The sequence below is a fragment of the Anabrus simplex genome, chromosome 1, assembly GCF_040414725.1.
Source record: "Anabrus simplex isolate iqAnaSimp1 chromosome 1, ASM4041472v1, whole genome shotgun sequence".
NCBI lineage: Eukaryota > Metazoa > Arthropoda > Insecta > Orthoptera > Tettigoniidae > Anabrus > Anabrus simplex.
The window spans coordinates 1,049,815,241-1,049,876,188 of NC_090265.1; the positions used below are offsets into that span (position 1 = coordinate 1,049,815,241).

General features: G+C 39.5%; 1 protein-coding gene across 1 annotated transcript; it reads left to right on the forward strand.

Annotated features, from left to right (window-relative positions):
- Positions 1-28,112: 28,112 nt before the first annotated feature.
- On the forward strand, positions 28,113-49,364 carry mRpS24 (mitochondrial ribosomal protein S24). Its single transcript, XM_067137068.2, has 3 exons — positions 28,113-28,574; positions 29,610-29,793; positions 45,553-49,364. The coding sequence occupies exons 1-3, from the start codon at positions 28,527-28,529 to the stop codon at positions 45,840-45,842; spliced, it is 522 nt and encodes a 173-aa protein (XP_066993169.2). The 5' UTR covers positions 28,113-28,526; the 3' UTR covers positions 45,843-49,364.
- Positions 49,365-60,948: the final 11,584 nt, after the last annotated feature.

Below are 60,948 nucleotides of genomic sequence, written 5' to 3' on the forward strand. Positions count from 1 at the left end.
GGTTAACGCGACGTGAATAAAGCATACGTATTGAGCCTTATAGCCGTCATCTTGTTCAAAGTTCAGCTCCATGCTTCCTTAAGTCGCTTTCCAGTGTTACGCCCCTATGAATAAAGCATATGTACCTAAGTCTTATAGCCACCATCTTGTTCCAAGTTCAGCCCCAAGCTCCCTTAAGTCGCTTTTCAATGTTACGGTCCTATGAATAAAGAATACGTATTAAGCCTTATAGTTGCCATCTTGTTCCAAGTTCAGCTCCAATCTACCTTAAGTCGCTTTCCAATGTTACGCCCCTATGAATAAAGAATACGTATTAAGCCTTATAGCCGCCATCTTGTTTCAAGTTCAGCTCCAAGTCCTGGGAGGTTAAGTTAGATTAACGCGTGGTCAGCGTAACGTTAAGACTGGATTTTTAGCCTAGGTGTAGGGAAGGGCAATCGGTTAGGTTAACGCCTGGTCAGCGTAAGGCTATGCCTGCACTTTTAGCTATTAATATCACGTAAGGTTAATCCTACACTGTTATGCTGTTAGCCTAGGCATCGAACAAGGTATGTAAGGTTAACGCCCTTAGGTCTGGGGTCGAACCCGGGTCTGCGAGGTTAAGTCTAGACACGTCATGCCTGATAGGTTAAGCTTGCCCTGTTAGTCATAATCACGTTGGCTGTTAGGTTAAACTAATACTCTTAGGTCTGCAGTCGAACCCGAGGTCTGTAAGGTTAAGCCTGGACACGTAGTCAGAATAAGGTCATGCGAGGTTACGAGCGCGCTCTTAGCTAGGGGCCCGCACCGCGCTGTGACGTCATTCATCGGATCAGGCCTCGTCCAGGGGGCCACCGGTACCGGGTGCCGCCCAACTGTACACTTATACTACTGATACTTCATTGATATTAAAGTGGTGAGCGACCTAGAAGTGCAAGTGTGTTTTAAAAATATTGACTGAGTGTCAGAAAAATTTAAGTTGATGTTATGGTGGAAGAATAAGGCGACCTGAAGTGTGTCAGATGGAGCAAAAACTCTGGTAAGTCTTCTTAGTAGTCATGAAAAGAGCAGTATTGAACCGAGTGACTTTCTGAAAAAAACCTTTGTTTAGCCTTATGTTAGCTTTTGAAAGTCGCGATAATAAAATTCAAGTAATGTGTGCCAATGTGCTGTTCCTTTGACAAAAATTATAAAGAAGTGTGTAAAAATTTTGGCCAATATTTTTATCAACAAATATACGAAGGTCTCAGATAAAAAGAAGATCTCAAAAAAAATTGCCTAGAAACTTCAGGAAACCAAAAGGAATTGTTTGTTGGACGTTTTCCGCCAACGTCAATATTTTAGTGAAGGATGCATGCTGGACTAATGGACTTTCTGTCATAATGTTAAGAACAGAAATACTATTTTTTTTATTTGTTTGGTGTTGTGTCGGATTTTTGTTTAGTCCGTATTCATGTTTAAAATAAAGTGAACTTTGTTAGGTGTTGGTAACTTGATGTCTGGTGTAATGCCTTAAACATCCTTTCGATGCATGTTACTCTCCTAGATAAAGTGCACAGGAAATTACCATTATTCTTTTACGTATCAAATATTACGGTTTTTGAAAAACCTTTGATAAATACGTATTTTCGTAGTACACAATTCTCACGACTATTAGGTTACTGCTCACTACATCAGCTTTGGCCCGATACGTCATTCATGTTTTTTCTGTATTGTGGTCTGAGCGTTGTAGTTGGTCTTGGACTGTACTAGAAACATTGTAAGACATGAGCTATATCCTCGAGCTGCCCAGCAGACATCGATCAGGATATAAAGTGATAATGATGGAGAAGCCATGGACTCTCTTGTTCAACGCTCAGCTACTGACTGCAGTGAGGAGTGAGAAGGAAGTGATCATCTGACCACACTCAAAGTTACGTCCAAGAGGTACAACAAAAACAATCGAATTCACCAATCATAATAATGATTAACGTTCATTTTACTCTTTATCATCAAAATAGAAGGTCTAAATGACTCCTCCTAGGATAGAGGTTGTAAAAATGCACTACATTCCCCTTCACAACCATCCTAAGGAAATGAACGGTGCTTCTTTTCCTCCATAGAGGCAAAAGAAACTCGTCTGTGAAGGGGGGTGAAATAAATCCACGACGTTCCTGTCTTGTAATAAGAGGGGTCTACAGTAAAAAGAATTCAGAGCAGTCTGCTGCATCGGCCTCCCTCCTTCCATTTATCACACAGGCTGGGCTTCTTCTGCTTGTTCATTCCAACATGTCTCTTTTCTTTCTTTTCCTTTTTGTTTCCGAGATCAAAGGTGTTTATTCTTTATTGTGCAAATCAGGGTTCTGATCTTGTTGAAATATCTTATTTGTTTGAGTCGTCAAGGACATAATAAGAACGTGTCTGCGTCAATGAAGTAGCGAAATTACTTCGTCGTAGCTTGTTGTAAGGCAGCTTTGGATTAAAGTCTGGTCAAAGCGAATGAGATTGTCCGAACGGTAAGTTACGACCCAGTGCTTCGGATCCCACGTAAAACTGTACCATGGCTTGTGATATAGTTGTACCCTCCTTTTTCTCATTCGGTGTTGTTACCAATCATTCTAAAAGTACTCGATCACTATTGTTATGAAATGGCGCGTAACATTCAGAGGTGCAGATAAAAACATTTGCTATTTTTTCTAGGAAGATTGAAAGTGCCATGTTATTAGAGTTACCAAATAGCAAAGCTGAATACAACTAAACTATTCTGACACGGCCTTAAAACTTCAACTGGATAGGTATATTACAAAATTTCTGCTTAATATTTCGAATTGTACTTGGCGGCATTAACAAAATATGAATTGGATTTCAAAACGTTAAAATCGTTTTACAAGAATAACTGAAATTTACGATTACTTGTGACAGTTTAAATGAGTTCTTTTGTGAATCGAGGGTTACAGCAACATACTTCTTGTTTCAACTTTTAAATTTAGAGGGAACAGATAGCGATAAACAATCTCCACTCTTTCTATAGATAACAGAGGTTTAGAAAGTTTAATATTCAATCCTAGAAGACCAATAAACTAGCTATAGGCTCTTAATACCTCAAGCATGCCTAACATCTTCAAATGAGATAGAACGTTTATATTTGCTTAATTAATCCTGCGTCGGGAAGGGCATCTGTCCGTGAAACTAGGCCCTGTGTAGTTAGGCCCCACCATGATGTTAGGTGTGCTCTCTTATGCGAATCCCATTGCCCGACTGCTCAATATGACGTCGGCAAAATCCGGGAATCATCATTGCTCTACTGCACAAAATGGCGTCGGGAAGGGCATCTATCCGTAAAAGTGAGGTTAGGTCCCTCCATGAGGTTAGGCTCGCTCTCTTAAGCGAATCCACAATGACCAACTACTCAAGATGGCGTCACGAGAATCCCCATTGCCCTAGTACTCAGATAGCGTCGGGAAGGGCATCTGACAGTAAAACTACGTCCTGTGCAGTTAGGCCCCATCCATGAGGTTAGACATGTTCTCTTATGCGAAGCCCCCATTGCCCTACTACTCAAGATGGCGTCGCAAGAATCCCATTGCACTACTACACAAAATGGCGTTGGGAAGGGCATCTAGCCTTAAAAGTGAGGTTAGGCCTTTTCATGACGTTATTCTGGCTCTCTTACGCGAATCCTCATTGCCTACTACTCAAGATGGCGTCGTGAGGAGCCACATTGCCCTACTACTCAGGATGGCGTCGAGAAGGGCATCTAGCCGTTAAAGTGAGGTTAGGCCTCGCCAGGAAGGCGACTGTTGCCGTCGGGAAGGGCACCTGCCCGTAAAAGTCAGGTTATGCCCCTGCAAGATGGCGACTGTGAGGTTAGGATTGCTCTCATATGCAAAATCCGCGCCGAGAAGGGCAAATGGCCGTAAAATGAGGTTAGGTCCCTCCAAGATGGGGTCTGTGATGTTAAGCTAGCTCTCTTATGCAAAATACGCTAATAGCGTTGCCTACGCTATAATACAAGGCCTTGAAATGCACTCGTGGAAACGGGTTGCTTCCTAGTTCACCATTCAGACGCTAGGATCGCGTTCTTGCCCCCTTGTATTCGCACGGCCGTATATGTCAATAAGTAAATTATATCCTAAATAAAAAGAACTGAATGTTTTTGCGAGTATTGACAGTACTTTATTTATATAGCGGTGCTGCATTGGCTTGGATATTTAAGTTTCAAAACTTTCCTTTTGAGGGGCTTCTTATCAAGTTTCAAAACTTTCTCTCTTCTACTTGAGTGGCTCAAAGCAATATTGTCAAACAGAGGTCTCAGAAATTTTCATAGTAGAAAAAGAGGTGGTTTGTCGCCTTTACACTTTCCACACTTAATTTCACTGTTGAACATGTCTTTCGAAAAAATATACGTAGACCTTTAAGTAACTCTCTTCGGGGCAAGTACTGCGTAGCGGAGGTGACAAATTCCGTCGTTCAGTGCAGAAATGCCACAGACGATGATTTTCGGTATCTGAGGGCACCTCGATCTTGAAAACGAATAAGACACAATGTTGAAATTTGAGTAGCTGGAGAAGAGATATGTTCTAAACAGCCTTTACAGTCTGTTTTTTCTTTTGCCACACGAATCATAATGTCGTTTTATTCCGCTTGGCGTCTTAGCTGAAGAAGAGCTCGATGTCATAGCTCGTTAGGTTTCTCGTCAATGCATAATGCACATGTATACTTATGAGGTATTTTACGCAGGCGACAGTGGATTGGGTAATCAAGATCTATGCCTGATACATTTCTCTCGTGAACCTTTTTTACATTCTTTGAATGCATTTGAAGTTTCTTAATATATGACAGGAAATCATTAATTAACCAACTGAGGCGTTCATCTTCAGTACTAAAAGATGCTTTTTTTTTGCTGGTGGCTTTACGTCGTACCGACACAGATAGGTATTGTGGCGACGATGGGATAGGAAAGGCCTAGGAGTTGGAAGGAAGCGGCCGTGGCCTTAATTAAGGTACAGCCCCCAGCATTTGCCTGGTGTCAAAATGGGAAACCACGGAAAACCATCTTCAGGGCTGCCGACAGTGGGATTCGAACCCACTATCTCCCCGATCCAAGCTTACAGCCACGCGCCCCTAACCGTACGACCAACTCACCCGGTTAAAAGATGCTCGTTTGTTCTCGTTCCTGGAATATGCCCCATGTGAGGTGATGCGCATCGAACAATTTCATAAAATGTTCCATAAAACAAATGGCTTATTTTAAACTGTATTTAATGCTCTCGGGACAAACCACCTCCATACTTTTCTAACCAGAGATTTTTTCAGGGGAAAATACAATATTTTTAACTCTTGCTACATTCATTTTCGCCAAATTTGTTGGGCAAATTATTCTCCACGTTGGTTTCCTAATTTAAGATTTCTGAGTTAGAAGATGCCTCTCAAATGATCGCCGGTCACGGTAGCATTGGTTACAAAAGAGTCCAGTGACAAATTTTGGGATCGCCCGATTCTTATGACGTAACTCGGATCAAAACTTAGGAACAGAGGCCTACTTCGAACAGCTTGAATTCGTATCTCATGCGTACTTCCTCTGCATAATGATTCGAACATTGAACATTCACTGGAAACTTGTGAAACGAAATTCCACTACCTTTAATTTCTCGTGAATAAACCATGACTGGAACTGCGAATGCTTAACATCAGACGAATACATAATACATTCACAACCAACTCAGTTAATGAACACGTTTAAAGGCGCGAACCTGGTAGACAGGGGGCAAGAAAGCAATCCTAGCGGTCCGGCATTGAACTTCAGTGTAACCACTTCCATAGCGTTTTACGGGCTCTATTTCCAGGCCTTGTATTATAACGTAGGCAACGGCTAATAGGCATTGCTCTGCTACTATACTAGGGGTCAATGACCTCGGGGATCGGAACCCGCACAGGTATACTACTAGAGGTCAATGACATCGTGTGCTGACTCAGCACAAAAATGCTAACAAGGTGTTTTAGAACCCGCTCTGCCTCTCTGCTAACATCAATGTTTCTGTGATCAGCAAATTGCTGAAGTGATTGCAGAATTGGAGTTAATTAATCTAGAAAAGTGTGACTTAAAACAGCAAAATAAGTACTTTCAGGACCATCTAAGTGTAGCTAATACCGTGATAATAAAATTAAAAAATAATGTTCAAGTTTTTGAAGGTAATTTTTCTAAAAGTCAACAGCAAGCTTTAGTAAAAGGTCATCTGATTGTGAGGACATTGCTTAGGCGATCACCTAACGGTGTTTTGTTAGAGACGTGATTAATTACCCTCTTCTTAGCGAAGTTACAATGAAATGACGGCTAAGTCAGTTTTCTATTTCTCCTGGATTCATTGAGTTGAGCATTAATATCTTAAAAACACAACTCTTTTTACAAATTTTGAAAGAGATGTACTCAGGAAGGATATCAACTCGAAAGTGGCCAATGTGTTACAAAAGAAGCATTTAAAAAATTAATTGAAGTACGAAGTGACGGCGAAGATCTACAATATGCGCATAAGCTTTCAATGAAGCATATTCTTATGACTGGAACGGAGCTGCAAAATGTACGGAAAGCCGCTGAACTGTTATCACGTCATAACGTCTTCCTAGAGCTCAGCTATGTAGGAGAGACTGTAATGACAATTAATAATGTATTTGACGCCCTTGTCCCCATGTGTGGAACAAACAGCTTAAAAAGTGCCTATGGGAATTGTATAGAGCAACAAAATCATGCTCTTGACAAATTAATCGAATTAATTTTCGCCATGAGAATAATTTGTAGAAACACACTCCTTTTTTTTTTTCAAAAAGGTTTTCTAATGTCTATAAATAGCCTTCGTGGTCTATTTAAAGATTTAAAATCAGAAGGCTATACTTAGGTAATGGCGGCCAAGTGTAACCAGGACATAATTGAGAGCTACTTTTCCCAGACCCAAGGACTTGGTAGCTTTTATGATCATCCTCTCTCTACCATTGTATCGCAGCGAATTAAATCTTTAATATTAAGCCGGAATGCAGGTGGAGTAGTAAACAGCAAAAACTGTCCAGATGAAAAATGTCCAATTTCTGAGCGCAGACATTTTGCCTGCGCAAGATGAGGTACCGGTACCTCAAAACTTCATACTTGATAATGACGAACATTGCCAAGCAGTGTCCAACTGAAATGGAGAAGCTTGTGACAAAAATTGTAATGTGGATGATGATGATGATGATTTCACTTCAGCAGTCAATGGACTTCTGGAACATTTTCAGGATGAAAATAATGCAAACGTGTCTGTCGAAGTAGTTAGAGAGAAGAGCGAGCTACTAGAAATGATTGCTGGTTATGTAGCTTATAGGGCGCAGAAAAATTACCCCCAGAAAGCCATACAAACCGTGAATATTTATCCTTCACCTAGAAATTGGCTAGAAACCATTTTAAAAGGGTACCACGGATGAATGCATTAATTCTATTATTGAAATGGAAACTACATTAAGAAATATCCACGAGTTTTTAGGTTGTTAAAAGGAAAACATAAAAAAATCCTGATTTTAAAGATTTTGATGTTTTATGTTTTGTTAAACCAGAACGTTCATAAGGATGAAAAACATAAACTTAACATGAATTCTTACAAGAGGTGAAAACGAACTCCTAATGAACAAAGGAAAAGTGTGAAAAAAGATAAGAAAGTTGTTGGATTTTAAAGTAATGTAAAACAACGAAGTAAATATCTAGATGTAAATATTTTGTACTGTATATAATGAAAATATGTATACAGTTTTACTACCATCAACAGTTATAAACGAAGGGCCTAAAAGGCCAGCTCCTACAATTCCTACAATTCCTATCCAACAAATAACTAACGTCACACAAAATCATGACCTTCAGAGCTCTAAACAAGATACTACTACATCTGCTCATCAAGATTTAAACAGAAAAACGGGAGAAAGAAGAGACTATACAGAAGCATTGAGAAGAAATGAGATCCCGCGATACCCAAGGCAACAATAGGCACAATGCAATCAACCGAAGGGGAACTTCAGGCTGGAGCTAAACATGCTTGGCTATATGTCGGCAAGGTACATCATGATACAACTAAAGAGAAAATAGAACGACATGTACACAAACAAGGAATTACCACTGTAGTTGAATGTGAAGAATTGCAAACTAAAAGTTATCATAAGACATTCCGCATAGGAATATTATTTACAGATCTTGCAAATGGTGAAAAGGCGGAATTCTGGCCCAGAGGCGTCCTTGTAAGGCGGTATAGATTTCGACGCTCAACAGGGGTACGCTTTGATTTTTAATCTACTTTTGTGGAATGTCAAAGGTCTAAAAAATCTCCTCAAATTGATACCTGACGACTCATTAACAAGACAAGATGTACTAATTTTTACGGAGACCTTCTTAACAGACGACATGGGTGTTCAAGGATTCTATGCATCTCATGCACTTGCAAAACAAAGAGAAATAGGCAGACCGTCAGGTGGTGTCTCCTGCTATTACAAACCACGTTTCGGAAAAATTCGAGAAGTTTTCAATGATGAAAATATTATAATAATACGTTCGGATCTGATTACAATAGCAGGCCTGTACCTGCCACCCGATACTCCCATAGAAGACGTTATAGAAACTATAATGGAAATAACAACAAAAATTGATACATCAAGAAATACACTGACTGACAGAGCAAATGCAACACCAAGAAGGAGTGGTCAGAACTTTATGCCAATTGCAGGGTAGACTGACGTCACTGAGGTATGCTCATGATGTGAAATGCGCCGCTGTGCTGCGCACGTAGCGAACGATAAATGGGACACGGCGTTGGCGAATGGCCTACTTCGTACCGTGATTTCTCAGCCGACAGTCACTGTAGAACGTGTTGTCGTGTGCCACAGGACACGTGTATAGCTAAGAATGCCAGGCCGCCGTCAACGGAGGCATTTCCAGCAGACAGACGACTTTACGAGGGGTATGGCGATCGGGCTGAGAAGGGCAGGTTGGTCGCTTCGTCAAATCGCAGCCGATACCCATAGGGATGTGTCCACGGTGCAGCGCCTGTGGCGAAGATGGTTGGCGCAGGGACATGTGGCACGTGCGAGGGGTCCAGGCGCAGCCCGAGTGACGTCAGCACGCGAGGATCGGCGCATCCGCCGCCAAGCGGTGGCAGCCCCGCACGCCACGTCAACCGCCATTCTTCAGCATGTGCAAGACACCCTGGCTGTTCCAATATCGACCAAAACAATTTCCCGTCGATTGGTTGAAGGAGGCCTGCACTCCCGGCGTGGCGTCCGCTCAGAAGACTACCATTGACTCCACAGCATAGACGTGCACGCCTGGCATGGTGCCGGGCTAGAGCGACTTGGATGAGGGAATGGCGGAACGTCGTGTTCTCCGATGAGTCACGCTTCTGTTCTGTCAGTGATAGTCACCGCAGACGAGTGTGGCGTCGGCGTGGAGAAAGGTCAAATCCGGCAGTAACTGTGGAGCGCCCTACCGCTAGACAACGCGGCATCATGGTTTGGGGCGCTATTGCGTATGATTCCACGTCACCTCTAGTGCGTATTCAAGGCACGTTTAATGCCCACCGCTACGTGCAGCATGTGCTGCGGCCGGTGGCACTCCCGTACCTTCAGGGGCTGCCCAATGCTCTGTTTCAGCAGGATAATGCCCGCCCACACACTGCTCGCATCTCCCAACAGGCTCTACGAGGTGTACAGATGCTTCCGTGGCCAGCGTACTCTCCGGATCTCTCACCAATCGAACACGTGTGGGATCTCATTGGACGCCGTCTGCAAACTCTGCCCCAGCCTCGTGCGGACGACCAACTGTGGCAAATGGTTGACATAAAATGGAGAACCATCCCTCAGGACACTATCCGCACTCTTATTGACTCTGTACCTCGACGTGTTTCTGCGTGCAACGCCGCTCGCGGTGCTCCTACATCCTACTGAGTCGATGCCGTGCGCATTGTGTAACCTGCATATCGGTTTTAAATAAACATCAATTATTCGTCCGTGCCGTCTCTGTTTTTTCCCCAACTTTCATCCCTTTCGAACCACTCCTTCTTGGTGTTGCATTTGCTCTGTCAGTCAGTGTATAATAATAGCTGGTGATTTCAACTGCAGAATAGATATTCAGAACTAGAGATTCTTTTGCAGACAATGGATGAAGAAGGTTTCAAGCTAATCAATAAGCCAGAAGATAAAACCTATTTTGCATCAAACGGATGCAGTACAATAGACCTTATATTTTACAGAGGTCAACGGATGAAAATCTTAGATTACAACTTAACCACTCTCAAATTAATTATCCCGTTCAGAAAACATTGTCCAGTATCAGTAAAAGTGGAAATCTTATCTTCTGCGAAAGAAACTACCCAGCCACATCATTCTGGTACAAGAAAACTAGATGAAACGAAGCTCGCTGCAACCTTTGATCAAGTAAGTACTATCGAACATCACTTGAGAAATAATGAACTAGACGCAGTGGCTAAGACACTGGAAAATATCATTCTAAACGCAGTTATTCCATATAAAGGGAGGAAATCCAAAATATGGTTTGATTCTATATGCTATCAAGAAAGACAACGAACTTTACATTTCTTAAGGATCGCAAGAGAAACTAATCAACAAGAAGATCTCTTAAAATACTCTCTGGCTAGGAGGAAATACAAAGACCTCATACAAAAGAAAAAGTTAAACCATTTAGAAGCTAAAGCTAGAGAACTTGCAGAGGAAGCAAAAAGAGATCCATTTATAGCACTGAGAAAAAGAAAATCACAACATGTTAGTAACATAGACATGCAGACTTGGGAATCCCACTTCTCCAAAATTCTAAACATTTCTGGTGTCCATCTGGTCTTCAATTTAGATTCTAATAATAGTGAAAACATTAATTCACAAGTTTTTACCAGTGCTGAAGTGGAACAAGTTATTAAATCTGTCAAAAGCAAAAAATCTGCAGTTCCTGACCACATATTTAACGAACATATAAAACAAACAGTAGATCTATTCTCGGACATCTGGACAAAATTATTAAATAAATGCGTTGAACTTGGAAACATCCCCAATAGTTGGAGGAAATCGACAATCAAAGTATTATATAAAGGCAAAGGTAATTCAGAAGATCCGAATTCGTACAGGGGTGTCGCATTGGAAAATAATATTTTTAATATATTAAAAATATTTACCAAGTTATTGACGAATAAATTAACTGTAGAAACAGACAACAATTTGCCTGAGGAGAAATTTGGTTTCCGTAGAGGCAGAAGCACACTACACGCAATAAAAAACCTGATTGATGATATAGAAAAATCTTTGAGACATCCGAAAGGGAAGCTCTACTGTGTATTTATTGATTATACAAAAGCTTTTGATCTACTAGACAGACAACTACTAATTCAGAAACTCGAAAAAATTCTTGGGAAGTACACCCACTAGTTAAATTATTAAGAAATATACTGGCATTCAACTATATAACTATTAATGACTCCACATCAATTTCGTCTGAGATTATTCAAACAAATGGAGTCTTACAGGGAGATCCCATCAGCCCACTGATGTTTAACATTGCAACCTCTGACATTGTCAATTCAATTAAGGACATATCAAATTTATCTCTGTATATGTATGCAGATGACATGGTCCTGGCCTCAAACAACAAGGAAGATCTTTAAAAAGGATTGGACAGCATAGTTCCCTGGGCAAATTATAATAAATTCAAAATCAATGATAAGAAAACAGTACAAATGATCTTCAGAAAAGGGGGAAATTTAGCAGCAAATGATAAAATATTTCATAAGAACAACCCATTAGAAATAATCAACACATTTAAATACTTAGGCATTACTCTTCAAACAACAATCAAATCCTTCAGAATCCATATAAAAGATAGATCAACAACAGCAATAAAAGGTATTCATGACATACAAAACTTACAACAGCTCTCACTAGAAACTGCCATGAAGCTTTTTTATGCCAAAATTGTATCCAGCCTAACATATGGCATCGAAATCATATGGCCCAAATTATCCTTCCATGATCTTGCTACAGTGGAAAAAGTGAAAGCTCGGTTTTTGAAAGCTGTTTTAGGCCTATCAAAATATACCCTTTCAAGACTCTCATACGAACTTACCAGAGAAACTTTCTTCATAGAAGATTTAAGGATAATTCACGGTTTGCTTTCTACCGTGAACTATGAAAAATTAATTAAAGACAGACAACGAAAAAGATCTGAAATATGGAGTGAGTTTCATTCCACTGATGCTATGACAACCAATGATTGGAAGCAAGCTAACTTTAACCTCAGACATATTATAACAAGGTTTGCTACTCATGGGTTCCACTACAAGATATGCGCGAACAAACGATTTCACGAACCCGGACAAACATGTATGTGTGAAAGATGTAACCTACATTGCGATAGGTATCATGCTATGTACTGTGTATTTAGAACAGAATCTTTGACAAAATTCTGTTCTTCCATGTAAATTTTTGCACATTGTGCGCATTTTCTATTAATAAATAATAATTCTATTAATAATAAGAATATTGATCTATTGATCCCATTTTCTAACTGAGGGTTTTCTCCGTACCACTGGTCTGTATGAACTAAGCCTGTGGAAGCCTCCTTCCCCCCCAGAAAAGAGTGACCCCTGATATGGTGGAAGAGGTTGACGTGTCTTCAGGGGCATTTTACCAACATTCCACCGGCCAATACATTTTTATAAATAATTACCTATACATAAATATAATATTAGATGTTTACAATACTACTTAACGCCAACAATCCGCCAAAACAACGATAAAACGCATCCCATGCGATTGCTCATTTTTCTTTAATTTTAGTAACTAGTTTCAGAAATGAAACCACGTATAAAATCGTTCTAAAATCACTCGATGGATAGAAAATACGAAAACTGAACCGCAAGTACTTTATTTGCGAGGCGAAAGATTATTTAGTACTGAGAAAGCTACTGGAATAGTTCCTGCTAAGCACAGTTATTATGTTACTTGTAATGTTCTGAAAAATACTGAAATAAATTACAACATATTTAGGCCTATCTACACATAACAACTGGCAATTATAATTGACAAAATGAAAAATATTAAGCAAGTGGTTAAATAAAAACTAAATCATTAACAGAAACGCACAATTACAGTGGGTCGTGTTCACTGTATGCCTAGCAGTGTGGGGCCCGATGACGTCACCAGCCAAAGCGAGTCTGCGCGTGACCCCTACCGTCTAGTCTAGTAACCGTGTGGACACCCTAGTTCTGACTCTATAAACGCCTAGTGAGGAAAGCAACGAAAGTGCATCAACAAATAGCACAAAGTGAACTGATACGTGAAGCAGAACAGAACCCATATAAGCCGCTAAATGCACGGCAACCAACATTTCCTAGAAGCATTTCAACAGATGTGTGGGAGGAACATCTACGCGAAGTAGTTCAAGCAAGAGAAACCCGCCCTGATCTGGAAATGGCAAGTGATGTCACGAACGTCGAACCTTTTACGGAGGAAGAAGTGGCGGATGTTATAACAGGTCTCAGAAACAACAAATCAAGTGGACCCGACTCTATATACGGTGAGCATATTAAAGAAATATGGCCTGAAACGAAAGATGAAATAATCGATCTTCTTAACGGATGCCTACAGCAAAACAATATTCCGGACAGTTGGAGGAAATCTACGGTCAAAATGTTATATAAAGGGAAAGGAGACGCAGGGGATCCTAATTCATACAAAGGGCACTAGGAAAAACAAAAACGGTTGGCTGGACAACCGTGTTATGGTGAGGGATGAAAAGAGGGGTGAAAACCGGTCTAGAAGACAGCAAGGCGCGACCTTCACACCAGTTGTTACCCGGCAGTGGGATTGAAAGCAAGTTAAGATGTCAGTGTGGTCTAAAGGTGAATATCGCGCAATTATCCGCTACAATTTTGCTCGTGGATTAACTGTTGACCAGTGCCTGGAGGAAATGACTCATGTGCTGAGAAAGACTGTCCACATCGGACAACAATTTTCCGCTGGTACAAAGAGTTCCAGAGAGGAAATTTTGGGGTTGAAGACGATCCTCGTTCTGGGCGACCGTCTGAATCAGTGACTGGGGAAAACATTGAAGCTGTGAGGAAAATGTTGCAGCAAGAGAGGCGGTTGACATATCGGCAGGTAGAAGACACCCTCCACATCCCTGCACCAGCTATTCATTCATTTCTACATGACATCTCCATGTTAGAAAGGTTTGTTCCCTTTGGGTGCCCCATTCACTTTCAGAGGAACAAGGGGCACATCGAGTCAAATGGTATCGAAAAATGCTAAAACAGTTTGAAAATTGGACCTCGCGTAACGTCAATAGCATCGTTACAGGTGACGAAACTTGGCGTTATTATTACCATGTCCCAACAAAATCCCAGAACAAGGTGTAACTGTTTGACGATGAGGGTACTCCTGTGACTGTGCGAAAGTCAAGGTCAGGTAAGGAAAGGATGATTGCAGTATTCTTCACTAAACGGGACATCCTGACTCGGGTTGTGCTAGAAACACAAAGGACAGTTACTGCGAAGTGGTACAGTGACACTTGTCTGCCTCAGGTCATCCAGGCTCTCAAGCAGCTCCGTCCAAGGTCACGGCTCAACACTTGGCTCTTGCATCACGACAATGCTCCAGCACATCGTGCTAATGTAATAATGAATGTTCTTGCTAGATCAGGGTTAACTGTGCTTGATCACCCTCTATGCAGTCCTGATCTTGCCCCATGTGACTTCGCACTCTTCCCAGAAATGAAGATGAAGCTGAAAGGCCGGCGTTTTGCATCCGACGAGGAGCTTCTGGCAGCATGGGATCAAGAGTGTGAAAATGTAGCCGAAGAAAAGTGGCAGAGTTAGTTCAGTGACTGGTTTCGACGTATGGAGAAGTGTATTGAGTGTGGTGGAAATTATTTTGAAAAAAGTCTAAAGTGTTCACTCACATTGCAAAACTTTCCTAGTGCCGTTTGTACAGAGAAATCGCCCTAGAATGCACGATGTTCAAGTTACTGACTAAATTACTACGCAAGAGGCTTACAGATAGACTTGAAATTACCTGAGGAACAATGCAGTTTCAGGAAAGATAGAAGCACAATCCAAGCCATTACCTGTCTACTCAACGACATACAGACATACATACAGGTCGAAAACTACATGCAATATTTATAGATTACACGAAGGCTTTCGATTCAATCAGTAGGAAATTAATAATGGAGAAACTAAAGCAATTAGTTAGTGGAGAGAACTATCTATTGCGAATTATTCAAAACATACTGCACGACAACAGCATAATCATCAGTGACGGTATCAATATCTCACGTCCAATTCAACAAACAAACGGGATAAGGAGATCCACTGAGCCCTCTGCTCTTCATTGCAGCAACAGCTGACGTAGTTCAAGCAATAACATCAGATATGGTACGTCTGTATATCTATGCAGATGATATGGTAATAACATCAACAGACCCGGTAGAATTGCAGATTGCCTTTGATCAACTAGTGCAATGGACAAAGGAAAATGAGCTACAAATTAACGAAAAAAAGACAGTGCCCATGAGCTTCAAAAAAGGGGGACCACAGGCCACCTTCTTTTACCAAGGAAAGAGACTAACAGCAGTGTCACACTTCAAATATCTTGGCATGACCTTACAAACACGTGGAATCGTATTCAGAAAACAGATAGAAGAAAAAACAAACACGGCTATCAAGGCGATGAATGGCATAATAGACTATCAATTGGAACAGCAATGAAGTTATTCAAAATTAAAATCACTCCTATCATAACATATGGACTAGAATTAATATGGATACATTGCACACAGAGAAATCTGGAACAAATTGAGAAAGTGAAAGCTACTTCTCTGAAGAGATTATTATGCCTTTCCAAATTCACACCATCTCGACTCGCATACGAGCTCACCAAGGAGTTTTTCTTCATTGAGGAACTACGACTGCAGCTACTTTTGCCAGCAACTCCTGCATATAAGGCCTTATGGAAATGCTTTGGAAAAAGAAAAATATAACATGGTCAGAGTTCTACGCCACAGACGCTATGATCTATAGTGATTGGCAACAAGGGAACTATGAGCTGAGACATTAAGTGACACGCTATGCCGTTCATGGCTTCCACTTCAAGGTCTTCAAGGCGTGCATGACCAGAAAATATCACGATTCGGACGTCACATGTGTTTGTTTGTGCTTTGTGCAACAGAAGTTGTGATCGATATCACGCAATGATATGCAGTGAAAGGAAGTGTTCATTAAAAATGCTTTGCAGTCAGGGACAGTGACTATCCTTATAACTATTGTTAACTATTGTGTTCCTGCACATTTTGCGCTTTTCCTATTTATTGTTGAATCGGTAGACCTCGGCAAACACTGAGCTTTGAATTGGCAATCTTTGAACACAAACCAATTATGCATCGCCGTGAGACATCTGGCTTACACTTTACGTGCTAGTACTGTTGTTGTTTACACAGCGAAGCCAAACTATAGAATGCATGCTAGGAACAAGATTCGCATGGAGAAATGTTAAATAATTTTTGTGTGGTGTGTGTGTGTGTGTGTGTGTGTGTGTGTGTGATACAGTTGTTGGCTTAAGTTAATAAAGATTTAGAAAATTCATATCGATTGATCATATTATCGATTCAATTCATATTTCATTTCCATTCTGTAGGCAGTATTACCGGAACCAGGAGAACTCCCTCGTTACTCCTCAATCGCCCATCACCAGCTATCACTAAAAGTTACGCGAATAGTACATAGAATTAGAGATGAGCACTATCGACTGAAAACCACTATCGACTAATCGGGCGATAGTCCCTTCGAACTATCGACTGAATAGTCGAATGTTTTCAGTCGAACGAAAGTATTCATTACTTCCTGTCGAGAAGACTGAATAGTCGAGTGAAAGTATTCGTATAACGCAAGTAGTCAGTCGTTCCACGAAAAACATTCGAATGTTTCCAGTCGAAACTCCCCGTAACAAAAATGGAGAGTCGTACTTTTACGAATTCGACTTATTTTAACGCAGTTTATCAATAATTAGAAATCACTTGTGTAGACACCCATTAGAGCAACATTAATATTATATTGAGTGACTTAAAAATGTATTCAAAGGGACCAACTTTCGCAGCCGAGAAGTCTACTCCGCTGCACACTAGGAATAAGAAGCTGCACACCCAGAGATCCAAGGTTCGTATTCCATTCACTGACAGCGGATACCGTATCCTTAATGTAGTTTTCCATGGGGTTTTCTACATTCATTCCTGGCAAATGCCAGAATAGTACGGTACTGTACGTTAGGCGCGTACCCCAATCCCGGACTTATATAATCACACTATCGAGGAACTCACAGTTGCGCAGGTTAAAATCCGATTTACGCACTCGTCCGTTCACGGAGCTAATAAATAGATTCCCTTAATATAAACCAGCATCGTACGAATGGCCTTTCTTGGTGCTAACTGGACAGTGAAACTTAGAAAGGCGACAATGAGGCTCTATTCCCGAACAATGCTAACAATAATATGTAAAACTTGTTGCTGTAGTACACAATCAGAATATAATCATATGATAATAGCCAAGCCCACTACTATGCTACTACTGTATTTTCTAGATTATTATAATGACTTATTTATGAATAACGTAATTAATATAAAAAATATACAACGAAACAATGAGCGCATAAACGACAAGAGAAAATCGCCATATCAAGCAGGTACCGTATGTATTACCAAATACAGTAGAGATAATACGCGACTCTGAGCGAGATATCGAGGGACAGCTACTGGAGCTCACTCTAGCGGATAGACCTGAACAGTACTGATTCTCACATAAGAGCACGTGTATTTTTGTGTGAAGTTTTTGGTGTTATTTATGCGTTTTCAGTGAGTTGACATAAATAAATAGTAGTGTGTGTCATTCCTTGATATCTCCTCTCAACATGAGGGGAAAGGTAGAAAGGTATGTGCTGTGTTTGGCTGCAGTAATTACGAAGTAGAGGAAAATGCGCGGTCGTTCTTCAGGTTCCCTCGTGACAAGAACATGTAAGTAATATTGTGTTTGCATATATATTCTTCCAGTGACAGAGATTTTTATAGTACTTCATAATCTTCTGACCTGCTCGACCCATATTTTAACTGGCTTAAAATGTAATACGCATATTTTATTGTATAGTGCAGCAGTTAACCTTCAATACCGATGTGTTGTTGTAGGTGTGATCTGTGGGTTTTGAAATGTCACAGAAGTGATTTGGAGAAGGTTTACAAGAAAGAAGGGGCGCTACGCTTATATAAGAATTATAAGATCTGTTCAGATCATTTCCAGGCCAGCGACTTTAAAAATCCTCGACTATACAGCCAAGGGTATGTTACATTTTTACTCTAATTGTACGTAAATATTCCTCAAAGCATCACTATCGACAACATTTTCACACTTTTCTATCTTTTATCCCTCTTCTCAGATTTAGCTGGGATTTTATAGATTATCTTTCTGTTAGTAGGCTTCATGTTAAAAGTAAAATTGTCCAGCTATTAAACGTTAATTCGCCGGGCTGAGTGGCTCAGACGGTTAAGGCGCTGACCTTCTGACCCCAATTTGGCAGGTTCGATGGTGGCTCAGTCCGGTGGTATTTGAAGGTGCTCAAATACATAAATAAATATATGTCGGTATATTTATTGGCACGTGAAAGAATTCCTGCGGGACTAAATTCCGGTACCTCGGCGTCTCCGCAAACGGTAAAAGAGTAGTTAGTGGGACGTAAAACAAATAACATTATTATTATTAAATGTTAATTCATTGCATCATATGTGTAAGGAATATCTTTCTGTTAGTAGGCTTCATCTTAAGAGGAAAATAGGGAACATGCATGATCCGGGGTTTTAATTAAAAATATGCTAATCTGATTCAAAATTTCATGCTGAATTCAAAAATGTGATCAGAATGTACAAATAATAACTCCAAACATGATAAAAATCTAAATCAATGTACGAAACTGTCACGTGACCCAAGTACGCGATCTCATTGGTCTGACGTCATCGTACAGGTTGACTGAATTAGCAGACGAAATAACACAGTGTGCCGTGAGAAGCAGGATACACTTCGCGTATTTCTACTTTATGTTAGTGTCTGGTATGGTTAAATTCGAGGTATATACATTGGATAATAATCTGAGTTGTATATTTTAGACTTAAAATGAATCATGCGCAGACAGTGAGGCAGAAAACTTATAAGTAGTGTAGAGTTCCGACGTGCAATAGCACATCGCATACCATCCCAAACAAATTGTTTATAAATGTTCCAAAGACGCTAAAACTAGGGAGAAATGGATTTTGGCGAGCCGGAGAAATGCTGGTGATATATCGGAAAAGTCTACAGTTTATTTTTTGAAGATTTTAACGTAAGATGAATTTGTTTGAATTTTCAATCACTTTTCCATGTCAGCTGTTCTAGTGATAAAACTTACAATTTTAATGTACGATGCTTTATTTAAATGCTTCAATTACATCTTGGAATATGAAAGTAATAAACAGTGCATTACTTAATGTTGATTATTAAAGTATTCTCCAAACCTAACCTATGTTTTGGGTGATACATGTCAAGATAATAAATCAAAGGGGTTATGAATCATTTTGACACCTCTAATTCTACCTATTTATCTTGGCATGCGTCAGTTATTTATGTCTTTATTGAGGAGCTTAATTCGTAAAGAAATTTAGGCTATATCTAAATACTCTGTAATATAACAAAGAATAGGCGTGTACATAATGAAAGGAAACAACGTGAATTTAACAAATGTATAACTCTACACAAAACCAATGCTTGTCTATTGGGGTCTTATAAGTTAACAATGCTCAATTATAATAATTATCATAATATTAATGAAATGAATAACATAATTGCACACAGGTGAAAATAGTGATATTGGTGTTTAAAATATTATCCAACTTAGCCTAAGTTTTAGGTTATACAAGCCAAGTCAATAAACCGAAGGGTAAAAACACCGGGCGAGTTGGCCGTGCGGTTAGGAGCGCGCAGCTGTGAGCTCGCATCCGGGAGATAGTGGGTTTCGAACCCCACTGCCAGCAGCCCTGAAGACGGTTTTCCGTGGTTTCCCATTTTCATATCAGGCATATGCTGAGGCTGTACCTAAGGCCACGGCCGCTTCGTTCCCATTCCTAAGCCTTTCCTGTCCCATCGTCGCCATAAGACCTATACGTGACGATGTGACGTAAAACAAACAGCAAAAAGAAAAAAAGTAAAAGTCACAGCATCCAAAGACATTCCTGTACTGAACGACTAAAATGTCACCAGGACACTTTTCTTGCCTGATATGCTCAGCTTGTTAAAAGCCAAATGTAATTAATGTTATTGGCTTTACGCCCCGCTAACTATGATCTTTCTTTCTTTCTTTCTTTCTTTCTTTCTTTCTTTCTTTCTTAATCAGTTTATCCATCAGGGTTGGTTTTCTCTCGGACTCAGCGAGGGATTTCACCTCTACCGCTTCAAGGGCAGTGTCCTGGAACGTGAGACTTTGGGTATGGTGATGAAACTGGTGAGGAGGGCCATTACCTAGCCCAGGCGGCCTCACCTGCTATGCTCAACAGGGGCCTTGTTGGAGGATGGGAGGATCGGAAGGGATAGACAAGGAAGAGGTAAGGAAACGGCCATGGCCTTAGGTGCCTGGAGGAGAATTGGGAAAATACGAAAAACCACTTCGAGGATGGCTGAGGTGGGATTCGAAACCCCTCTACTCAGTTGACCTCCCGAGGCTGAGTAGACCCTGTTCCAGCCCTCGTACTATTTGTTTTCAACTTTCATGGCAGAGCCGGGAATCGAAATCGGGCCTCCGGGAGTGGCACACATTAACCATTACACCACAGAGGCGGACTAGTACTATAATGCTACCTATATGTTTATGTTAGTGCTGAAATCCGATTTATTACTTTACTAATGCTGAAAGCCCGAAAATGTAATGTTATTCTTTAATATGGGAATCAGTCTAGAAGGAAATGTTGAAAGTGATGTGATATCTATCCAGGTTCGTTGTTATCCTAATACTATGGGTTACAGTACATTGTACGTATATAAAAGACGCCACTTACAAACTTGCTTTTTATCCGCCAATTTCTGCGGCCACAAAAGTCACTATTTTTCAAGAATGATGACATCTACACATGGTAGATTGTCTGACTGTGCTGTTTTGAACCTTTCTTCTGTCATTTCGAAGTTATTCGCGATCATGAATAATAAACAATCGGCTTTTAGCAACGGCTGATGCACAACGGCTGGTAGAGCTGCATGCGGTACTGGATCGTGACGTCACAGCGCGCCGCTTACGTCAGAGGCCGTTTCACTCGCCTTGCGGAAAAGCACTATTAAATATTTTTTAATGGTAGAAAACAAGGTTACTTACCACAACGTAAGACGTTTACGTACTATTTCATTTGTGTACTTTTCAAAACAAATATTTTTGAAAATTATGCATGTTCCCTATTGTCCAGCTATTAAATGTTAATTCATTGCATCATATGTGTAAGGAATGTGCCGATATTTTTATTGACAAGTGTCTTAATGTGATGATACAACGTTTTTAAATGAGAAAAAAGACAAATCCAACCGTAAGAGTTCAGGCAGGAATGCTAAAGCTAAAAAAGTAATGCATAAATGGAAGATCAAGCCATTTCACAGCAGTCCATTTCACTTCTTGTTTATATGTCTAATTTCAGTCTTTGAATAATAACCTTTTAAATAATTCTTCATTCATTTATCCAGAATTGCTTTAGCAACTTCGAAGTTAATATCTCAATAACACTTTCTTTCTAGACGTAATTTATTAATCCATTTCCGTATATACATTTCCATTGATATTTGAATTTAGCGCGATTTGTTCAGGTCAAGTCACTAGGAGCGCCACCGTCGAATTGTCTCCCATTTTAGCAATGCGAAATCCGTACGTGTCGCGTATTATCTCTACTGTATTTGGTATTGAAACAGGAACGCCCGTACTTCAGTTTATCGGAGAGCATGAGAAACGACAAGGCGTGTACTGCCCATGCTAAGAGAGTGAGAGAGAGAAGGGTAGTGAAAAAAAATTTTCATGATTAAGTGGATCCTTCAGTTTATTCAATAGATATGCAAAGAATTATGTCACCTTTTACAGCTGAATCGTGGAGTTGTCCCTGAAGGCGTGGAGGGGACGTCGTCCTGCGGCGGTTGCGTCGTCTTGCGGTCGGCGTCGGCGTTGTCTTCCTTCGTTGGTGTTTTCTCTGTATTAGTGTTGATGACTCGAACCTGAGGCAGGAACGGGGAAATGTGGAGCTTCCACATCGGACGTCATGGGACTCTGGTGTGACACCTCTCTAAGGCGAAGCACGCCGAAATAGTTCCCACAGTCAATGATGTTGAACGCACTTTAGCAGCAAGGATAAAGTCAGAGTCACAGTTCCACGAGGATAAGATGGAAGGAATTATCGTATTTGGAATAATAAACAAACGAAAACAATCTAGGACCTTCCGAGGTGCAGTGATTAAGCACTTCACAAAGAAAATTAAATTCACCGGGTACAGCCTCTGCACTGTACTCCATGAGCACAATATTCACACACTTGTTGAAATAAACGACAGTCCAAGTTCTGTTACGTCGTAATTTTCAGAAGATTATCACTGGCACTTAAGATCATACGTGATTCTGAACAGGTTATGATGGGAATTGGCATGGTTCCTCGGAAAGAAATCACGATACTGTATTCCACAAGTTAATACTGTCTTTAAGAGGGAATGTTGGCACAGTTTATTACGAACACAGTTCAACGGATAGACACAGTCTTTAAATGAAATGAAGGTCGGCACAGTTTTATTACGAACACAGTTCCGAAAAATGGATAAACACAGTCTTTAAATGAAATGCAGGCTGGCACAGTCTATGCTAGAAACACTATCGCCGTTTTCACACAGTCTTTAAATGAAATCAAGGTTGGCTAGAAACACTATCGCTGTTTTCACACAGTCTTTCAATGAAATCGAGGTTGGCACAGTTTATGCGAGAAACACAGTCTTTAAATGAAATCAAGGCTGGCACAGTTTATGCGAGAAACACAGTCTTTAAATGAAATCAAGGCTGGCACAGTTTATGCTAGAAACACAGTCTTTAAATGAAGTGAAGCCCACGGAGAAAGCTTCTAACACTAACGTTTCTGAACTCAAGTATACAGCCGGACTGAGTGACGAATTATATCGCGACGTGCTTACTTGCACACACACACTGAACTCACGGCTTACTGCCGACTCCCCTCACTCTCTGCCTACGGCACACTGCACACTCTCTGATTTACCCCAGGCTGGCGACTCCCTTATATTGCCGAAGGTTGGTGGGCGTGGCTACACATGTGGGCCCCAAGAAAATTTTATATCTTGGCCATCTTTACACCGATTGACACGAAATTTCGGCTAGCAGCGTTCATTATTCCTGCCTGCAAGGTGACGTTATTGATATTACATTTCGTTCATGCAGCAATGCTATGGAACACGAAAGAACCTTGTGCGTGACGTCGCTTGTCCTTGGCCGGTGTTCTAGAACATCGCGAGCTTGCTTGCAGTTCCCTCTATGCCTGTGCGCTCGGCGCAAGTTTTAAATGCTTACGGCCGGGTGTTAGCGAGCTCCTCTTAATAAAAGAATGAAACGTGAATGCTCGTAGGGCGTTCCCGTTTCAGTATTGCACATCCGAAGTGACCATAAACCGATAGTTCCATTCGCTTCCGCTTCTGTGTGACGCGAGTCGACTTGTTTTGTGCTGACTGGGGAGCAAAACGTTTTGTTTTTGTTGATTATGAGACTATTCATGTAGGCATACTTATCGAGTTTATCCATTACAGCTTGTAGGTCATCTCTGTTGTTCGATCCTATTGCTATGTCATCTGCATACTGGTACATCACAACCGATGTTTTGTGGATGATATTTGAGATATCTGCTAAGGCTATGTTAAATAGTATCGGACTAAGGGGGTCCCCTTGCAGTACCCCGTTGCTTTGTATAAAATGGCTGCTAAGGACGCTTTGCCATCTTGTATCGTGACCCTGTTGTAAGCAAGTATGTTATTTATGGCTATGGTTAGTGGGTTGTCTGCTCCAATCATATTCGCTAGTTTTTCTAAGGAGTATTTCTCTGTTTAAGAGGTCAAAAGCCTTCTTAAAGTCCACAAAGATTACATAAAATTTCCCCTTTGACCACCTCATTGATTCACGTATATTGTCCAAGAGATTCTTGACTGCATGTAATGTCCCTCTTCCTTTCATGAAACCAAATTGGAGTTCGGGGATCATTGTTCCTGTTTCTGCAATTAGTCTGTTCTCTAGGATCTTGACATAGGTCTTATAAATGTTGTTTTCGAGGGCAATGCCTCTATACGAATCAGGGTCATCCCTGTCTCCTTTGCCTTTGAAGAGCATTTTGATATGCGACTGTCTCCAACCTTCGGGTATTTTCCCTGTCGTCAAACACGCGTTGAACAGAGTGGTCCATGTATGAAGCAGAATGTCACCGGTATCTTTCAGATTTTCATTGAAAACTCCATCTGGGCCAACTGCCTTCTTATTTTTCATGGACTGGATAGCAGTTTTGACTTCCTCCTGATCTATAGGTCTTGTTGTACAATGTAGATTTTCTCGAAGTGGGAGAGCTATGTCAAGATTTTGCTGATTAAGGATCTCCGAGAAATGTTTCTCCCATGTAGCTATTGGAAATTCTGGAGAAGGGCACGTAGCTTGTTGTTTGAGAGCAATGTAAGGGTCTTTCATAGCATCTTGAGCTTGCAATTTAGCCTTTTCTTCTAGGTAGTGCGCCTTCTTTTGTTTGAGTAGTTCCTTATATGTTTTCCCTTTCACTGCATACTCAGCATATGTGGATTTCCCACCTGTTTTCCGTGCCTTGTGTAAAAGGTCTAGAGTATCTTGTCTGGCCGTGTAGCACTCCTTGTCGAACCATGGTTTGGCGATCCTCGGAGTCTTCCTGATTTGTGCTTTCTTTATGAGGTCCAGAACACTATCCAGAGCAGCGTCAATCATTCCTTCATTTATCATCTGTGGTACTCTTTCCAAGTCTTCTTTTCCACCCTCTATAACAGGCATACACACTTTCCTTGTAATGCATAGATTAGGACTCTTCTTGGTTACTGGATTTTGATTTCCTAGCTCAACTTTAATGGCGACAGGTATATGCTTCCTAAGAACTGCTGTCGGATGTGAGGCCATGACCTCTCGATCAAGAATTGTTAGGCAACGTCCTTTGAAAAAAAAAAGATCAACAGTACTTTTACCATTTGGAGCCATATAGGTTACTTCTTCTGCTTTATTTATCAGTTTATAGCCTTCATCTTGTAAGTAATCAAGAATAATGTTAGTTTTATGATCAGGTTTGTCTAAACGACAGTTAATGTCGCCCCCCAGAATCACATTTCTGTTATCTTTTACCGCTGTTATTGCCTTAACTATATGTTCCATTGCATCGTCTGCTGTTCTAGCTGGGCTAATGTAGATACCGATTATGGTTATTTTGTCCGTCTCAATTATTAGCATATTTTCGTCTTTATGAACTTCTCTTGGTGAGCCGATGCCTTCTCCATACAGTATACTAACTCCTCCTTCGGGCCTTCCTCGCTCCTTTGGTGTGGCAAGAGCGTGTCTGCTGTAAAGCTGTGGAAAACTTATGTCTTCCAGTAGAAAAGTCTCAGTAAGTATGGCTATATCAAACTGTTGCCAGAAATTATCAGGAAGGGAAGAACAAAGAGATTTTAAACCTTCCACATTCCAAAGAACAATGTCCAAATTTAGTGCCTTAGTCTTGTCGTGTGATCTTATTTTAGACGTGCAACTGTACACCGGTTCTTCCTCTTGAGAAACGAAAAGGCCGCACTAAGATTCCCTGAGGCCAGAAGTTTTTGTCCTGTAATGAATCAAGGTATCTCAAATCCACTCCTATTTTGAGTGCCTTGTTTGATCCTTTTGTTTGTAATGACTCGCATTCGATATCTCCAAGGTTACCATTTGTTCGGAGGAAGTTTATAATAGATTCCGACTTTGTTTCTTTGTGGGGCCTCCCCATATACATCCACGCTTTCTTGGTAGCTGCCTGTAGCGGCTCTATATCTGGTTTAGTTCCGATTATTGTGTCCCCTTTTGCATGCCCATTTCTATTCCGCAATGTTGTTGGTCTTCTTCTTTGATGGGTAATCCAAGGTCCAGTATAGCCCTGATTGGCATCATCGTTTGTTTTTCTGCCACATTAGTATTTTCTGTCATATTTTCGGTGCAGTTGTCAAGGGAATTCTTGTTACATTCTTCCTGAGTATCTCGTGTATGATTATGTGAGTGGTCTTCGATTATCGTGTTAACACCTGGTACCTGTAATCGTGGCTTCCCGTGCATTATAGTGCTTGGTACTTGGGAAATGGGAGATTTGGCTTGTTGGTCCGTGCTGCTTTGTGAGAGTTGTGCTTTATCTTGACAACAGTATTGTAGTTGATCCCGATTGTGTGCAGAATTTTCGTCTGTTTTTGAAGTTGCAGGATTTCTGATTTCTTTCTGTTTTCTCTTGTTTGGCAGTGAGGGCCAACTCGCACTTTCAGTGTTTTTGAGATGGTCTGCTAGAGTTTCAGATTGTTTTACTTGTACCTCAAATATTTGTGCTAGTTTCGTTAGTAATGTCTTACTTAGGTCATCAATAGACGTTTTAACATCTGCTATTTCATCTTTAATTTCCGATTTGCTCGGAATCAAGTCCAGTCTCTGAGCCAGGCTCTCAATTTTGTCCCCTGCCACTTGCCTTTTGTTGATTATCTCATGCTTGCACTTTTCACACATCCATAATAATTTGCAATTTTTACGTTTCAACATTTCAGATTCACCTGAGGTCATTAATGTGCACTCCTTGTGATGCCATATTTCGCAAATCCCGTCACACTGTATAGATATACCTTCCTCTCTTACTCTTTTGTTGCAAGTTCCGCAAGTTACCACTTCAGCACTGCACCCTGACGTGGCCATCACTTTCGTACTATCTAAGCTATAACTTTCGTAGATTTTGTACTCCTTGCAAGTATGGCGCTTTCCTTTACATCACGTATTCAGATGTATTACTTTTATTATTATTATCTACACTGCAGAGAATTCTTCTGTTTCACAGTCACTTCGCCAAGAGTCCTAATCTTTGTTAACTAAAATTTGGTATGTAATACATCACTAATTAAGATCTAATAAAAATGTAATACGTACATCAATTCTTCAAACTTTAGTAATCCAGAGGCACACGGTTTCACTTCGTTATTCAAACTAAGTACAACCAAAATCACACGATATTGAGGAGCACTACCGTCACACACCCGCTACTCAGTTTTTCAGTCCAAATGGTTTTCCGGAAAGGAGGGAGAATAGCAGCAAATGACAAGATAACAAGCAGTGAAACAGCCCTGGAAGTTGTGAATTCATTCAAATACTTGGGAATTACGCTCCAGCCCTCTTCTACTTCTTTTAGAATTCATATAAGAGAAAGTTCATTGGCAGCCATAAGAAATACGTATGATTTGAAGGAACCCACTAAACTGTCTCTAAATACAGCCATGACGCTGTTCTATGCAAAGGTTCTACCTGCCCTGACATACGGTTTGGAGCTAATCTGGGAACATCTAACTCTATCTGACCTTAGAGTTATTGAGAATGTCAAGGCTAGATTCTTGAAAAGAATTTTAGGTATTTCCAAAATGTCACAGTCAAGTCTTGCTTATGTGCTAGCCAGAGAATGAGACTACAATTACCCTCCACACGACAAGAACAGGAACTACTTCATATTAGACTAAGAAAACGAGCGGAAATTGACTTGGAATTCTACGGGACGGACGCAATGATTAATCGAACCTGGACTGGGCCGAACAACGAACTGAGGAGTGCTCCGAATAGACTGGCCATACATGGTTTCCATCACAAACTGTGCGTACGACCTGGTTTTCATGACCCATGTGTGCCGTGCGTGTGCGTGTTATGTAACAAACGATGTGAACGATACCATTTTAGTGTATGCAGCAAAAGAACAGTTCCTTATTGGATTACTCTAAAATGTAATGCACATTTGTGCGCAATTTCTTCTTATTAAAACGTTTTGTTTTTTAAAGTAGTCGACTGTTACGATATTTTTAACTATCGACTAGTTCGATTGTTATCATTCGATAGTGCCCATCATACCCATCTCTATAGTACATAGAATTTTTTGTGTTTACATACCCAACTGGGTATTGCTATAATCTCGCATTCAGGAAATGTTTTCGAATTAGCAAACATATTTAAGGAATACTCGTAGTAAACAGTATTGTTCTGCCATCTATCCGAAATATTATCAGTGACAGTCTCTTAGTTGCAGAGATACTTGGGAAGAAGAAAATAGCAGTCTCTTGCAAGCAGATTTTGAATGTATCTTATGTGAATGTTATTTTTTATTGCGAACATTGGCATTACCTGCCGTTTGAAGATATTGTACTATACTTAATCTTTAGAACACAATGAAGTGTTCTTTAATTGGAAATTGGGCGTTATGGAAGAATAATTTGGTAAGTATGTGGCATTACTATTTTCTCTTAATAGTGAAGATAATGTCTGTTGTGTGACCATGAGGAGTAGGATGTTATTTCAAGACAACCTTTTAATCACTGTAATTTGTAAAATATAGTTGCAAGTTTATGCGTTGTAACTTGTGGCATTTTATGGTTAAAGTAAAATGTCTATTTTTAGGTTAGGGTTGGTTCCCTACCAGATTTTCCTTGTTCACCTTTGGAGTTTTTTTCTGACTCAAGTGCTGTTGGGTTTCAAAGGATTAATCTTTTGTCCTTCATGGTTTTCTCTTTACATAACACTGAGATCTTCATCTTTTTTCTTTGTTCAAAGCTTTATGGCCTCTTTTTAGAATGTTAGATAGCTAGGTATCTGCAAACCCATTATGGTTAACATTTTTAATGAGATACACTGACGTGTCCCTGGAGTATTCCATACTCGTGCATCAGTGCTAATGGAGGGCATTTTTAACATTTCTTGTAAGAAGGAGTTTAATTTGGTATGCTGATACATTCTGTTCCTGTTTGTTTGCCATGAATAATATATCATGTACAGTTGTAGAAAATGTGTTTTAATATGGATATAGAACGTTTCTGGACCTATGTCCATATCACATATTTTCTTCCTTTACATGTGTGGAATGTGTCCTGAAAATTTGGCCGTACCTTAATTTTGTACCTTTTATTGATTATTGTATAGTGCAGTTGAAAAGGTGCTTATGTCAAATCCAAGCATAGTCAGCCAGTTTTAGAAGTGTTTAGGCCTATACTTCAAGAGATCTGTTTCAGTAGATTTCCTGCAATGTTAAGGAACCTGTTTGTTGTACTTGAGTACAACAGTTTTGCCATTTTCTGTTAATGAAACATGTAGCTTAAATATTATTATAATTTAAATTATCTTTTAATGTTGATATATGGTGATATATTTCATTGTAACTGTGATTAAATATTTTCATGCTGTTAATAATGTGTGTCTACAGTAGTAATGTATGTTGTTAATATTAGTAAATATTGTTATATATATTTATTTTGTAGCCATTCACCAAATGCTGTGGCATTCTATCCCAGTGTCGCCCGATCCACGTCACACCTGCCTGCGAGAAAGTCCAGTCAGGACGATACAGAGTGACTCCAAAGAGAGATAGACCTCTCACATATGAAATGGCCAACCCTCCTCACTACATCGCTCACAGGAAGTCTTGGAATTCTTGGAACACTTGTACGTAGATCTAGAATATACTTCATAGTGTGATTAGGTTAGCAGTACAGTGATAAATGAGAAGGAAAGTGAAGAATGGTTATTGTTTTTAAACTTTTGAATATTTTGTAAATATAGGTTTAGACTGAAACTTATTCAGAACATATTCACAAAAAACATGCACACCCTGTCTATCTCTTACACCCATTAACTCTTGTGTGGAATGGAGAACAGGGTAAACCTTAAAAAAATGCTCAACAGTATAAATGATATAATTTTGGAAAGTGAATCATATAAATCTATTTCGTTAGTCTTGTAGGGTACTGATGTGTTTATTGCTGAATATCAGGGATCTGCCGTTCCGGCCTTAGAAATATATTTACTTTTATCCCCTAAATTGTACAACATTTTTCTTACTACTCGCATCAACAGCCACTGCCATTGGCTGAAATTTATACAGTACTAGCTGTCGTACCCATCGTTGATGGGTTATTGTTTGTAGCCTATAATTGAGTTACATGGCAGAACACCTCAGCTTTCAATAAGTCACTGTAATGTTATACGTCCATGAAAAGTGTAGAGTCGATCACATTGTCCAGGTTTGATGCAGGTAATTGGCTGACAATACTCCCATAGCTGTGCCAGTGTGCGGATGACAAACATCTGAAGAAAGCAGTGGAAAATGACTAATGCGGCAGAGATGAATTAACATTGTTACATTAACCACCGGCTGCCCCCCCCAAAAGAAGGATAAAAAAATCATCTTATGCAGTAGAATATCCAAATGGACGCTGAAAAGGAGATGTCACTGGCAGTAGGCTCGGTCCAAAAAAGGGAGGGTTCAGTATCCAGAGTATCTTGCGTAGAGCAGTGATGAAGATGTAGGGCTGCATGATTTGATGTCAGGTCCGGAGAAGTGGTCAGGTGTATTTAGAACAGAAATCGAATATACAATAATAAAGTTTTATTATGAATCCACCTGTTCAATACATTATAATGTTGTTACATTTCAAATCTGAATCTCAAATTGATTTTGAGATTCAGATATCTATTCTTTTTGTTTGTATTAGCCTGGTTGGCTATTTCATTGCAAGTGACTAATCTCATGTTTTAATCCGTATTGAAAACTGTTGATATACAATAATAAAGTTTTATTATGAATCCACCTGTTCAATACATTATAATGTTGTTACATTTCAAATCTGAATCTCAAATTGTCACAAATGTAACAACATTATAATGTATTGAACAGGTGGATTCATAATAAAACTTTATTATTGTATATCAACAGTTTTCAATGCGGATTAAAACATGAGATTAGTCACTTGCAGAAATCGAATGGCGCAGAAAGATGTTCCAACAAAATTCATCTACAATAGTACAAAGTTGAATAAGAAAGGTGGGCGAATTCAAGAAATAAATATACACATGACGATACAAAGAGTGAAAGGTAAAGGGCGAGAGAGAAAAGGAAATAACAAAGGGTCAGAGGGATACATATGCATAACAAACACCTAGAAAAGAGGCTTGGGAAAATATTTTACTCCAATTGCAGTAGTGGCTTGAGGCTTGCGAGGGAGGACGCGTTGGACTGCTGGAGAGTGGGAAAAAAATTTTAATGGAGATACTCTGAGGAAAGTAAAAAAAAAAAAAATCTGAATAGCTACAATAAGAGCAGGAGGAATATTTAATTCCGAGAAAAGAAAGAATAAATGTAGGAAAAGTCCAATCAAAGGCGATACAATTAGCAAGAAAATTAGCATGATCATGAGGGTAATTTTTGTTGTCAGTACATTCGAAAATGTAGAACTTCACTAGGTGACAGATTAGTAGAGAAGTAGACAGAGCAATAAGACATTAGGAAGACAGGAGGCAAAAAATAAAAAGTTCCAAGAAAAAATTAGATCATCAGAAGAAGAGTGCATAAAATAATGAAAATGTAGAAATATTAATAGTCAAGCGAGTAGAGTAGCATATCCGAGGCCGGAAAAAGAAAAAAGAAATGAGCGAGTAGGTCAAGATTGAGTTAAAGTTTTAAGATTAATAATAAACTCTAAATCTTAACACGAAATCCATAACTTACTACACAGTATATAATCAAAACATCAGCAAATCACTAGCACAAAAAGTCTCCGATTTTTGCACATAATTATAGCACAAAGTAACCTAAACTGTGGCAGCCAGTTGCCTGACATTAAAACTTTGAGTCAAGGTTTATTACTGCATCATGAACAACAACATAAGTGAAATTATTTAGAAGATGCAGTAGCGGCTTGTGGCTCAAATGGCAAGTGGGACTAATGTGGGTATTATTATTGTTTATTTAGTCTATGTTGCTTCTGCTTTGGTATATACACGCATATTAAGCCTTGTCATTACATTTTTATTGGCAGTATCAGTACAATTAAGCATGCTTGATTCTAATTTATTCTAATAGTAAAATACAGTAGAACCTCGATAATTCAAAATCGGTTAAGTCCCACCTAATTCGAAGCAGCTCTCATTCCCAGAAACATGAGGTACGGTTTTTCATGTTATTTAAACTTTTAAAATTTGAAATATGAATAATTCATAATTGGAAGAATAATGTCGGTCCCAATTCAGACTTTTACTTCAAACTGCCATTATATTTAAAAATTAGGGTTTTTTTTTTTTTTTTTTTTTTTTTTTTTTTTTCAGAGTAGTTTAAATTCAAAATTTATCTGCGTCATGATAGAATGAGTCTTTTGGAACGTGCTGGGATAGATTTCAGTATTTTCACTCACTTCGGTGTGTCTGCAGTGTGTTTCACATTTGCTAAGTTTGAGTAAAATCGTATTTCTTTTGTATTGAGCATTTTAAGAAACACCATAATATCACTTAGCAGGCAGTGTGCGGAGAAGCAGAATATGTGAACACTGGCGATGCCGACAGTTGGCGATAAAGCCTGGCTCATATGATCAATTCGTACGCACTGAATATTGTCAGTGCCAATGAAACTGCATTGTTTTTTTTAATGACGAGCCCAAACAAACTTACGGTTTTATAGGAGGGAAGTGCCAGCTGGAAAATCGTACATGGGGGGTCATTGCACTGTGTTGCAGTGCACGCGGAAGCGAGAGACTTCTTCCCCTCGTCATTGCTTAGATTTCTCCTTGTCTGTGAATCATGCTTTTGTTTTCTTTTGTTGTATGAGGTTATGTTTGTCGGTGAGTTATCCAAGTGAATACTGTATTGTGAATTTGAATACTGTAAATGCACCTTGTTGGATACATTTTGGAATCTTCTTTTTCCTGGCATTTCAAAGGTTTAAACTTTGAATCAATGCAGTACAGGTCTTAGACTATTTTTTTGATGCAGCAAGGGTTGGCATTTCTGAATTAAGAGTTGGCGGTTAACTCGAAATCCGTTTTTTGCGTCCCAACGACTTTGAATTAACAAGGTTTTACTGTACCTTAAAAGTTACCTCATTTATAAAGGAACTGTGCTCATCAATTCTTCTGCGATGCAAACAAATCAATCACTTTTCGGTTGAATTCCAGAATCTCTGCAATGACATTGTTATGAATACTAAGCACAGCTAATGTATTTAAACGTTCTTGTCCCATTGATTTCCTTAAAGAAGTTTTAACTCGTTTTAGAGTACTGAAACAACATTCTGAATCCGCGGTTGAAATCAGGGTTCTAAGTACTATTTCTGCTAGTTTGTGTACTTCTGATAAGGCTGTTTCCAGATTGTTTTCCTTCATTAGGGTCCAAAGAGATAGTACACTCGTTACACTCGCAAATGTATCATTCCTATAAAGCACAGTTAGTTCAATTTCTGTCTTATCCTTCGTAAGCAGGGGATAACATTTTAGTGCACTGGTTACAAGTAACCTACGAAAAGCAACTTTATGTTCTACGAAAAATTGTGGATCTATTAAAGAAAAGCATTGTGTGCGCTGCGCTTCTTCGAAACTGCATTTAATTTGATTCACAGTTATGTCGCAGGCTTCTATAGCATCGGCACTTGCATTCACTTCTTTCCGCGCAAGTTTTGTTGGGTGTTCAGAATTTTGTTTCAACTCAGGTAAATTCCTTCTAATGTCATTTATTTCAGTTTCGAAGTGCTGGATGGCAGTACGAGCATTTACAGCATTGGTTGATGATTTCTGCAGTGTGTTGTGCAGAATGTCAACGTGTATCAACTCGTTGGCTGAACGGTCAGCGTACTGGCCTTCGGTTCAGAGGGTCCCGGGTTCAATTCCCGGCCGGGTCGGGGATTTTAACCTTAATTGGTTAATTCCAATGGCACGGGGGCTGGGTGTATGTGTTGTCTTCATCATCATTTCATCCTCATCACCACGCGCAGGTCGCCTACGGGAGTCACCTGCACCTGGCGAGCCGAACATGTCTTCGGACACTCCCGGCACTAAAAGCCATACGCCATTTCATTACAACAGAATTAAAAAATGAGAGAAAATATTGGAATTCCTCATCATTCAGAAGATTAACTGGTCCTATTGCCTCTCTAACTGTAATGTCATCCCAACCATCGTCATTTTGAATGGTGTCAAAACATTCAAGAAGAGCATCCTTATTGTTGGAGACAGTATTAACAACTCTGCTATGAAAATTCCAGCACGTTTCTATAGTTTTCAGAACTGCACTGCCACAGACAGATCTTAGTAAATCAGTGTGCTTGGAAGAAACAGGAAAAACAATTATGTAAAGCCTGATATATTGATGAAAACAACTTCACTGATTTCACAGCCGAGCCCGCTTTCTTTATTACCAAGTTTAGCTGATGGGTGTAACAGTGGATGAAATGTGCTTAAGGAAATGTATTTCTTATCTTTACTTGCATCCCATTTCCTCCTTCCCCCCCCCCCCCCCCCTCCCCCCATAAATACGGCAGCACCATCATAGGACTGAGCAATGAACTTCTGTTCTAGCTTGGCAGTTCCAATTGATCTTTCAGAACGGACCTTAAACCGTTTGCAACCGGGCAAGTTGGCCATGCGTTTAGTGGTGCGCAGCTGTGAGCTTGCATCCGGGAGATAGTGGGTTCGAACCCCACTTTTGGCTGCCCTGAAGATGGTTTTCCGTGGTTTCCCTTTTTCACACCAGGCAAATGCTGGGGTTGTACCTTAATTAATTCTGCGCCCGCTTCCTTCCCACTCCTAGCCCTTTCCTATCCCATTGTCGCCATAAGACCTATCTGTGTTGGTGCAGCGTAAAAACTAATGGAAAAATCTGCAGTTCGATTTTGAATTCCGAAAAGGAAATGAATCTTTCAACTGGGCCACTACGAGCAACATATTGCAACAATATAACTAATTATAGCATCCATGATCCTATCTGAAGTTTCATCTGCCTGAATGGCTACATATTTAGCTGTTTGTATTTCCTGTATTATCATCTCTCTATAGACCGCAAACATGCAATCCAGTATTTCATTCTGAATTGTTTTCGAGGTATTTTTTGACACTGTAGAATCGAGAAGGTGATCGCTTAGAATGCTGTCTAATGCCACTAGTTACGACAACAGATCCAAGAATACCCCACGATTGTGTGAATTGTCACCTTCGTTGTGGCCTCGAGGAGGTAGTTCATATCTTCCGCAAAACTTAATACAGTTAATTAACCTGTTTAAAATGTGTCTGTTCCTATCTACAAGTTCGTTGTGACACTGGTTATAAACACAATAGCCTTCATTTACCGTATTTACGCGAATAATCCCTGCACCCTAATTTTAGGAAGGATCATTTTGAAGAAATGAACTGAACTAAAATTCCTTTCATCGAAGGCGTAAAGTAGGCATAAACAAACATTTTATATCACTCTGCGATGTCCACGTGGTCTTTATGCAAATAAAACTTGTTAATTTATGGATATAGCTGCTTTGTCTGAACATATTTTAGACGATAAAAATACATTATCACTGGTATAAAATATATTTGCCATGAAAATTATCTACCCTAGGAATTTCATTAATCTGAACTTGCAGTAGGCTGATTCCCTGTAGATTGGAAGATTCTTTGTCTCTTGCATCACTAGAATCCTCTCCTAAATTACTTATAGATTCGTCACACTCCATGTATAAAACCCTTTTCACACGCGGTCTTTGTTTACTCGGATATTAACACGACCGGTGGTGGATAATTCTTTTCGTGAAATGTAAACACTTGAAACAGACACACCGGCAAACACTGATGTTGGTTTTTCGATACAGTAAAATCTCGTTAATTCGAAAACTTTTGGACGCAAAAATCTGACTTCGAATGATGTGATTTCAAATTAACTGGCAACTCGTGCTTCAGAAATGCCAATCCTTGCCATGTCACAAAATATTCAAGACCCGTTACTACATGCAACCAACATTGATTCACAGTTCAAACTTTTCACATCATTATAAAAAAATAAATTTAAAAAATAAAAAATACTTTTCAAATGCCATGGAAAAAAATATTTCCAAAATGTATCCAAAAGGTGCATTTACAGTATTCAAATAATGCACTTGGCTAACTCAGTGGCAAACAACCTCACGCAACGAAAGAAAAAAAAAGAAACCCACTTCAAAGACCCTGTGCAAGTGATTTATTTTTTGGATTAATGTACTGTTTCCATTTTTAGATGCCTTGCACTTGCACAGAAAGTACCCGACACTCTTAAAACATCGTGGCTTATTGTGTTTTCCTATGACGAGGGGAGTAAGTCTTTCGCTTCCGTCCGCATTGCAACACAGTACAGTGACCCCATCTGTTAAAAACGTCCATTTTGGCTGGGCATAAAAAACAATGCAGTTTCATTGGCACTGACAGCAGGATACAGGAGAGTGTATCTACACGACACCACAGAAGATGACTACCGCAGCAGTAGTCGAAACGTCTGGAAGAAGCGAGAGGAGTGGACCACGGCATAATAGCCCGGAAGATTTTTATTATACTGACAGTATTGTTTGGTGCATACGAATAGATTATAATTATGAGCCACGCTTTTTCGCCAACTGTTGGTATCGCCAGTGTCCACAGATTCTGCTTCTCCACACTGCCTGTTACGTGATATTGTAGCGTTCCTTAAAACCCTGAATACAAAAGAATTATGATTTCACTCAAAATTAGCAACTATAAAACACACTGTCGACACACCGAAGTGAAAGAGAGGCGGAAAGATACCCTTGCACGTTCCTGAAGACGCTTTCTATCGTGACACTGAGAATATACTCTTTTGAAAAATGTAAATGCAGTTTTAAATTAAAAGTCTGAATTGTTTTCCGTTTAAATATGACACACTTGGGCAGTTTTCTTCCATCTGCGATTTCACAAAGCGTAACTGTACATCCCACATCGAAAACTTGCCAACCTTGACGCAAATAAAACCCGCACCCCAATTTCGCGCCTCATTTTTAAAAAGAATATGCGGGGATGATTCGCGTGAATATGGTAATTGAGTCAAAATGTTTACAGAAACAAAAATATTTTTAGTTTTTTTTTCAGTACAGTGAAACTTCATTAGTACATTTCTGCAGGTGACGACGAAAAAAATTGTGTTAGACGGGAAAATGTACTATCAAATATCCCATTAAAAACTGTCCAACAGGGAGATGATATCACTTTACACATTAGTACCTACATTTTACATTGTGTGTGTAGTGTTTCAGAAGATAAAGGAGAACACTAAAAAGTGTGAAAAAGTCGAGAGAACAAATATTTCTCTACTGTAGCCTGTTAAAGTAACAAGCGACTATTAAAAGATGTGAAAAACACGGAAGAACAGGTGACATTCTTTTGCTACAGTATGTAGCTACAGTACCTATATATCATAGCAGATCACTTTTTTCCTAAAACAGTTGTATAATGAATTGTTAGTTGAAGCCTTAGATTTCTGACCAGTGGGTAATTAAACACTGTTTTCTGGTCACTTTGTTCGAGCATGAATTTCTCGTGAGGTTATACACGTCACACGCGATTACGCGCCTTCGGCCACCGTCTTGAACACGGAACTTCGGCAGTACTTGGCATTGGTTTGGACAGACTCGCCGGTGTATAATAAAAACATGCTAACTGTCAAATTAGTAGTTTGTATTTTTGTATGAATGGTACCCTGCTTTACCATTGCCTGTATCTTTACATAACTTTTTAATGGGATAGGCCTACAGTATATGGAAGCCTTATTACTTAACGGCACCCACAAATGACCTGTCGAAGATTGCTACGCAGTGGACTTATTTTAACTTCAGTCATACCACACGGATTTAAATAATCTTATCACAAGAACAGTTATTGGCATTACCTTCAATTCATTGTGTTGAGTGGTAAAAAGAAGTGAAATGATTATTTGTCGCGTGACAGCCTACTTACTGACTAATAGGATAATCGTGAGAAGTTTGGTAGCACGGTATGTACGGTGTCCGTCTTGTGATAGCTTAGCTATGGATAAGAAAAGGGTCGTGAAACCACTCGCTAATGAAGAAAAAATTAAAATTCTTCAAGAAATAAGGAATCCACACCTTAAGCACGTTGAGTAGGCACGAACGTTAAAACTAGCACCTTCTACTTTGAACACTATTGTGGGCAACAGAGACAAAATTGAAAGTGCGTATAAGCAAAATAGAAATGGAAAAGGAAAAAGAGTGCATGAAGGAAAGTTTCTGAAGTTGGAAAGAATGATTTTGAATAAATAAATTTCTAACTTGTGATTGGAATGCGAAATAGGCTACAAGTACAATCAAGCGCACTGGGTTATTCAACAATCTCACTAACAACAAAGACCTTTCCGTAGAACAAAGAACATAGAAAAAAAAATTAAGCACATTTACCTTTGGAATATCAAATGACCATAGATATGTCTCTTGGTCATAACCATACACCAACGGCTGCACGGTTGCTAGGGTTACACTTCCGTTACACATTTTGTGGCAGTAACTTCCCTGACTCATAATTTTGGATGACTCCCAGCCATAAGCCGTGTATGTCAACACGACAGCTTTGGAAAAAGAATGCGTGAAAACTGAATTCAGCGCTCCTAGCCACAGTGAAATCTATTACTGTGCTTAAACTTAGCACTGTCCTGTCTTGTTCTTTGTTGCCAACCAGTGACGCAAAACTCAACTTTACCTAAGCTAACAGCTTGCTCCTCAAAGGCACAATATACTCGGTGTTCAAGAATTCAAGGTCATTTCCTCTTATCACGCAACTTTCTCCGACTGACCCGTTGCAAGGGTTCTTATCTCTATTGAAAATCACATTTGGTACACAAGGGATGACAAAGAACATTTTCAGGTCTGGGGAATATGTGATCATACTAGGCAGTAAAGGTGAAAAATCATGACGTGTTGAGTGAGGCATTTTTTATACAGATTTAATACAATGGGCGTTGGGGTTTCAATTTTACAATGTGCTAAGCGGGAAAAAATGTTAATGAGGAACGTACTAACGAAGTTTCATTGTATGTGTTTCTGAATTTTCGTGTTTTTTAACTCTTTCTGACAGATGTTTAAGATGAGTTATGTCTGTCACAGTCCAACTAGTTTTTCCACCAAATAATAAGTACACGAAACAGAAAAGTGACTTGTTTTCTTCACTCACAGTCAGCCACTTCTTGTCAAACCAAGATAACGCAGATATTCTTTTCTGATTCTTGCACCTCCCATGAAGCTTAAAATATCTTGGTTGGTGCGTGCCAAGTCTTTTTACTTCTAATTTTCCTTCTAAATTTAATGATGAGAATGGAGATTTCACAAGAGTATCACCCTATTCATAATAAAAGACAAGTTACTAATAATTTTACTGCATACTATTTACTATTTTAAACACTACATACTAATCACTGTTAAACAAAAACTATCCAGAACTTATACTCTCCACTCCGCAACTGCTAAAAGCAAACTGTAAACTAAAATTCAAAACGTGCCGAAAGCTTCACTCTGAATGGTCACAAGAACATGTTACACGAGGTTAAAAGAGTACAAGTGAGTTTGCAATAACATCGCCATAACACCCGCCGCTACAGCTTCGTCGACATTGTTCTTTTTTATTGCGGGCATGTCAAAGCTAGCCCCTAGCTTGAGATTTTAAAATGCATTTAAACTTTTACTCTTTCAAAGGTTCACTAACCTTCAAAGCAGTTACCAGTACTCACTGTGAGGACTGAGAGCGAATTAGCCCCTGTGTCGGGATAAATGTACGAAACATGTAATACAATCATACTTTCATTTTCTCATACCATTAATTACTTCAGAACAGTGGTACTCAAATATAAATTTGATCTCATTAAATTATCTAAAGTATAAGTAAAATAACATTTCTGAACTTTTATGTCCAAAAATCTGGTTGGGCTAAGCTCCTTTAGCCCTTAATGATGCACTGCCCCTGAGAAGATGCACTGTAAAAAATTTAGTTAGGAAATTTCACCAAAAATCATTCGAAAATATGATAGATATGCTTCACAAATCAATATCGAAAAATGGGTCATAGGTACGATAACACGACTGAGTGAGAAAAATTTGAGGTTATAGCAAGAAGAAATTAGGTAGCATTGCATGAATCGATAGATAATGGAAAAAGCACAACCATTACATGTACCTAAGGCAATATCAATTTAGAGTGTTTAAGAAAAGAGAGGGTAACAAGTCTGTGACCATACATAAAGGTTTTAGCTCTGCTACCAAATGTGGCAGGTAGGTAGTTTATTATTATTATTATTATTATTTACGAAAGATGAAGGTGACTGTGGAAGAGACATGTTCACAAAGTGCTGGGCAATGAGAGGATAACCATGGATGGTATTGTGGGGGTTAGATATAAAATAGCAAAAAGTATGAGTAGTTAGGAAAATACAAGGGCACTAGGGGATGGACAAGAATTGCCAACTTCGGATGAACAAAATAGATGTATTCAACACAAGACACAAGAAGTTACGAATTGCACAGCAAGAAAATATTGGAAGATTAGAACACATTTTGCAATAGATTTTACAGATATCATTACATAAATATGACTTGGATTTTAACCAAATAGAATAAACAAACACGTACATGAAATAACACGTTTCCCAACCAACTGTACAACGAGTAATAAGAAACATTAGGGAAATAGTAAAAACAATTGAATAGTCGAGTGAATCAAAGAACAACATTTTAAATTACCAAGATTTGAATAGAGCATTAGGGCAAATGGCAAGTTCTAGAAAACACTATACAGCAGAGATGCATTTAGGCCCAATAGAATGAAGTTACCAGTCCAGAAGTTGAGTATAAGAGATCTTCAAAATAGAAAAATATTTAAAGCACAGAAGTACGGAAGATTTTTGAGCATATTGACAAAATAATGTTAATCTTTACATAAATCCCAACAGCGTATAAGTTAAAGGAATGAACGATCCACTTCTCTCTTATTGATAATGATCGAGTGCAACTATTCGAAAACATGGTCATACGAAGTTTACAGGCGAGAAGTTTACAATACCTCATGGTTGATAGGGGTGAAAATTTACACCAGCAAAGCACAAAGATGTTCCCCTCTCTCCAACAGCCGAAGAATGCCTCCAAGTAATAGGCAAAGAGTGCTGCAAAAATATAAGACAGTTGGAAAAGGAAGGTACAGGGGAAATCATGACACATGGCACTGGAAACGCTGAGAACATCCATGAAGAGTTTAGAGTCGAAGACGTCTTCCAGGTTTGACGCAGGTAATTGGGTGACATTATTCCCATAGCTGTTACAGTGTGTGGATGTCAAACATCACAAAGAAAGCAGCGGAAAATGACGAATGTGGCGGGGGTGAGTTAACAAAATTACACAGTGTACGGAATGCTAGAGGCCTAACAGCTGCTTTGCAGCCCTAACCTGCTTACACCACCAGACCCCCTTTACTCGGTCACAGTCCAAACCAATCCGCTAGTTCGTAAGTTCAGAATTAGCGCCGCTGCACCTAACACTGTATGACTAGTTCTTAAGGTCAAGAGTTGGCAGCTCTGTGCACTGCACGGCCATAACCATAGCGAGACGTCAGCGAGAAAGAAACAAATAACAGTGAAAAATCGCGCCTATATGTTTGCGCTGGAAAACTGCTGCATTGCTATATTTACTCATATAGTAGAGACGAAGAAAATGAAAAAAAGAAATCTCGCATAAAAGGCCCCCCAACATAATTTATCAGAGAAGAACGACGATTCCGCTTCGAAGCGGGTACAAGTCTTAATGCAGCTCTGATGACATCGCAGAAATATGTGAATAGTTTAGTCCGTACGACCCACGCAAATGAAAACACGCGTCAAAGTCATGCGGTACATATGTGTTTTGTAGTTACAAAATGTCCTCCTCCGTAGCGTAGGCCTACTGCAGCTCTGATGATGTCGCACAAATAGGTAAATAGTTTCGTGTCCAACTCGTGCATTGCAAGCATGCATCAGTCATGCTGTATGTCTGTGTTTTGAATTTCTGCCAGTGTAATGATTAGCACAATAGTTGCTGTTCTCGGTAGTCTGGGTTTGAAGGAGGGCTGGTACGAGGTTAAAATTGCATATGCAGCTCTCCTCCATTGGTGGTGTATCTGAAAAGAGCTGCGCCACATATGGATGAGGATACAATTTTTATCCAGCTGTATGGCTAAATAGTTAGTATGCTGGCCTTTGAACAAGGGAGTTCCGGGTTGTATTTCTGTACAGGTTGGAGATTTTAACCTTCCTTGGTTAATTCTTCTGGTTCGGGGGCTGGGTGTTTGTGCCATCTTCAGTTTTAGAATTCATCTTACGGAGGGTGCCATCCTCAGACGCGCAGGTGTCCTGTGGGGCGTCATCTCGGAAGACCTGCACCAGGCCTCTGCAAAAATATGCCATTATTATTATTATTATTATTATTATTATTATTATTATTATTATTATTATCTTTGCTTTTTCTGCTGGTATGCAACAGTACACAATACTGGCACCTTCTTTTCCCCAAGTTCTTTTTAAAAAGAACTGCAATTTATTGACAGAGCAATTTATTATAAATTTTCAAACAGATGGTAGTGTGTTCACAAATTGAATTTTCAGTTCTGATTCTCGCAAGTTGGTACCCTGCTTACATGTTTCATAGGTTGGCGACGCAGTGGGAAACAGGAAACTGTGTTCACTTTCCAGTTGTTTCCATTGTCAGACTATCAGTTATATATCCGCTCTGCAACATGCGAGTGTTCACGTACCGTAGTTTTGAATAGGTCTACTTTAAGTTCAAATAGTACAAACATTGCTAAAAATGAGTCGAATTAGTCAATGAGCAAAATAAGGAAGACTGAAGAAGTAGAAATTGTCAAATCTACTTGTGATCTCGTAAAACGAAAATCTAGTACGGTACCGAAAATACACGTGGTGAAGAGTTTCACAAAAAATCAACACCAAAGATTCACGGGGTCAAAAGGAAATACGAAAAAAATAAAAAAGATAGAAAAGAACTTCTGCGAGAGGAAGGATTCGATGGTGACAACGAGGGTATAACGGTGTGTGTGTTAGAAGTGTGGAAGATGCTCTATTAGGAATCTACGTGGTGAGAACTGGCAACTTTTGTCCCAGAAAAGTAAAAAGCACTGATGGTGATTATTATTATTATTATTATTATTATTATTATTATTATTATTATTATTATTGGGCAATCAGCCTCTATTTATACTAATCAGAAGGAACGCGAAAGATGCCCATACTTCGAAGAACGAATGCATCGACAAAAGAACTGGAAAGGCCATGAAGGGGTGAAAATTAAAGACTCGCCAAGCCTTGTAAAAATAAAGTGGAGGTCAGAAGAGAACAAGAGTTGATCAAGGATGGTCATGGAGGAAATATGAAAGTGAGGAGACTGACACAAGTGAGTGGAAGGAATGCCAGACTTAGCTATGGGAACCGTCGTTGCCAGTCCAAGCTCCCAAACTGAGAGCCCAAGCTGCCCATTTTAGTTGCCTTATTCGACAGGCAGAGGATACTGTAGGTATATTCTATGAGGGCAGGTCAATAAGTATCTTCAGTTTTGCTCTAATTGTCTTTTAGGTTGGCTCTATGGTGTTGTGTGCTCACCAGCTGCTAGATGGCACCGCTGTCTACGTCTGTGGGAGGTTTCAGCGTTATCAGATCAGTACAGCTTGCACTGTTGTGATGTAAAGATGGCCGTGCCACTTTCTGTTTGCACCAAGGAAGAACAGCATTTAGTAATCCGTTTTTTGTAGTGTGAGGGTGTACCAGAAGCGAAAATTCATAAAGACTTTCAACATAATATGGGGAAAATGTTTTACCACTGCAAAGTGTTTACCAGTGGATTGAACAATTCAAAAGGGGTCGCACGAGTGTGAAGGATGAGGAAAAATCCGGGCGTCCATCTGCAGCTGTAACTGATGCCAATATTGAACAAGTGCATGATATGATCCTGAATAACAGCCGAGTGACTGTTGATGACGTGGCAGACCATATGCACATTAGCCATAGTTCTCAGACCACAAAAAACGGATTACGGAACACTGTTCTTCCTGGGTGCAAACAGAGAGTGGCGCGGCCATGTTTATGTCGCAACAGCGCAAGCTGTACTGATCTGATAACGCTGAAACCTACCACAGACATAGACAACGGTGCCATCTAGCGGCTGTTGAGCACACAATGCCATAGATGATATAGATGTTGATTACCATAGTGAACCTGAAATATTTGTCCCAAAGGAGTAAATTTGTAATATAAATGGTCCGTTATTGGACATTATAAATTTTCCAGCTAACTCATTCCTGGTTGCCAGCCTTTCACCCCAGTGTGCTAAGTTGGGCTCATCGGTTGGTAAATAGCACACCCACCAATACGCATGGCTAGTGCACATCGTGGAGGTCACTGCGTCGGCTATACTTGGAGCCACTGGCAGTGCCGATGCTCTATGAGAGACTTTGTCTCATTACCAAAAATTGATGCCTGCCTGGCCATCAGATGATACAGATGTTGATTGCCATAGCAAACCTGAAATATTTGTCCTGAATGAGTAAATTTATAATACCAATATAAATGGTCCGTTATTGGACATTATCATATTTCCAGCTAACTCATTCCTGATTGCCAGCGTTTTGGGCACATTCTTTTGTTCCAAAATGTCGGGTGGAACCCATGGCTTATAGATTTTTCTCTCTTCTTTTCCAAAACAATCTTCTGCTGCATCAATTATTTGTTTCTTGATTTCTTCCCATTTTTCCCATTTGATGTTACAGACCGATAAAATAGCTGACAAATAGCAAACTAGCACAATGAATGCTTACTAGCTTTTTATAGTACTGTACTTATTGCCTGCCTGAGGGGTGATATTTCACATCAGAAGAAGGCATTGAATGGCTGATTGTATGGTGGTAACATCTAATTTTCTTTCTTATACATACATACAGCCTGCAGAAAGTCAAGTATGCACAAAACTAGCTGCCTGTCAGTAACCGTCAGAGTGCAGGAGTAATACAGCTTTGGAGCACACTGAAATTGCTCAGTTGTTTCTACTTGATATTTATCAACACACTGTTCATGGTCACACAGTATTCATAGTTTTAAGACCTGATTACTTTTACTTTTCTTAACCTTCCAGTATCTTCAGAGCACTAAGAGGTATTTCACAGAACCTTGAGAACAGTATGGGATCCACTGATCTAGAAGAATAACAATAGATAAAGGAGAGAGGGAGTGTGTTCATGTGTGCATGCATTTAACTTTATGGCAGACTACATTCTCGGCATGTTAATTCTGAAAGAGTTGTAGTGTGAATATATAGAAGTATTTATAGTTATGGTTTAAATTTTGTATGCTATGACTACAAATTCTTTTTTTTTTCAGCTAATGTCTTGGATGGAGTGAGACCTGCTGAAACAGCTATAGAAGATATGTTCATTAGGAAGTTTATGACTGGAACATGGCATAACCTATTTCTTTCAGAAGTTATCATTAAGCGCCAACATAATATTATTCGCATTGCCGGTCTAGTTAAACAGGCAATAAATGCAAGAAAAATGTATTTTCTGATTGGTTATTGTGAAGAACTCTTAAGTTATTGGCTACAATGCCCAGTGAAGCTTGAATTACAAATAGTTTCAGATCCAAAAGATGTTATATTTAAGTATATCTAAATGACTAAAATGAATAGAAATGCAATCTCTCAAAAGTTTTAAAACCTGTGCAAATGAAGAAGGATCAAAGACTAATGCCAGTAGATATCTCACAGTGATCAATGTATTTGCATCAGTTAATATTGCTCTGTAACTTGGCAGCAAACTCGGTATCAGACTTACGTTTTGCAATAATGCTGTGTTACACAAAAGAATACTAGATTTTTAAAGTTTTATAATTTCCCTTACCAGTGATCATTATTATTTATTCCTCTCATCCAGCTCCTGCCGGGTTGGAATGTTTATGGCACCTTTCTGTCTTCCTCTCTCCGACCACCATTGGTCCTCCTTAACTGTGTTTCATTCCAGGTTTCTTGTAGTTATACTGTTCTTGATCATTTTCAACCACCTTGGTCTGGGTCTAGGTGTGCACCAGTGATATCCAAACATTGGGATGAATGAATACATGTCAATTTCACAGTTCACTTTACAAGTACCGTATTTACGCGAATAATTCCCACTGCCAAATAATCCACGCACCCTAATTTTAGGAAGGCTCGTTTTGAAAAAAAAATGATTTGAACTAAAATTCCTTCCATCGAAAGAGTAGTGTAGGCATAAACAAACACTTCGTATCACTCCACGAGGTCCACGTGGTCTTTACGCAAATATGAACATGTAAATTAACAGATATAGCTGCTTTGCCTGAAATTATTAAAATACGTTATCACTGCTATAAAGTGCCATGAAAATGAGCAAGTAGGCCTGATAAATATTTCATTAATCTGAACTTGCTATATGCTCGATTCTCTGTACAGAGTAAGATCCATTGTTTCTTGCATCTCTAGAATCCTCTCCTAAATTACAAATTCGCCACACTCCACGTCTAAAACACTTCTCACACGTGGTTTATTTTTACTCGGATAGTAACACAACCGGTGATGGATAATATTCTTTTCGTGCAATGTAAACACTTGAAACACACACACCTGTGAACTCCGATGTTAGTTATTGCGTGATTTCGAATTAACCACCAACTCGTAATTCAGAAATGCCAACGCTTGCGGCATCACAAACTATTCTAATGCCCACTATTGCATGCAGTTAACACTGATTCACAGTATAAACCTTGCAAATGCCATGGAAAAAACTATTTCAGAAATGTATCCAGCAAGGTGCATTTACTCACTGGCAAACATAACCTCTTGCAACAAAGGAAAAAAAAACACAATTCAAAGACGAGGACAAATTATGCTGGCTCCCATGTGTAAGTGCTCTATTTTTTTGTTTACTGTACTGTTTGCATTTTTAGATGCCTTGTACTTGCACGGAAAGTGCCCAACGTCCTTAAAACATCGTGGCTTATCGAATATTCCTGTAACAAGGGGAGGAAGTCTCTCGCTTCCATGTGCATTGTAACACAGTACAGTACACTGACCCCAGCTCCTTTAAAACCATAAGTCCGTCTGGGCTCAGCAATAATAAAAAAATATTTAAAAAAAAGCTGTTTCATCGGCATAGACAATATTGTTCGGTGCTTACAAATTGATTATAATTATGAGCCACTCTTTTTTGCCATCTGTCGGCATCACCAGTGTTCACGGATTCTGTCTCTCCGCACACTGTCTGCGACGTGATGTTTTGGCGTTCCTTAAAACTCAGAATACAAAAGAGTTGCGATTTCACTCGAACGTAGCAATTATGAAAAGCACTGTAGACACACCGAAGTGAGTGACAGTGCGCAAACCTACCCTGCACATTCCGGAAGACGCGTTCTATCGTGATGCGGAGAAATTTTGAATTTAAATTACTCTGTACAAATAGTATTTTTTTTAAATGTGAAGGCAGTTTAGAATTAAGTCTGAATAGTGTTCCGTTTAAATACGACATATGGAGACAGTTTTATTCCATCTGCAGTTATACAACGAATAACTGTACACCCAACATTAAAAAAACTACGTGATCAAGGAGCGTGTTACCAACCTTGACGCAAATAAAACCCGCACCCCAATGTCGTGCCTCAATTTTTTTAAAAAATAAAGATGCGGGGATTATTCGCGTAAATACGGTATTCTATGTGAGAACTTAGTCACATGATACACATCTGACTGATAGTCAAATTATGCCTACACTCTGATCAGCATATGTGATGTGATGGACACTCCTGCCAAAACACCTTCACATACGTTGGCAGGTAGTGATGGCATACACACTTAATCTTCAACAAAAACTTCTCAAAACTAAATTACTTGGGGAGAGTTTGGGGCTTCTTAAAGGCCTCTTGAGGAAAGCCGTGTTGTCCGGACCAGGATGGCTCATTCAGGAGTGGGGGACAACTTCATTCATCCATTCCCTCAGTAGTGATGACACGTAACTTAATCTTGAAACATACCCTTGCAAAACTAAATTACATGGTGAGAGTATGGAGTTCTTTGCAAGGCCCTTGATGAAGAATGCATTGTTGTCTAGACCATGATGACCAGTTTAGCAATGGGAGACAACCATTCTGGTGAGGAGAATGAGAAGTGCAGCATCTTGCTGCCAAACACTGTTTTATATTTCATTTTGAATCTGAGGAAAAGCCAGTTCTGAATCATGTATAATTTCACACTTATTGTAACAGTTTGTCTTTTCCCTGGAAAATGAACAGATTATAAATGTGTTTAGATAATGTGAAGAAAACATGAACTTTTGAGGAATACTTTTTGTATTCTTCCATTTTATGTAGATTCCCTATGGCCCATGCGTGTTCACCATTCAGGTCTGATGGGCATTGATTGCTGAATATACCATGACTAAGAAAACTTTCATCACCTTCCATTAACTTGCATTTCTATGCTGAAGTTGACATGTGTTAATGGTTTACCGTTTTTAGGGCATATGAGAGTAGAAGGTAGTGTGAATGCATTTCCAGTTGCATTCTTATCTCTTTCTACGCTATCATCTTCAGGAGCACCACTTCTTGGCTTACCTGCCATACAATATTTTTTAATGATTACACAAGGAAGTCCCTCCGACACATTCTGTCATGCATGATGTTCATGATCACCTCAGACTTCTTTTTATACAGGCATACTCTCTTCTTGAACTATTTGCTACATCACAATATTGTTACCAGATAGAGGCTCATTTCCAAGTTATCATCAAAACTCGCTCTGAATTTTAACTACTGAAGTACACTTTGCTAGCAAGAGAACACAGAAAGCTTTATGCATCTTTAACCAAAACAATTATAGTGACATTGTCAGGCAACAGGGAGAGAAGACAACAATTTGTGTATGCAGTAAAAATCTATTCTTGATCTTTCAGTCTATGTAGGAAACAAATGACTAACATTATTTATGTAGCTATACGAGCCACTTAATATTCCAATATTCTTTTGTGTGTAAGCCTTCATACCTTTGTTTGTCAGGGCTGAGATATTAATAAACCGTTGTTTTACTTATATGTTTGTACATAACTGAAATGTGGGACTGAAGTCAGATTATTAAAAGATGGACTAGTATTTTATTATTAAAGAATTATATATTTCATTTACCGAGATGTGATCGTGTGTTTTAATGTTATGTCTCGTGAAGTAATAGTCGAGACTCAGGATGCACAGTATAGTGAAATGTTCATTATTATTGTTACTACTACAGAAACTCTTGTCTTGAAAATGTGAAATTTTTCATACTTTTCGGTCACCTTCCTTGTAAAATTCATCCAACCTCCTCCATTTATCTAGCTTTCGTATCCTTGTCCACTTGATTAAGTAAGCTCGGAATTAGGTGTAAATTATAGATTGTCCTTATTTGCAGCAGTGTCATTAAGCTAGTATACCCCTAAAACCTGAGCTGTTCAGTAGTTAAACATAAGATTACTTCAGCTTGGCCAATGCCTCTCTCCATTCCCTCCTCCATTTTTCTTCCTTTGATGCCACTGGAGAGAGAACATTTTTCCATGTTGCAGATGAAGAATATATCCATGATATCCCCGACCTGTCATAAGAACCTACTAAAAGGGGTGACCTAGTTGCGGATATGGATTATGGCATTGGAATCATGAATTGGCCTCGTGTGGGTAGGAGGGTTTGAATACATCCACAGGTAATCCCTGCCTGTCTTAGAAGGTAGCTAAAAGGGCCGTGTGGGCATCGAACCCTTCTCGAGGGTTAGTTGTAGACTAATCAAAATTTGTGCATGCTGCTTGGGGAAGGGCCTCTTACATGTGCGATTATGCTCAAAAGCCCAGACGGCATCCACAACACTTCGGGTGGGAGCTCCGTGTACCAGGTCCCCGCACAGCCGAATGCCAGAGCACATTGTTAGTAGGTATCAATTTATTTTATTGTTATGTGCTCTGGATACACTATGGGGTACATTCCTATGTGGATGATTGGAGAAAGGGGGCTCTGTTGCTCATTGCCCATTCTAGGCATCATTCAGCATTGGAGTCCAGGCAATACCTGCTGTGACCAGATGGGTACAGTATTGCCTTGGCTGGTTGGTTCAGCTACAGAGGCCCCTGACCAGAGTGGGTGGCATTCGGGGAGGATGTTTCCAGACATGGCTTCCGTTAAACATCTAAAGCTTATCCGGATTAATCCCGCACCTTAGTCTTTAATTTTTTATTCCCTAAGGGGTGCAACTCCACGGGGACGTGCAGCTTGAAATGATGGGATCCATCTTCCCTAGGTTCCTGGTTGCTCTCCGCATGATTTCAGGCGGGTTAAATCCATCCTTTTCAGTGGACACTTCCATTAATAATGCTACCCAGATATGTAAACTCTTCTACATTCTCTAACCCTTCTCCATCTATGTTCACTTGGCTTCTCTTTTTCTCTTTTCCACAGTGCATGACTACAGTTTTCTTTTTACTGATTACCATTCCAAACTCCTTCAGATATTCATTCCAAACGTACAGTCTCCTTCGTACTTCCTTTTCTCCCTGTCCCCAAATCACCACATCATCTGCAAATACCAAAGCATTCACTTCATCACTACTGATACTCTGTTTTATACGTTCTATGATTTCATCCATCAATATAATAAACAATAATGGTGACAGTGCACTTCCTTGCTTGGGACCTTTTTTTGTATAAAATGTTTCAGTCATCCCCCCCCCCCCCCCCCACTTGTACACTGGATTTACTCTCATGATACAACATTTTTATCTTGTTATTTAATGATTTTGGTACATTCCTTTTCAGTAGGCATTCCCATACATGTTTTCCCTTAACTGTATCACAAGCTTTTTCCAAATACAAAAATACGAAGGTGATTTCCTTGTTCCTTTCCAGATGTTCTTCCATTATCCGTTCGCACTGTAAATATCAAGCTTATTGTTGATCCATTCGGTCTAAAGCCACATTGTTCTTCCTCTAACTGTGTTTCTATTATATCCTCAGTCTTTTGTCTGTGACTTTCTCCATTATTTTTAGCCCATGTGATAATAGTATTATACCTTTATAATTTTCACATTTCTTCCTATTTCCTTTTCTGAATAGTGGTAGGCTAATATACATCTTTGTTGCCAATCTTCAGATGTCCTTTCATCCTTCTAATATGGCATTGAGGGCTCGGTATAGCCACTGTAGTCCAATGCTTTCTGCTGCCTTAATCATATCAGCATTGAATTCGTCTTTTCCACTTGCTTTACCTTTGGTCATTCATACCTACCAACTTTACCGATTTAGGTGGGAGACTCCCGATTTTCGATAGTTTTCCCCGCCTCCCTATTATTCTATTATTTATCCCGATTTTAGCTTATTTTTTGGTAAACTTCAAACATTTGTTTTCAAATCCCACCATTTCTGCTTTTTCTTTACACCAGTAGCCGAAAGTCCTTCGCTCATTGGCCGCTTTCAAACGAAATATCAACGTTCATTAATGCGAGAAATGTGTGCGAATGTGCGATGATTATTTAAACCTGTACATTGTGATGTGTATATCGATTGTCAATCTCTCGTTCTCGCATGCTATGTTTGTATTCGTTCACATCAGTCTAGTCGATTCTAGAGACTAGTCGCTAGATATGGGTTCTTTTTTTAGTACTGTGGTTTAGTGACAGAATTTCAATGATAACGACTAGTGACTTTTCTAGAGATTTTAGGAGCAATTTGAAGACAATTGTGACTAATTTTAATTTATCTCAATATTAATAAAATAAGTGTCTGTACATTGCTCAGAATTGAAAAAGAATGATATTTCTGTACCGGTCATGACCACAGTAACAAGGATAAATGCACGTTTTAGTTTTCCGTAATTTCTGTCTGTATGTATATACGCCCATCACGAGAAAACGGATGACAAGAATTGAATGAAAAATGGTATATAAGTCGCTGCAATCTAGCCATAAAAATTATATTCACGCTGAGTGAAATGGTAGTTTATGTCTTATACATTTTTACCGTACCGGCTATGATAACAGAGATATTCATGAATTTGGAGTTTTGTTGCTAAGTCTATATCAGTGCCGAAGTACGAGAAACTGGGTGAACAGAATTTAATGAAAATTGGTATGTGAAGTTGGAGAGTAAGGAACTACAGCCTATGCTATAAATAATTTTATTCACCCTGTTTGAAGTGGCAGTTTAGGGGAAGGTGCCAAAAATTTAATTTTCAGTCACCTTTTTCGCCATATCGAAAAGTACTACATAACAAAAGTTATAGAGAGTACAATGTCTGATTATTAATATATCTTATTCAGTTTGACCGTACTGACTAATAATATTTGTGGTGAGGGTGATTAAATTGTGAAGATGATCATAATAAGAATGAGAAAAATGTCATGAAGGAATGGTCGCTTAAATAATAACACGAGAGGGAATCATGAGAGAAAGGAGGACTCGCTTTACATTAAATGCTCTAATATCACAGAATTGGAAGAAAACTAAATGTGAAGACCTGCAATATAGAAAGCTCATAAAATTGATCAACAATAACATTACATTGACCATTGTTTGTTGTGATGTGCTTTGTGTATTCTGTGTCATTTACCTCCGATAGATGGAATTACTGCTGCGTACCTAGTACAGTATAACAGCCTGCCTGAATATTGGCAGGAAGTAGCCGGGGAGTTAGATCTCTCTCTTCTTTTGCATGCTATTCCTCTGGTTCATAAATTTTCTGATACTGCTGGTACGTAACACACTGGATCATCATAGTATTCCAGCTTTTCGATCCCTACTCTGAGGCAGTGATTGGAATGAACAGTGTGCATGGAATAATGAGACAGGAGTGTTCATGGCTGTCTGCGGCCTGTTCGTTCTAGCTCTGGAACTTTCAACAGTTAGATCGACACCATAGTATGTTGTGACACAGGTTTTGTCGCGACGAATAGTGATGAATAATCAGATTGATTTCCCCGAGTGGTAGGGAGTTTTACTTCAGTGGGCGTGGTTGATTCGCTACGTGTGAAAGAGACGAAGTCCTCTGCTTCCCAAAACCTTTAATTGTAGACTGATGAGTATGTATAATTATATACAGTATTTACAATCTTCTTCTCAACTTCGAATATCACTAATATAGAAGAAGTATCGTACTGAATATTCTAAGTCTAAACTCGGACCTTGTTATTATTATTATTATTATTATTATTATTATTATTATTATTATTATTATTATCGGAGACTTGACTGACAAAGCTCCCGGCTGTACTCCTAGTAGAATTGTTCCAAAAAGAAAAGCCTCGACTAGGGTGTGTATCCCTGTTTTATACTCTCACTAACTTCCGCCTCCCTTCGAGAAGGCCATCGAAGTTCTCATCCTATGGAGACTGTCCACAGACACACCAAAATGGAATTGCCTCCTTCCGTTCACTTTCCACCCACCTTTTCTAAAGACATTCTACGCACCTTCAGCAGGGTGCAGCATGTGAGTGATTCACCCTACTTCGACCAAACCTTACTTCCAATTGCACAACCTGTTGCTTACAGCTTTTGTGTGTCTTCAAACTCTTAAGACCTACGTGGTTCTTAATTTTACCTTAAATCTTTTTTTCATATTATTATAATACCTTGGCCTCACTGCCATTACATAAATATGAATATTAGTCCTTAATTTCCCCATAATATCAATGTATGTCTCAGCGACACCATTCCTCCTACGTTCCCGGTCATGGATTCGATTCTCGGAAGAGAGTCGTGAGCTCGAACTGGGGGCGGACACGACACCCCCCCCCCCCCCTGGGGAAAAATGAATGCAATACCTCAGCATTCATTTTTACTCTTACATCCTGTCGGAGTCTCTATGCTCCTGATCGTGGGTGCGCTGCGCCAAGTTATCTCTGATAATTGCTCTGCTCGTAGAAGGGCGCTCATATAATTCTAATCCCGGTAGCGATCCCGAGTGACTAGGGGCCCTTCCAGCCAGTCGAGGATGCTGAAAGTGGACAGTGATGTCCTCATCAGAGACCTTAGCTCTGTGGTCATTAGTGATCACATTTTGGAAAACACGTAAATTGGGACAGCGCTCCCTTTTGTCTTCTATGCATCTACTTAAGGATCTACACCTTCTACAGCAACCACAACAATAGCAACTGACTATTACATACACTGCAAACAAAATAATACCAGTTACAATTTGATATACACTTGTATACTGTTGGGTCATTTGCATTTTAAATTCCTTTTCTTTCTGTAGTACCAGTGCTTCTACGTCCTCATTCTTATGACTGGCTAACCTTAGGTCGCTTATGTGGTTCAGTAAGCTTCCTACTGTAACCCTATTTAATTCTGGTACATCCTCTAATTTGATCTCACTTTGTAATTGTTCACAACAATCATATATCAACATTACTACTGGCACTAAGTCCTTCTTCGTGGTAGTATTCACTGAACCTGTACTCTGAATTTTACTGGTGGGACTGTAAACTGTACACAAGTCTGTGAATTGTATAATTTCCACACCATTTAAACTTATATCACTCGTAATATCCTGACAAACACTGGTGACCTTTGTTTCATGAGGCGATACAAAAATATACATATCATCAATAGGTATCTATATGAGTTCATAAACTGACATCACACTTTTCTTGCAGTCTTCCAGAATAAAACTAACACGAGTTAACAACTTGACAATACAACTACCCTTTGACATGACATTATTAATAGGAAAATTTGCTTTGCATAATCTCTGTCCGCTTGCACTGTTTCACTTGTTCATCACTTAATTCTAGATATGTCTGTCTTTCTTGATCAATTAATACATACTGTTTCTCATTAGATATATACACAAAATGGTTTGGATTACTCTTCATGGGAGAGAGGAAAGGTACACAATGGTACAAATTGTACTTTATTTTGTTAGTGAGAGGGGTGCATAAAATATACACCAAAGTATCTCACTGATGATATTTTCAAAATCAAGTACCCATAAGTGACTTGCAAATCATATGGCAGATCATAACCCTTAGGAAAATCTCTTTGGGCCTTCTTAAATGCCCTTACTAGATCATCGGGGCTTAACACTTGGACACTCACCGTGCCTGTCTGAGAGCTTATAGTACTATCTAATAAGATCTGATAATGCTCATGCAGTTGCATCAGAAACCCTTGCAACTCAATTAAGTGTTTATTTAATGATATTTGCATTTTTGACTGTCTAAAAGCCTCGTTTATGCCCGTTGTTTCATTCTGAATGAAACTCTTAAGTTGCTCAAAAGTTTCACTTAGTTTGAGTTCATTTGCCGTGATGTCATACAGAGTACTATTGACAGATTGTAAAGTTGACTTTACAACTAACATTTGACTTTTTGCTACTTGTATCATGGACAATTGTTCCTGCTCTAATTCCTTAATCTTGCCCTCGTAGTAAATTGCGTCGCTCTCATCCATGGTTCCAAATAACGTCTGCGCAATGGTACCAATTGTATTAATTTACCCGCGCTTGCTTCGTTTCCCGTTGCCTTCCGGCGTACCGACCCTAGTAATTTTCCTAATTAAGTCCTTAATCCCTTGAATCCTTTGAAATTGTTGTTCTACCAACATTATCTCATGTTCGCACTTAATATGCATTTCCTTTTCTATCTGGATACACAGGGTTTTAGTCTTCTGTAAATTTCTGCGGGCTACATTAAATAGATCTGCCAAACGTGTAAGGTTAACATAAGTGATCAATTTCCACTCTGTAGTGTACAATTGTACTTCTCCTAGATAATCAAAATAGACTCCAGCTGTATTCTCATACCGATTCATCTTGAAATCCAATTGACTGGTGGGTATGGACACCCCTAGCACCATAACTGTGACGACCAGCACTCCCCATGTCGTGTGGCCTGTCATCCCTTCCATCCGCCTGGTTCGTTCACCTCCCTGCAAGGTAAACAATGACTTTCACTTTCTCTCCACTTTACGCACTATACCGTTAGGGTGTAGTGGACTCTACTCTTCACTGTTTGTCTGTACCTGAATACACACTTAATGTGACTGACTGTCTCACTGTAACGTTTGTCTTCTCGTAATTGTGCTCTGTACAAGTCTACTAGTATACTCGTGAGTAATTTTACTAAAATCTACGAATTCCTTTTCGTAACTGATATCTCTGTGAAACTTCACCTCTGGGCAGCTCTAACAAAATTTTAGAGCTATCATGAGCCCCTTCAAAAATTCTCTCCTTGTTTGACGTACCTGCGTCACTTCTCCTTACCTAACGGATAGATGAAAAATATCATTAGCACTGAGTCTCATTTTACCAACTGAAAAATATGGCATCTATGCAAAATGTTAATAGCCAGTCTAGTGAAGTAACCTCATCAAACTATACCCCAATCTCGGAGTTACTACTAGTGGAATGATCCTCAACATGGTGAGAACATTCCCTTCACTGGATTCTGTTCCCACGAGAATCACACTGTTGCGGAAAATCACTGGCCTAATGGTGATATTTCCCAGGCAGAACCCGCCTCACTGAGTTCATACCTCACTCAGGGCGCCCGTATTCGTGCACAAAGGACTAAATACAAGGCCATTCCCTAAGTGGAACCTTTAGTCGCCTCCTATGACAGACAGGTTCGAATCGTGGTGTTATTCTGGTTGTGTAACTGTATGGGAAGAAAAGTACCTAAGTGTAGAGTGTTGTTTGCGAAAATCTCCGACACCACGCGGGGTTATCCTCATGATAACGACCGTTACCCAGATATCGTCTGAATTACGTAAAACGTCTACCTGTAAATTTTCTCTCTACAATGAATGAATTTCGTTTCAGTGGAACTAGGCTTGGCACCACGCCCTTTCTAATTATAATAATTACAAGCAGATCTCATTTACTTTTACATACAACGCTACCTAAATTATTCATCTAATTTCTAGTGACAGTAAGTGTAGGCTTCTTCAGAACGTGCACATAGGTGTAAATAATTTTAATCCTCATTATGAACTCGAATTCTCTCCATACTCAGTTCAAACCCTGCGGTTCCCTTTTGACGAGTTAACGTCTGGACATACAGTCTCGTCACCTGTAGTCCCTCGGATGGGTACTTAGGATGTACTCACAATGGTACTCCCTTACCAAAATTCCTAGGTTCCTCTCTTACTTAGGTTAAAATTTCCAATATTTCCTGATTTCGACGCGACCTGACAGAGTATTTCAACTAACTCTATCAGCGGTACACGATAATCCACAATGCCGTTGGAGTGAGGGAAGTGTAACTCACTGCGACCTTACATTTCTTCTCTAATTAATGTACATTTTTAGTCTGTTCTGGTGGACCACAATTTCACTCCCGATACCTTAGTCATTTTATAAGGACCTTGATACGGTGGAGAAAGTTTCTTTGAACGTCCTCTTCGTAGGGCATCGTTGCGTAACAACCACTGATCTCTATACATGGATGGCTAATAGCTTGGGTAGCAGTAAGCCGAATAGAAGATGACTGGCGTAGTAAGATGGCAGCGAGCGCACGGTGCAGTAGACCACGAGGAGCGCGCTTGTTTTGTTTATGCTTAGTTCAGTGACGCCAGGCCTCCTGATTGTAGTTCCACGGGTGTTCTGTGCTGTGTTATTGCAATACCCCACACATTTACACAGGAATTAAGATGAAATAGATCAATGAAAAATCGCTAGTTTAGATATTTCACTTGCTGAATTGAAACCACATGTTACTTCTGCATGTCAGTAAATTATTAACAGAAAAGGGAGCCATGCTTGTACTACTACAATTAAAACAAATAGGAATTCCTAAATGTAAATATACAAATACATACTATATTTAAACTATCAAAGTATACATGTGTGGCAGATATAAACTGAGTACTATTTGGAAGAAGTACAACATTCTCTTCGTCAGTTCAAATTACAATATTTCTTAACATAACGTAATTGTATTGATTACATAGTAAACAAGTGACTGTCAGCATGCCGAAGTGTACTTCTACGGAAAATACGCCGCGAAATACTTGAATATCCAGCGAAAAACACACAGTAAACTATCATTATGCCGTTACAGGAGAAGTGGGTGTGGTTCTGTGCTTTTAAATGCCCTGCGGGCTCATATTAAATGGCTTCTACAAGCTTTAAACAAGCCGGAATTACTAAACTAAAAACATTTTCTGAAAGAGGAAGAATAGGGCTATTTTTGTATGAATAAAAAGAAAAATAGAGGTTTTGGCTCAAAATACGAAAAATGCAGTCATACCTCCCCTTATGAATGCATAATTTCATGGCTTGCATGTATAAAATTTACAGAAATGTTCAAGAAACTGTTTTTCACTCGTATTGTATTACCGATTGCTAATTGGATATATTCAGCACCTAAGTTAATATTTGTCGGCCGTTATTATACACTCATTCTTATTGCTATCCCGAAGAATTACTGACCTCGGAATGACGTGTCGGTGTTCCCAATGTCCTTATGCTTTGAGTGAACATGTTCCTACAATTTTAATTATTCCAATGCGCCATTAATTGCGATTTAAAATTTATTATATTATCATTGCTTCCCCATAAGGAGAGCTCTAGGATGGGTACACCAACATGGCGAACCGCGCGCTCAACTTGGCGTACTTTCTCCTGCAGCGGAGAGCTGCCATCAGCGATCCATGTATAGAGATCAGTGGTAACAACGCAAGATCTCCTACCTTGAATGAAACTTCATTCTTAGCCATGTCATCATACTCTTTATCTCGTTCCTTGGTTTTAATTAACGTCTTCCTAGCTATCTCATGGCTCTCTTGCAGTTGTCTGGTTAACTGCTCCAAGACATTCTGACATTCGTTTTAATTCGATTCTGGTTTCCTTTGGAGAACACCAGGAATATTTGCCTTTCGCCCAAATATTAACTCAAATGGTGTATAACCTGTGCTAGTGTGCCTGGTCGTGTTATACACAAACATTGCCATAGGAAGATAACTATCCCAGTCATCTTGTGAACTGCATACATAATGTCTTAAATATTCTGCCAGCACTCTATTAGAGCGCTCCAGACTACCGTTAGATTGCGGTCGAAATGCCGCTGTATGGACCTTCTTGATTCGCAATATTCTGCATAATTTCTTAAAAACATCTGAGATGAAATATGTCAGTATGATATTTGGTATACCGAATATACTAATCACACTATTAATCAGTGTTCGTGCTATAGTTTCTGCACTTTGGTCTGGCATAGCACTCGCAATTAAATACTTGGACAGCTGATCTTGACAGGTGAGTATGTACCTGTTCCCTGCTTCCGTTACATTTAAAGGTCCTACTACATCTAGTACTATTTTTTCAAAAATTGCTTTAGGAGTGTCTGTAATTTCCATTGGTGCCTTTACTTCAGGTCCGGTAACCTTATTTCTTTGACACGATGGGCATGAGCGTATGTACTTTTCTACATCCTTCTGCATCCCTTCCCATTGATAGTGGTCTTTTATTCGGGCATACGTTCTTGATATGGCCTGATACTAGTGACTCGTGACATTCCTTAATAATCTCTAATTTCTCGTGTTCTGTTAGCTCCGGGCTAGTGTTCCTAGCCTCTTCGGCTATATCCTCGCTATCACTACCTTCTTCACTCTCAGGCTCTGTCACCTCTGCCGTGGCGTCCTCGGATTCAGAGCTGAGTCTCCGTGGTTGTGCATTATTATCTGAGCTAACAGGTGCTCCTAAGTTGTCACTAGCCTCACGTTCCTCATTACTAGTCTCTTGGTTATTATCACCAGATTTAACCACTCGCACTTTTTGATCAGGCTCTTCGTTCCTAACTGGAATGCTACATAAGGCATCCGCGTTGCAGTTACGCTTGCCTCCCTTGTACACTATCTCAAAGTCGTACTCTGCTAATTTCAATCGGAATTTAATTAATCTAGAGGATGGGTCTCGGACATTAAATACCCATTTCAAAGGCTTGTGGTCTGTTACTACCGTAAAATGTCTGCCGAACAAGTACGGCCTAAAATACTTCACACTCCAAACAATTGCTAGTAATTCTTTCTCTGTCACAGAATAATTCTTCTCGGCCTTATTTAAAGTTCTACTAGCGTAAGCTATCGGCAAATCCTTACCTATCTGTCCTTGTGACAGCACCGTTCCTAAGGCCTCATTACTAGCGTCTGTAGTCAATATGAAAGGTTTCTCAAAGTCTGGGTACTGCAATATCGGATTCTCTGTTAACTTTTTCTTTAAGATCTGGAATGCCTGCTCTTGCCTATCCGTCCACTCGTACGGTACTTCCTTCTTAAGCAGCTCGTACAGTGGTTTCGCTATCTTACTATAGTTCGGAATGAACCTGCGATAATAACCTGACAAGCCTAGAAATCCTTTCAGCTGCTTCGTGGTGGTAGGCTGAGGATATTCTCTCACTGCTTGAACCTTCCGGTCATCAGGTTGAACACCGTCCTTGGTAATCACGTGTCCTAAGGAGGCTACCTCCGTTCTTAGAAATTCGCACTTATCTGGACCTAATTTAAGATTCATCTCTCTCAATCTCTGAAAAACATCACGTAATCTCTGATTGAGGTCCTCTTCAGAGCTAGCATACACAATCAGATCCATATAAGCCAGACATTTAATGCCTTCTTACCCTGTTAGTGCCGTTTTCATCAAGCGCGTAAAAGTCGGTGGCGCGGCTCGAAGCCCCATGGCTAATGTCTTGTATTCATAATGCCTTCCTAAGGCAGAAAATGCTGTCTTTTCTCTGTCCTCAGGCTTCAGCAGTACCTGGT

Excerpts from the sequence above, each read along its gene's own strand:
- mRpS24 (XM_067137068.2), top strand. The coding sequence starts at position 28,527 with ATGAAGTGTTCTTTAATTGGAAATTGGGCGTTATGGAAGAATAATTTG. Across the intron at positions 28,575-29,609 it reads CGTTATGGAAGAATAATTTG|CCATTCACCAAATGCTGTGG; the intron begins GTAAGTATGTGG and ends TTTATTTTGTAG. Across the intron at positions 29,794-45,552 it reads TTGGAATTCTTGGAACACTT|CTAATGTCTTGGATGGAGTG; the intron begins GTACGTAGATCT and ends TTTTTTTTTCAG.